General features: G+C 44.1%; 1 long non-coding RNA gene across 1 annotated transcript in view; it reads left to right on the top strand.

Moving 5' to 3' along the window:
- LOC311014797 overlaps positions 1 to 448 on the top strand; it is a 3,720-nt gene extending 3,272 nt beyond the window's left edge. Inside the window, exon 3 of the long non-coding RNA XR_014597297.1 lies at positions 1 to 448. This exon is cut by the window's left edge and continues 1,344 nt beyond it. This is a non-coding gene — a long non-coding RNA (uncharacterized lncRNA).
- Positions 449 to 72,089: the final 71,641 nt, after the last annotated feature.

Below are 72,089 nucleotides of genomic sequence, written 5' to 3'. Positions count from 1 at the left end.
TTTCAAATGTTACTTATGTTACAAATGTTAAATTGATGTTATTTTTGGCACTTATGTTAAATGCTGATTACCAGCAACATTTAATGCTGAAGGCCTCCATAGTTTTATGTCAGAAGGTTATAAGGTGTGGGGAAATTACATTGTTTTTGATGACATTTCAGTGGCTCATCATCAGTTAAATATTATCTGTGATGACATTTTTTTCAGGGGTCCATGCCCACCTTTTGCAGCATTGTCCTACTGTATTTAATTTCTAATTTATGATGGCACTACCTCATTGTTTCAATCAATGCACTTTATGTACAAACTAAACTTTTGTATGATTTTAATGTAAAGCAAAATTAAAGTATTTAATGTTTAAATATCATTTGTTTCCATTTTTTAATGTGCCCCTCTGATCAAACATTGGCCCCACCTTGGCCCCCCCAGTAAAATTTGTCTAGAACCGCCACTGACCTTGTTCCCCTTTACATACTTACTCAATTTCATTAAATACGAAATCATTATATTTGATTCACACTCATTATTTGGACCAAATTCATCATTATAATGACACACATGATCATCAGGATTTTCTTGGCGGAAATGGGCCCTCATAGATACTGCCTTTCAAAGTAACAGCATAACACAATCATCTTTCTCTTTCTCTGAGTGTCAGCCTGAAGAGTCACTTATACATGTCTTTGATACGCCACAGAATTACAGAGAAACATCAGGCCTCTTGATCAAATCAAGTTTTTACATCACGTTGACCCTTCTCGTGTATACGTTGTCGCTGCGCTGTGAAGCCGTGTGCACCTTTGACCAATTGAATTGCGCGTGCGCCATCATCAGTAAAGACTTGGCAAAATGTCGAAGAAACACCAAGGGTGAGCACACTTCTGTTAAATGAATAACACCCTTAGCCTAAGACACTTAATGAGTTTTCTTTTACATACAAATGTTGGATAACAGGTATGTCTTCTGTTTATGTCATTATCTAAGACCCTACAACGTCGGTGTAGCCCCGTCGTCGGGGCATGGATTAATCATTAATCAGCAACCTGCTGATAATTAATCAACACAACTGCTTAAGAAACACATTATCAATAATGAGCTCATAAACATTGTATTGACTAACCATACAGCCATATAAGTGAGCCAACATAATCAAGCCACCCAAGTGCACACACACAAGGACAAGCTATAAGTGCGCAGGCCAGCTGTTAATACAACAACCAAGTACACACAGCGGTATAAAATACAAGCACCCCGTTTCACTGGAGTGAGCCTCTCCCCTTGGCTACACCTTGTTGTCCTAATGTGTTATTTTGATGGTATATTTGTCAATTTAATTTATTCCCAAGTGGTCAAAAAACGTTGAAGTTGGCACCAAATCTGTGTAATAAATGGTATCAACCCAGAAACAGCTGCAGCAACATCATAGACATTACAGAGCATATGAGTGATCATCATATACTTCACTATAATGTTGTCACATCTTATACACACAAACTTTTCAAAATGTTTATAGGTGTCCAAAGAAAACATAATTACTGACTAAAAGACATGTTCCTATTACATTTTATCCCATCCGATACCGATTCCAATACCAGAACTTTAACTATCAGCCAATATCACTCAATCATAAATATTTTTTACTGCTGTGTACTACTAATCCTGTATGGATGTTCCATTTATTGTTGTATGGCTTGGCTCAGGTTAAACCCTTTTGAAAACATTAACAAATACATATAGAGAATGCATGCCATGGAGCATGACTCCACCATTGTGAGGGAAAGTACAATGCATGGCATGCTGCTGGGAAGTAGCACAGTCCATTTCAGGGTTGATAAATCGGAGCAAATCGCCAATACCAATACCAACATTTTAGGCAGTATCTGGGGCATTTTCTGATAGTGCTATCAGTATCAGAACAATCCAACTGATCTCTGGCTAGAAAATGTTGACACAGTGCTGAGCCGCACATACTGTTGACCTGTTATGTCTCACTAAATATCTCTAACCCTGTAAAAGAAAATGGGTAACTTCAAATCTGTCAAATTAGTTATTACAGTGACTGCCTGGTGTTGAATACTGAGGAACCAGTTCAGCAATCTTTTTGTGCATGGTATATAGCAAGAGTATGTATGCTGTAGTGTTGTAGTCAAGACCGCACCAACCGAGACCAAGACATTACCGAGATCAGAGAGTACCGAGACCGAGACAAGGCCAAGACATTTAGAGGTTGAGACCGAGACAAGACCAAGACCATATATATCAAAGGAAAATCATAACAAAACATCCCTCTCACACTGACACCGGGCAGGTAGCAGCTGCAGCTGGGAGAAATCTTTACACTATCAACGATTTGATGTTATCCTTTTTCACTCTTATCAGTAAGGCATGGACAAAAAGCCTATCAGCGGTGGTCTTGACCAGTCTCGTTCAAAAAACCTGAGTCCGCCCACTCTGAGACCGAGACAAGGCCGAGTAAAAATGCCCTCGATTCCAAGACAAGACCAAGAACCTCCAAAAATGGTTTTGAGACCGGTTTTGAGACCAAGACCGATCTCTAGTACTCGGACTCTCATTCTTAACACTAGTATGCTGTCTTCCTAATATTTTCTCCTTTTTGATTTTATACAGAGTGTACACCTTCAGGTTATTTGGGGTGAGTAAGTTATTAATTCAATTATGAATAATCACTTCATTCTCTTTATTGTGCATATTTAATGAAAGAATGCATGTCCATGTACGTTAATAATCATTAATTATGCTTTTTGCTTTGACGAAATAGAACAAATCCAAACAAATCTCTGGCGAGGACATTTTGAAAAGTGTTGGAGACCTGCAAAAGAGTGGCATTCCGCTCCCAGGCAATTCAACATACACTCAACAAAAATATAAACGCAACACTTTTGTTTTTGCTCCCATTTTTCATGAGATGGACTTAAAGATTTAAAATTCATTCCAGATACACAATATTACCATTTCTCTCAAACATTGTTCACAAATCTGTCTAAATGTGTGATAGTGAGCACTTCTGCTTTGCTGGGATAATCCATCCCACCTCACAGGTGTGCCACATCAAGATGCTAATCTGACATCATGATTAGTGCACAGGTGTGCCTTAGACTGTCCACAATAAAAGGCCACCCTGAAATGTGCATTTTTTTGCTTTATTGGGGGTCTGGGGACTCAGAACCAGTCAGTATCTGGTGTGACCACCATTTGCCTCATGCAGTGCAACACATCTTCTTCGCATAGAGTTTATCAGATTGTCAATTGTGGCCTGTGGAATGTTGGTCCACTCCTCTTCAATGGCTGTGCGAAGTTGCTGGATATTAGTGGGAACTGGTACACGCTGTCGTATACGCCGGTCAAGCACATCCCAAACATGCTCAATGGGTGACATGTCCGGGGAGTATGCCGGCCATGCAAGAACTGGGACATTTTCAGCTTCCAATAATTGTGTACAGATCCTTGCAACATGGGGCCGTGCATTATCTTGCTGAAACATGAGGTGATGTTCATGGATGTATGGCACAACAATGGGCCTCAGGATCTCATCACGGTTTCTCTGTGCATTAAAAATGCCATCAATAAAATGCACCTGTGTTCTTCGTCCATAACAGATGCCTGCTCATACCATAACCCCACCACCACCATGGGCCACTCGATCCACAACATTGACATCAGCAAAGCGCTCACCCACACGACGCCACACACGCTGTCTGCCATCTGCCCTGAACAATGTAAACCGAGATTCATCCGTGAAGAGAACACCTCTCCAACGTGCCAGACGCCATCGAATGTGAGCATTTGCCCACTCAAGTCTGTTACGGCGACGAGCTGGAGTCAGGTCAAGACCCCGATGAGGACAACGAGCATGCAGTTGAGCTTCCCTGAGACGGTTTCTGACAGTTTGTGCAGAAATTGTTTGGTTATGCAAACCAATTGTTTCAGCAGCTGTCTGAGTGGCTGGTCTCAGACGATCTTGGAGGTGAACCTGCTGGATGTGGAGGTCCTGGGCTGGTGTGGTTACACGTGGTCTGCGGTTGTGAGGCCGGTTGGATGTACTGCCATATTCTCTGAAACGCCTTTGGAGACGGCTTATGGTGGAGAAATGAACATTCAATGCACGAGCAACAGATCTGGTTGACATTCCTGCTGTCAGCATGCCAATTGCACGCTCCCTCAATGCTTGTGGCATCTGTGGCATTTTGCTGTGAGACAAAACTGCACATTTCAGAGTGGCCTTTTATTGTGGGCAGTATAAGGTACACCTGTGCACTAATCATGATGTCAGATCAGCATCTTGATGTGGCACACCTGTGAGGTGGGATGGATTATCTCAGCAAAGCAGAAGTGCTCACTATCACACATTTAGACAGATTTGTGAACAATGTTTGAGAGAAATGGTAATATTGTGTATCTGGAATGAATTATAGATCTTTAAGTCCATCTCATGAAAAATGGGAGCAAAAACAAAAGTGTTGCGTTTATATTTTTGTTGAGTGTATAAGGATGGCTTCTGGAGTGAAATGTGCACTGTACTGCACATTCCAAACAACAGGAACAATCGGTACAGAGTTCATAAGGCCTATGAATGTAGTAAGGTGTGTACTTATCATGTTAATTCTCAGAAATTAAAAGCCTCTCCTGTCCTGTCCCACGACAGCAAGAGCGACAAACAGTTAGAACAAGACAAATCTCCATCCGAGGTTGGTTATTTATGTGTGCCTACATGCTAAATAAATTTCACTGTCACTATACTTTACATGCTCAAATGTGTGTTGTCTTTCTTTCAAACCACAGCCAGCGTCCTCTACTGTCCTGTCCCACGACAGCAAGAGCGACAAACAGTTAGAACAAGACAAATCTCCATCCGAGGTTGGTTATTTATATGTGCCTACATGCTAAATAAATTTCACTGTCACTATACTTTACATGCTCAAATGTGTGTTGTCTTTCTTTCAAACCACAGCCAGCGTCCTCTCCTGTCCTGTCCCACGACAGCAGTGCACGGGGTTTTAGACTAGTTAGTGGCCCTCCAAAATAAAAGTACAAAACAAAACCACTCTTCAACTCGTCTAAATCCCCCCTCCCTTTCTTTACCTATATTACCTGAGGGGTATTCCACCAAACTCGCTAATTAAAGCGGCGCTTACCTGGTTAAGCCTGGTTAGAACTAACGCCAACTTCCACTTGCGGCCAAACCCGTTCCATTAACACATTTCAGCCGCGCCTTGTTGAGGCTTATTCAAGCCAGGTTAAAGTTGTCTTGTGTTACGCCGTTCACGGGATATGAAGCCAGACCAGAACCGTGAATGTCGAATCATCGAGAAAATGGCAGAAAAGACCAGAGCAAAAATTAGTTAGTTAAAGTAAAATGTTGGTCTAATTCTCTGATCTACAGAGAATTATGCAATCAAAAAAAAATTATTTGTAAGACGTCCTGGCCGGGATGTGAACACGGACTGCCTGCACCTGGGGGCAGGTGCATCACCACTCACCCAACTGGGAGACTAGCAACACAATAAATAGATATGTATTTAGATAGTCGGTGTTGAGGAAATAAACGATTTATTCATATTTTTTAATTGCAAGCATGTATTCTTAGACACTTGATGCAAATATAGTTTGTACTTCATATATGTAATTTTTGGTCTTTCACGTGACGAAATCACGAGGACTAGGCTTGGCGGAACCTTCTGCTGGTACAGTTGTTTCCAACAGACGGACTTCTCTGAAACCCCCGCTAAAGTAAGCCTGATGTTTAGCCTGCCCCGGAGCAGGCTAGTTTGGTCGGATAAATTCCCATGGTTACTTAGCGGAGAGTCCCTCAAGTCACGTTGATGGAACGCAACTCTCGCTAAAGGTAGCGGGGCTTATCGAAATTAGCCCGGCTTTGCGCTTAGCGAGTTTGATGGAATACCCCTCTGGTTTTCAGAAAAGAATAAATAAATACCTGACTTACCTTACCTACTCTGTATCACCTGCATGAACAAATTACAAACAAAGTGCACACAACAGGAGGTACCACAACACACACAACACAGTAGTCATAATAGACTCTACGTTCAGAATTTTATAAAGACAATTTACGTCACAATAGTTCGGACTAGTTGGCGTGTCTGATCAAGGTAAATCACAGATCGCGTCGCACCAACACAAGAGCAGCTCTTTTATGGACCAGCAGCAATGAGGCTCCACCAAACTCCACTGACGAGCCGATTGTCCACACCTGCAGCAGGAGGAGACGGAGGCGGGGCGCAGAGGGAGTTCCCAGACACCTTCCATGACATCACGGGGATCCCTCTCATCAGGAGACAAGCAGCACAGAAGAAAAAACACACGCTATGCCCCACAACAAACTCAGAACGCCGCCAGCTGTAACAACCATCAACACTGACTGGACATCCACAAGAAAAGTGGTGGATTTTTCCTTCAAGGTACATGCTGCCCTTTTCTTTAAACTATGCCCAGAGACAATACATAGAATCTTAACTCACAATGACATCCTCAGTCATTTTAGTGCATTATAGAGCGTTTTCAGACTTTTCACAAATCGTTTCGCACAAATGAGACTGCACCACTTGCAGGCCCTGACACACTGCACATGAAGGCACAATTCCACTCCTGCATTTACATTTATCAATATATTATAATTTTATATAAGATAGAATGAAATAGAGAGCAAAAGCAAAAAAGAGAATAACTGCTTTTAAGCTAAGTACAGGTCTGATGGGACATATAGGCTAAAGGAGTGTATAAAAGTAGACACTGATCTGTTTTCAGGCTATGGGACAGGGTTAATGTCAAAAGTTCAAAGCTGAAATGGCTTTTTGTTGTTCATTCTGCGGGTGAAAGTGTCAATCATTGAGGGCATTGCTAGTCTAAATTTGTGTTAGAGGACTTGAAAGTTTCACACCACTTATCACAACTTTGGTTTGAACTTTAGGAACTCAAAGGAAACAATAAATTTGGGAGGCGCTACAGGGAAGTCATGTCCAGAGCTCCACTGGACATGGATGGGGAGCCCAACCCATACTTTTCTAAAGGCCTCGTGGAGTACATGTCAAAGTACCTGCTTCCCTATGCTGGACTTTGGAGCGGAATTATGCTTGGTTAGTTACATTGATTTATTTTTTATTTAGTTACCTACCTGTTTCCTGAATTTCGTAAATTTACCGTAATGTATTTTCATCAAATAAAAACACATAACATAATTTATATCTATACTAAGGTGACCTTGGAAGGCATGGCAGTGGACAATCATATCAGGAGTCCACAAAGCAGTATGATGCCCTGTCAAACATCAAAAGACAAGTAATTCCAAGTTTTTATCTCAATGTAGAAGTTTTTCATATACATGATATTGTGTTTGACAGCTTATTGAAATTATTACTAAACGTTATTGTGTGGTTCCTTTCGCAGAACATAACAGAGAGGACAACAAGACCCAGGGCATTATGGAGAAGAGCCAGTGGGACCTGAAACATATCCGCTTTCGTCCAGGCCGGCTAAACCGTTTGGATGACTTTGTGGTTCGGTACCAACTAACCCACAATGCAATGCTGAGGGAATATGGAGACTCGAAAAGGGCTTCTCATAGAAAGGTTTGCACTTTCTATTAATAATGTAATTGAAGATGTGATAGGCCAAACCTAGAGCATCCTTGGTCAAGTGTCACATGTACTCGATAATTGACATTAAAGTTACACTAATCCTTAAAAGTATTTCTTTCCTGTTTTACCTTTGGCTGAAATCCATGAGTCAACAAGTATCATATATATTAAAGCTGACAGCATCCTTGGACCTGTGCAATAATTGTAAAGCACCAAAATTATCTGGCTGTCCTTTTTACAGGAATTGATGTCTCTACACAATGTGAAGTCCAATGTTACACAAAATGTGCACGTTACCTGTGCTTCAATTTGCCCAGACACAGTTTGGCACATAAATGCCATGATTGGCTAAAATGTCTCTGAACATTCTGATATTGGGAAACAATCCTTACAGCAGTGCCTCAGAGGTCAAATAATGAAAAATCATCCTTCACAAACTCATAGTCACTATAAGAAAATGACTTTGTAATTAAGGGATATTATTAATACTTTCTAAATTTTTACTTTCAAAATCTTTTGTAAAGAAACGATTTCGGAATTCAGTCATGGGAGCCAAAATGAAATGACCAAATGAGAAATAGTTGTTGTTAGTTGTAGTTTCAGTGGAAGCACCACTTAAAGAACACAATTATTGCCTCTTGGACCAATAGTCGACTAAGTTGAATGACAGCTGTATGTGATAGTTGTCAATACACCTCAAGTGTGAAGGTCATGGGTTCATCAATCAACAGTGAATAGCTGGTTATTCAATAATGACAGAATTTAATATGAGGACATTTTTGGGCATATGGATACAAACTTCTGTAAGAAATATTGAAATCCTTTAAAAAAAAAAAAGAACGCACATCAAACAGTACCTGTACAATCGTTACAAGTTAATCAGATTTGGTCTATTAGCAGAAATGTTGTTGTCTTACATGTAATCTCTCTGTCTCTCTCTTTATATTGGTCTGCACCTGTTCTGCTAAGCGATTACAATTGTCAATGACTGCTTTCATTAATACATCTCTATGCAGACCTTCAAAGTCGAGGAAGAGAAATGGAAAGAGCGGCAGCAGAAAAAGAGGGGACGATATGTCACTGCAATCCGCAAGCCATTCCCCTTACAAACATCCACAACAAAGGTACAGGAACATTTTGTAGTAAAATTAGGATGTACCATGTTTTGTAAATAAAGTGATACTGTTATTCAACATTTCTGCTACAGTGGAGGGACTGACAGTTTTAGAAATACATTGTCTGCTAAGCTTTGTTATTGATTTGACAGATAACATGACAAAGAACATTTTTCAGCATTCATAACTTTAGTGCAAGGTTCTAAAGGTACAACCTGTGTCAGGTGTGCAGCCCCCAAACAAGACATGAAATGCATGCATTCGATGGTATCAAACTGTAATAATATTAGCAACCATCTGTCAGGTTTTGGAATGGCAACTTTTAGAAGGATTACAGTTGCATGGTAACTTGTGAGTGTTGTAGGGATTATGCTCTGTCATCAATGCTAGTGTACTATATTTAGCTTGACAAATCAGGTGTTTAACGTGAAGCAGACATCTAAAAGCCGCCAGAAGTTAATGCGTTTCCATGTAGGGCCCTCAATCATATGATGGCTCACTAAATTGGTGTTCAGTCATAGGTTTTCATGGTGGGAGTGGGAGGGCAGGCTCTTTGAATTGAACTTTAAAAGACATTACATCAGAGCAGTCTAAATATGTATGATTTGGTTTATAGAAAGTACAGTAGTATTCGAGGATTTTGCCGTTTTCCCACTTTCCCTGAGTAAGACTATAATAAATGCCATTGAATGTATTTGATGTACTTTGTGAATATTGTATGGGATCAAATAACGTACTAATGATCCTGCAGGCATCCAGGAATTCAGTAAAACTAAGCAAGTACTCATAGAGCCTTTTTCCAAGCTTTAGCCGAGGGGAGGCCCACAGTTTCAGACTTCATGCACTCAGTAATTGGCACTGAGTCATGTAAACTTTGAGAATCCTAGCTTTAGCGTATTAACAAAGCTTTATTTATCCTCACCTTATTATTATGCTACCTCTTTATTGGAGAAATAATGTATGTATATTACAATGGAAAAAAGGAAGCACCATTAAATGAGTGGACCTGATACATACATATATTTTTTTATGAACACTGTCAATAGGTTGATTCTTCTGTTGCTGAGGGGCCCGTTGGCACAGAAGCTAACAAGTCTTGCCAGGAGCCAAGGTCATCACTTCTGGAGAAAAACAAAGATGTCTTGGAGGCGCAAGCGGGAGTATGTGGGGCCATCCCAGAAAAGGTAGAGGAGCAATCGTTCGATTGCAAAAGCCCACAGCAACAGCATAAAAGGCTTTCTGTAAATCTGTCCCAAAACGTGGAGGTTTGTGTCTGGAAGGCTGATCTCACCACTTTTGGGGCAGATGCCATCGTCAATGCTGCTAATGTGGAGCTGAAGCACTCAGGTGGTCTGGCACAAGCCTTGAGTAAAGCTGGAGGGCCACAAATACAAAACGAGTGCAACCAACACATCACTCAATTTGGTCCATTAAAAACTGGCGATACAGTTGTCACCAATGCAGGAAATTTGAACTGTACAAAAATAATCCATGCAGTGGGCCCACAACTTCCTCATAAACCGAACACTGCAATGGTTTGTACAGCAAAAAGAAAACTGAGGCAAGCTGTACGGGGCATTTTGAAGGCAGTCGAAAAACACAGTTTTCATTCTGTTGCTATTCCTGCCCTGAGCTCCGGTATTTAAAATTTCCCCTTAAAAGCGTGCTGTGAAACCATCTCAAGAACGATTAAAGACTTTTATGAAGAAGGGCAATCGCAAGACACACCCCTGACCATAAACCTGGTCAACAATGACCAGAAAACAGTTGGCGCAATGCAAAGAGCGTGTGCCAAGATTCTTTGCAAAGGGGAGATGACAGCATCAAGTGTGCCAGTGAGGAACCTTTCCAAGAGCGGGTGTCAAAGTGCAGAACGACAGGTATGATTAGATTTAATTTACAATGTTATTCCGAAGAGATATAAAAGCATAATTATAAGTGATACTTATAACCAGCATTATATGTTATACGGAAGAAGATAGACTGGGAATAAAGTATTTGTTAAGAGAGAGAAAACAAATTGCAACATTTAATGTATTATGTGTAAACATGTGTTGTCTTTGGTCTGGGTTGATCTGCAGCTCAGCTCTTTGTGGAAAAAGAGAGACACAGAAGTAATAGTGTCTGTGGTCCCCTATCAGACCATAGGGCACTCTCTCGTCATCCACCACAGTGAGCTGCGTTCACTTCGACCCCACCAGTGGCTAACAGGCGAGGTATATTTTATTTATTATTCAGGTTAAAGCTGTAGTACCAATGACAAATCAATTGTAAAACATAGTGTTAGATCATGCTTTTCCAATTTTTTGAGTTCCAAGTGTTTACATAACAGTTAAGTTGCATCTCCCCCCATACAATTCCCTGATCTAGATCATTGAAGCCCAAATTCACATTGCTGCAAACGAGCTAGAGATGGGAAATACATTATACCTGCTGAGCCACTACGTAGCAGGTGTGATACTGTTTGGCGAAAGGCAGCAGCTTGCCCACCAGAGATTGGCAAAGGTACATAATGTCATATGTAGAAATGCAATTGAGAATAGACTGAGTATAGTAATTACCTGGATGTAACTAAACTACTGTGAGTACGTGCATAGCCACTTAAGTGGCTTTGCTAATGGTTTACCCCACTGACTGTAAATTAAGATGGCGCTCACATCTCCACTTCCACCCACAGTCAAAAGCCAAAATATCCCAGTTGAAAGTGCTGCCATCTTGCAGTGCTGAACAACCACCTTAAGTAATTCAAACTCAGTTCAAAAAACTGTATTTGTCCCCGGGGGGGGGGGCAATTGGTAACTCAAGGTGGCTGATTAATGGGAGATGGGCTGCGCAGACACAGTACTTATATAAGAAGAGAAGGGCACTGAGGGTCTACAATCCCCCGATTGGGCGGGAGGTGAAAAGATCTCCTTTCTGGATGCAAAGGCGGAGCCTTGGAGTGGTAAATCGATAGCAAAGCCCTTGAGAGGATGGAGCATGTATGAAATAGAAAAAATATTTGTTATCCATCATGCACAATATTTATATAATAATCTATCATTTCACATTCATTGAAAAGTCAAAAGAAATAATTAAATAAGCAAACAGCTAACAGTATTAACTTTTTGATCCTTTCACAGGTGAACTTTGAGAAATACCAGGGCATAGTTTCCTTTGTAAATGTTGGCACCATCCACTGGAAGCTTCTGGTTAGTAGGTGACTTCAAACTGTATATACATTAAAACTGTGTTATGTGTTTTATATAATGTACATCTAATCAATATTTGTGTAATTATTTTATTATATTTTTCAGTATGTCAACGCTGTCAACCAGACAGTATATCTGGTGGAGCCTGCAAGAAGTTCTACAGAGGAAGCGGATTCATGCCATGCAGCACAAACAATCAGGTATTCATTCATTTAAAAAAATCATCAAGCACACACATCCATCAGGGATACACATTTTTGATGTATATGCATTTCTGCATCAAAAAAAGAACTATCTTTCCTACCCTGAAAATTACGTAGGGTCCCACCTATGTGTATTCCAACACAAAAATGTGATGGAGTTTTTCATGGTGCTTCGAGTGCTAGTGCAATTGGGAAGGTGCACAGACATACAGTATGTGACGTGGCTGGGACATTCCAACAGGGAATTGTCATTTTCCAAGCACAGTTAAGATTTGTGTGGGATGGCCACAGGCAAGACAAGATGATCACAGCCATGCAGATATTCAGTACAATAGCACAAGGTGGGTCCACCTTAGTAGGAGTGCGTTAAAGGCTTCCTCTGACGAGCATGCACACTATCCATAGTTGTTTGAGTTGTTGAAAAGGTAATTGTCGAATAGGTAATAGATATTTTGTGATGGTAGGTTGGGGAAAGAGAGGGCAAAATAATTGCTTCGGTATGGACTTAGGGAAGAACTTAATATTTTGAGAATATTGTTTTTGTGCATTAAAGAAAACTTAAATTATTCAATGTTAATTTGGACCATATGCAGCAGACTTGCTCTGCTTTGTTGACATAATAAAATTGAAATAACTTCCATCATAAATCTCATATAGTGACTACCTGAAAATGAGGAGAGCAAGCCTCGGCCGAACCGAGTGGGTCGACATTAAATGGAAAGGAGGAGTTTTGACCCATCCAGTTCAGCGGGATGGCAGTAGCTGTGGGGTCATTGTCACAATGGTAAGTGCTTTCAGTAACTGAAGAGCTTAATATATCATGTTACTATCAGTCATGTTAGGTCACAGTTGTGATTTGTAATTTAATTCTGTCTTTGTTTAACTATCTATGCTTTTACTGTATCTTTTGTGATCTAATAATATGATACAAGTGCAAAAATGTATGATTAAATAACATTAAATTGGGTTAATGTAGTTATGCGTTACAGCAGCTGTAAAGTACAGGAGACAGACACATATAATGTTTTGATTTTGTGATGGTCTAGATGGCAAAGGAAGTGATGAAGGCCTTCCCAGCTGTCCCAGTTATGACATTTGGGACATCCAGAGTGGAAATGGCAGAGGAAAGAAGAACAATGGCTCTGCAGATACTGGAAGCATCAGGTTTGTAAGGAAAGTGTTTCTTTGTTTTGGGGGAATACTAACCTAAATGCAGCATGATCAGGACATGTCAATGAATGGAACATTTAATTCACATGTTAGTTAAGAAATCTTCTTAAGGGCTATTTTTAGTTGAGGCGGTTGCCTCCCTATAGGGAGGTGTTCAAGGCACTTCCTGCTGGGAGGAGGCCGCGGGGCAGACTGAGGACTAGGTGGAGGTATTATATCCCCTGCCTAGCCTGGGAATACCTCGAGAGGTCCCCCTCTATATGTAGTGAGCGTTTTATGAGGCAAGGGTGCCAAGTCAGCAGAGCCCAAATTCAGAGAGCAGGATCAGTGAAAACTCTGAGTTAGTTAAGCCTGAGATGAGGGAAACTCTGGGTGATCCGTGTCAGAAAGAGAGATAACTTAAGCTCTGGTCAGTTAATCTGGTAACTGACTTTGTGAAGTTAATGTGCTCGCTGGCATTTTTCTTTATCAATCTCGGAGTTTGTGTCTGACTCCTACCTTTTTTCTGAGCCTGAAGCAGCTTTCAGACACACCCTTTTCCTCATTCATACAGTCGCGTTAATTTGTTGGGATGTGCGCTTTTTAGATATGAAAGCACGTACCAGATCACTTCAGTTACAGAAGTTTCATTTTTTTCAAACTTCAAATCCTGGTTAAATATTACTTTCTTACACAAGGACATTAACATGAGTGCTTTTATGATCAAGCTGTCATCAATGTAAGCATACAGACAGCAATTTCATGGTGGCTTCATCCTCATTCAGAATAAAATGTATGAATCATCCTACTTTCTAACACTGAGAACGTGTGGACATGAAGGCAGCTTTCAGACTGTCAGTCTGTCCTTGTACTTTTACTTCACATCACAGAAGCAATCACCGTTTAATTTATATAAGACACAATGATTGTCTTAGTGTCATTGATTGCACTGATTGAACATTCCCATCATAGTCATCATATGTCACATATAAATATATTTTAAATACAATTTGAAAGTGTTGAAACTTCTTGACTGTCCACGCTGTTTTTTAAAGATAAATGTCATGGTCTGCATCAGCTCACATTCATATGTCTACCTCTGTATTGAATTGGAGGCTCTGTCTTTTATTTCCTTGTTGTCATGATGAATCATAGTATCGAAGCTACATTGCTGCTGGCTTTCTTGCACACACTTGTCTCAGAGTGAACATACTAGTTGATTTAACTAGTTCTGTTCAGTTGTTTTGAAACAGACAAGTCAAAGTTTACGATCTCAGGCTCAGGCAAGTCATGGGTTGTCATTAGGCACAGAGTTTGTTAAGCCTGCTTTCTTAAGTGGGGCCCTGGTGAAAGGCAAAGGTTCTGAAGCTGGGGTGTGGTTGAGAAAAGCGGCGGTATAGCGGAGAGGAGTATAAAAAAGAATTCGATTTCGATGAATGATACTTATACTGATACTTAAAATAATTAACTGACATGAATGCAGTCTTTTACTGAAAGTGTTGTAAGCTAGTTGTTAAGCTAATGTGGAATATGGGCTGTAGTTGAATTTTACATAAAATTGCTGTTGTTGATATGATACATTTCTTTATATTTCTCCTTACATTTTAGTGTTCGATTCAGCCAATAACTGTGCAATGTGTTCTGCGACACTGTTGATCACAGCATACTATTAGAAGGGCTTGAATGCTGTGTGGGTCTCTCTGGCTCTGTCATCTGCTGGCTAAGGTCCTTTTTAGAACACAGGAGTTTTTGTGTGTCTATTGGTCATCATACCTCAGCTCCTACATCCCTAACCTGCGGTGTCCCTCAGGGTTCAATCCTTGGCCCTCTTTTGTTTAATCTGTACATGCTCCCGCTTGGCCAAATCATAAAGAACCACTCCATCAGTTACCATAGTTATGCAGACGACACACAGTTATATCTAGCCCTATCTCCAAACGAGTTTACTCCCCTTGAATCCCTCCTTAATCAAGTTCAAGACTGGATGTCTAAAAACCTTCTCAAACTGAACACAGACAAAAGTGAAGTTATTATTTTTGGGAAAAAAGGATCAGAGACTAAATACTGCCACACTATTGGGAAAGAAAGGTTTTGGGGCGGCAGAAACTGTGAAGAACCTTGGGGTCATTATTGACAGCGACCTAAGCTTCAATAACCACATGAAGGCAGTTTCTAAATCGGCTTTTTATCATTTAAAAAACATTGCGAAGGTTAAAAACTTCATATCACCGGTAGACCTGGAAACACTTATTCACGCTTTCATCACCAGCAGGGTGGAATACTGTAATGGTCTCTTCACTGGTCTCCCTAAAAAAACAATTAAACCTCTTCAAATTATACAAAACGCAGCAGCGAGGCTATTGACCAGAACCAAAAGAAGAGATCATATCACACCAATTTTAAAATCCCTACACTGGCTACCAGTGACCTACAGAATTGATTTTAAAGTCCTTTTACTTGCTTTTAAATCACTAAATGGCCAAGGCCCTCTCTATATAGCAGAAATGTTGGAAACATATAGCCCCTCAAGATCACTCAGATCAGCAGGTAAACTTCAACTGGTACAACCCAGAGCCCGCACCAAGCAGGGAGAGGCAGCCTTTAGTTGCTATGCAGTCCGCCTCTGGAACCGTCTTCCTATTGACATCAAGACCTCTCCCACCATCCCCATTTTTAAATCCAGACTAAAAACCAAGCTTTTCCACGATGCCTTCCACTAACCCACTCTTGCACCCGTTGTCTAAGCTTCCATGTTTTTATCTGTGCTGTGTTTATATTCATTTAGTTTTGTAATTATTTAGTTTTGCTTTTGTTATTTCTGTGTACTATGTTCCCTGTGAATTCCCATACTTTCATTTTTATTCAAATTATCTTAACTATTTTAATTGATTTGACCTCTTATGACATTTTATATATTTTAATATGTGATTGTTATGATTATGTGAAACACATTGGGCTACCGTTCTGTGTATGAAATGGGCTATATCAATAAACATGACTTGACTTGACTTGTTTGTCAAAGAAGGAAACCTATCACAGTGCACGCTCTCCACTGGGATCTACGTAAAAGCGGAAATACGTAATCCCTCCCCATAAAGATACATGGGGAGACAGAGTTTGTTGTGCTCCTATATTGTCCTTCCTGTAAAGACAAGTGACCTCAACATTGAGTTATTGAAAGCAGAGATGTAGTTTTTTGTAAAACAGTGATTCTCAACCAGTGGTGTGGGGACAACATTGGTCTTTGAGGGGGTTCCAGTTCCCAATGATAGAGAGTTAGTTGGACTGTGCAGGTTCATTTGGTTACAATTTCAATGATTGTTAATAAACATCTGCATCTGCAACATCTGCTGGAGTCCTGTGATCCCATTCATTTTATTTGAAATTTACTCTTACTCTTACTTTTACTTAAAGTAAGCATGTACTTTTGGATACTTAAGTACCTTTAAAAGCAAGTACTTTTTTACTCTTACTCAAGTACCATGTCGACTGAGCTACTTTTACTTGTAACGGAGTCAATTTTGACCAGTAGTATTTGTACTCTTACTCAAGTACTGGGGTTGAGTACTCTGTCCATCTCTGGCGGGCAGTTTGTTTACATCACATTCACAGGATTAAAAACCTGATCCTCTACACATATAGATATACAAGGAATGGGATTTGCTCAATATCATGTCGTCCTCCAGAATTATGTGCTGAATTTTAAATATAGGCTGTGTTTTATAAACGTGATTGTGCTCCATATCAACATTATGTACTAAACTTACTGTTACAAAATTCAAACATGAAGTTTACTGCTCATCCACCTCAGCTTGTCAGCAAAGTCCGGCAGGTTACCATATTAACAAGATTTATGTTGTGGAAATGCTGAAATTCTGCACAATATATGTGTAGATGACTGTGTGGGAATTGTGCAACAATGCCTTCAGACACCGAACATGTCTGCTGCATGGAGACACCACAGGTAATGTTACTGTTTGTTACACCAAGTTGTCTGCTGAGGATATTATTCACATAACATGACGATTATCATGATTCACACTAGGTAAGAAGTAGGGGTGGGAAAAAAAATCGATATTGCAATATATTGTTGTGCTCTCTGTCGCAATAAATAAATCGATACACTGACGGCAAATATCGATATTTTGGGTCTACGGGTTTTTTTAGACTCCCGTTCGGTGCGTCTAAGAGTTTACGGTTCTCCGGAGCGGATCCGCGGGGGCCGCCTGCTACCCGGTCTGAGCTCCAAGCGGGTTTCACACAGCTGGGTTTGATTGCCTATTTACGGGCAGGATTCCGACCGGCGAGAGGCTCACGGACTCTGGCATCGGGTACCCCGAGGCGGAGGAGGAGGGTCCGCCGACGTGACCCGCCGGCTCCCCGCCGGCGCTGCCCTCGTTTCCCCCGCTAGAGCAGCACCGGTTCAAAAATAAGCGTCATGCACGAATGACGCGAATGAAGCGAATAGTCCAAAATGATCAAAGCGATACACGCGTCTCACGCGATTATTCGCGTCTATCGCGTCCAGTGTGAACGCCGCATAAGCGTGGCCGTGTGCTGGCCGGTGCTGTTGTGAGCTTCAAGCGCTTTTCACACAGCATTGAGGGCATGAGGAACCACTTTTCGGCCGGGCTCGATTGCCTATTTACGGGCAGGATTCCGGGCGGCGCGTGTTTACCGTCCGCCGGAGGGTCCGCATGTGTGGATCCGCATGTGTGGATCCGCGGAGCCGTGCTGCCCGGTGTCGCTGTGAGCTCCAAGCGGTTTTCACCCAGCTCTGAGGGCATGAGGCCCGACTTCCCAGGTACTGGATGGGTGAACATAACTCTGCACATAATTGGTTGCATACTGAAATGTGCACAATATTTCATTTAATTCTGATGTTATTCTTATCTTGTTTAGCTATTGTTAAACTAAAACGGGCCCAAGTTTACATAAAACAAGTTGCTACTGACTTTTCAGTATCAGAAAGCACTGTCCTGGTTTACATAAGACATGTTATTAATGTTGATGCACTTTAATGTGTCCAGCTGGACAGTGTTTATTCATTTGTACATTGTACGAAGTTTTGGAATTTATTTTTTATGCATATTTTTTCTTTTTCAGTCACATATCGTGATATATCGTTGATGAAATTTCTTGCAATATATCGAATATCGCAGATATCGTGTATCGTGATATTATCGTTATCGTGGGCCAAATATCGTCACAGTTTCGAATCGTGAGCTACCCGTATCGTCCCACCCCTAGTAAGAAGACGGATGCAGCAGCCGGAGGAGGGAGAGGCTTGCATGGTGGAACATCCTGGTTGGAACCGTCTGTCTGAATGAAATATATACTGTATATACAGCTGGTTATGGTGCTTTACACGCAAGAGGAATACAGCAGTCAGTTGTTTGTTTATCAATTGTGTTTTATAAAAATAAATCCCTCTATGCAACATATTATGCTGTCTTCCTGACTGTTACTTCAGTAGTATTTACCGTGACACATTTTACAATTACTGTAAAGTAGGGTTGCACGGTATACCGGTACTAATATGGTACCGGGGTACTGAGGCATTTAAAACTGTACTATATTGCATTTGGACGGGACCGGTACTTGCGGCGCCGCCGGCAGCAACCGCAACAGCGCGGCGAACTCGCCACGTGACGTCACCGCGTTGTAACTACAGCTGAGAGGACGAGGAGCGAGCCGCAGCTTGGAGAGATAAAAAGAAAAAGCAAGCAAGCCGAGGAAACCGCTAGCAAGTTAGCGAGCAGCGTGGACTGGGGCAACAAACGGAGCAGGAGGAAGCTTGGAGAGAGAGAGCGCACGAGCGAGAGAGCGCCAGAGAACGCGAGCGAGAGAAGCACGGAGAGGAGAATGGCTGCTGCAACCTTCACCACGCCGCAACTTGTGGACAAACCAGCGCCGCAAAGTGCGATATAGCCGTACTTTAGCTTAAAACAAATGCGCAAAGCGAGGCAGTTAACGCCGACGCACCACTGTGTAAACGGTGTTTAAAACATGCATGGCTAACGGCGGAAACACCTCCGACTAGCCAAACACTTAAAGGACCAGCCCCCAGACCTGCACACTGAACTCAGGGAACGACAGGTCATTTACTCAGGAAGAAAAGCCACATTTAGTGCTAAAAGCAAGCGCCACCCTCCTTCACTCTTAACAAAAGTAGCTCTGGAAGAAAAAAAATAGAGCTGGTTTATTTATATTATTATATTTTATATTATATTTTCACATTTTTTAAATTGTGTGCATTAGAAAAGCTTGTCTTTGTGGTATTTTATTTTATTTGCTGATTAATATGTTATTGTTCTAAGATTTTCTATTAAAATAAAGTCAGACATTTTTTACGTTCACTTTTTATTTGAAAAAGTATCGAAAAGTATCGAAAAGTACTGAAACACATGTTGGTACCGGTACCGGTACCAAAATGTTGGTATCGTGACAACACTACTGTAAAGACTTGATGGTCAAATTAATTGGCAGTTGAAGTTCCCAGTTATCTCAGGACATTTTTAGGCAGAAATCTTAGTTCTGTCTTTGTTTGTAGTGTTTCTGAACTGTATTACAGAGATAGGCCTTTATTTTTGCATCCCCTCAGTGGATTGGACTAAATAACAGAAACATCTGTCATTGAAACGTCAAATCTGCAGCAGTTTATTGAAGCTTTCTTAAAATGTATTTCCTCCAAGTTGATCATACACTACAAAACTTCATTAAAAACAGGTGGTATGGTCATAAAATATATTTTCGTAACTCGCAAACTGTCTGTTGAGGCTGTCACATTTGTGGCCTGATTCTGCAGGGTCATATGTGGCATCAAGCTCTTCTGAAGTCAAGGAAGAGCTGCTCTCCAAAGTATCCTCCTCATCTATTGGGTCCAGGCGAACTCTCTTTGATGGTCTCCTTATTGGAGTGGATGTCAAACAGGTCTGCTGAAACCATGGCTGTGCCAACACCAAAGTCCTTGCAGGACAAAGTAGCCTGGGTAGCTGTAACAGAGTCATATGGAGGAATGAAACCCATGATATCACATAATAGAAATACACATCTGCACGACTACTAGTAGTTAAACCTGATCTAAAGTAGGCTACATGTCAGGCTACACACCTTTACTTGGGTAAGGAGCCTGTAGTCCTCCTAGACAGGTGAGTGCCAACAGTAGCTGCTGTGGTGGGTCGGTGTGGGACGCTGATGTGAGCTGCTGCTCTGTAAGCAGTCAGACAGACAGTCGGACAGACAGTTAGAGTTTACAACTACATCTGAAATGTGGAACAAGTTACTATTTCACTATAACTCACTGCATGAAAAGTGGGATTTTCGTCAGTTAGCGGCCCTGTAAATTGCCGTGGAAGTTCAGGTTTACGACTGCAAACGGTAATTTGCAGGAAACTGACGTAAATTGCCGGGAATTGAAGTGGGCCTTGCTTGGCAGTTGTCCCCCCATGACCCCCCTCCCCGTAATCCTAGGGGAACTTTAACATGTAAATGAAAATGCTGTGAGCTATACAAATGCAAATCAGGGTAGCAGGGGGAGTTTTCCCCCAGGTGACATTTTTCTGAAAGGTGTTAACTTCATTTCATCTTCATTCAAAGATATAACTTAATTTCATCTTCATTCAAAGATACACAAAACAATTTGCTTCAACAATTACTTTTAATCAGGCTTTGCCACAAAGGTAAAATGTACATTATCACAGCCTCCTAGAGCTCAACCACTGTGCATAGTGGTATGACTACAGTGACCCTTTCTTTGGTCTTGCTTAAATGCACAGTGGATGTGTTAACCACACATCTCCCAGCAATGCGCTCAACAGGCAGAAATGATGCTGGGTATGACGTGTCTGTTCCCTGCAAGCTCCAAACTTCTATTGGCTTTCCATAAAAATGTCTGTCCGGATGGGGATGAAGCCAGGAAACTTGCGCAATAACATGTTTAAATGCAGTACCTTTTGACACAACATTAACAACTATAAACTGCTTTATAATGGCTGGTCGTAGTTCTGCTAGAGGGTCAAGGATGGGTTCATAGATCATAGATCTCGGCTGTGTTCGAAATGCCATACTAACGTCCTACTCGTACTTAATTGTGACGTAAATTTGAGTACGTAGTGCGTTCACATACAATAGTATGTGAATTTGTGTACGCGAGAAATGCCCGGATGTATACTGCATTGGCAAGAATTTCTGAGTATACAGCGGACCTTGCTAAATCTACTCAACTTCCCAAAATGCATTGCGGCTCGTCTGACTTCACAAGTTTTGGATAATGGCGGACGACTGCGGTGATTCTGGCGACAGCCCGACACAAACCGCGTACACATGTAAGTATACTGTAACATGACTTTTATGTTTCCAGATGACTTTTAAATTGTATTGATAATGAACGTTACTTTATTGTTGTTGGCATTGTACGTTAACGTTACGAATCGAAGGTCCTGCCAGCCGGCTAGCCTACTGACGGTAATTTACCATAGGGGTTAGCGAGCGCAAGCGAAGCGGAAAATGTGCCGTTTTTACCGACGTTAACTAATAATATAGTGCTTATGTTAAACCGTGGTTATATATTTACTAACGGTGATTAATAACGCTGTGCACCGTTGTCCGTTAAAGGGACGGATGCAGACACCGGGCGCCTCATTCAGTGGAGGGAACGATGAGGAGACGTTCACGTTCACCGGCAGGAGGGATGCTGCTCTGAGAGGCTTCACTTAAGAAAATGTGGTTTAAATGTTATAATTCTTATATCCAGGACTGCTGGAGACTCTCTGCGGTATGATTGCGGTAAGAATATGTTCGGTGACTGCTAGCTAAGCTAAAATTAGCAAAGCAAGCCCAAGCTAAAAGTAGCTTAAAAGCTAATAGTTCAAGCTAAAAGTAGCATAGTAGCCTTGTAAAAGAACAAGAGAGAGGAACCATTGCAACGTTAAGTTGCTTTGTTAAGTGTATGTTGTTGGTCTTTTACAGGAAGCAGTACGCCGTCTTCACAACTCGGAGACGAATTGTAGGCGCTACGAACCGGAGCAAGGGTACGATTTAAAGAATATGCTTTCATTCTGCTGTATAAGGAAATAGATGCGTTAACAGTAGATACCGATCTTAACTGTTCATTTTGTTTTCACAGACGAACCTCGCCTCATAACGAAGCTGTGACCTCTTACTTGCTCGGAGCTTTGTCCGCAAGTCCGGATTTCTATGACGCTGATAGTGACGCCATTGTGTGTAAGTAACTTTTACTGTTTTCTTCTTCCTTGTTTTAATTTTACTGTGACTTAAGTTTTCTTATTCATACCACTCATTTAATTGTTTTCCAGCTGCCTGTAAGACATTCTATGAAACGGTACGCAGGAGCTTCAGACACACACAGCCTGAACTCGCATCGCAGGCGGAAGCTGTGAAGAGGTCAGCTCGGAGTCGTTCCAGGAGAAAGAGGGTAAGACTTATTAGATTTATCAGATCCGTTTTTGGTCAATGTGACCAAACCTACCTAAACCTATTTTTCAGGTGCATTAATAGATGTGTTGTGTCCATGCGCAGTGCATCGCGCAGTACTGATTGTCTTTATTGATTGTTTTACAGCTGCTGGAAGCGAGACGGAGTGTGCTTGCTGGCGATGAGGTGGACCGTTGGAAGTGCGCCACCACAGACATGATGTCTGATGAGGAGGACGGCGTCGTTGGCTGGGTGTCTGGATGGATTGTGCGACCTCCATCCTCTCGTAGCCAGGAGCTCACCGAGCTCTGTGCGACTCTACAGTCGCGATTAGAGAAGACTCCCAAGTACAGGGCCACGCACCGCAGGCGGCTGTAAAATTGACCAAATTCGGACAGAATGTCGCCAGTTCATTTGTTTGTTGTGTGGGCAAATTTGTACAGTTGTGTGTTGTGTTGTCAATAAAGCTCTTTCTTTGAATACTTCCTCCTGGCAATTTTTCCTTTCCTCAATAAATTCATTCATATTTATATTTATAAATATATAAATAAATAAAAATAAATATATGTGTGTATATATATGTATAAATATACATATATATATATAAACATATATGTATATATATATATATATATATATATATATATACAGTGATAGATCTGCTAACCAATCACTAGTGATTATTCTTGTTTAAAAGACCCAGTGTGACCAATAGTAACACATCTGCCAACGGGGGTGGGGTTTACATTTATAATGACTCATCAGGTTGACCAATAGTGACAGATCTGCCAACGTGGGTTGGCTTTACATTTATAATGACCAGATCTGCCAACCAATCACGAGCGAATATACTTGTTTAAAACTAGTGGTTTCATCCAATCCTGAGTGAGGATATTTAAGCCATCTCTGGCCAGGCGCGGTTTCGCTGCTATTCATATGCTAATTAGAGCCTTCGCTGTGGTTCGTTTCCGACAATTTTCGGCACAGACGAACGCGGCGTTCACAGCCTGTAAATTGTCGTTAAAGGAGAAATCCGGTCATTTTTGACCCCATGTCCGTTGTCCTCAGGGTCATCCCGACTTATTAGAAGCAAAAAACCCGACAAAAATTGACGTTGCCTAGCCCGAGATCTGTACCTGCCTGGCAGCCTTCCAGACTCGCTACAATGCTAACCCATTGGGGCACCGTTGTATCTGCTTTCCTGGGCCACAGAAAACAATTCCAAGACCTATGCAACACAGGTTGGGTCCGTACGAGACACCACGGTGCTCGTTTAGCTCAAATAGTGTGGCAAAACGACATAAATATGTGTGTTTTAGCATGAAGTTACTCACCTCAAATCACCCCGTAGAGTAGACATTAGCAGTAGACAGCCGAGGGCCTGTCGTCCCTCCCAGTCACCGCAGAAACGAAAACGTTTTTCACGTAGTTTTGATTTTGTATCCATAAAGAAACGACCGAGCTGTGCAGTCGTCATGTCCGTAAAAAATCCATGAAGATGTTACGTCCATATGTATGACTGTTACAACATAGCAACATAGCTTCAGCTAGTAACGTTCCGGGCGCTCGTCCGTCCCAGTCACGCAGAAACGAAAACGTTTTTCACGTAGTTTTGATTTTGTATCCATAAAGAAACGACCGAGCAGTGCAGTCGTCATGTCCGTAATAAATCCATGAAGATGTTACGTCCATATGTATGACTGTTACAACATAGCTTCAGCTAGTAACGTTCCGGGCGCTCGTCCGTCCCAGTCACCGCAGAAACATAGCAACGATAGCTTACAGCTAAACAGTAGCCGGGAGCCAAAACAATGGAAGACTCGCGCAAGTTCCCGTCTCCCGACGTCCTCACTCTGGAGCTGTTTTCAAGCCACTAGTGACAAACTTCTTTCCATCGAGTAGTGCCGTCATGTCCATATGACAGTGTAACTGGCGCTAGCCTAGATAGTAAGATTGCTTAGCCTTTGTGACAGTTGAAGCTGCTACAGCGACAACAAATCTCGCGCAGTCTCAGTAGGCTAGTTGTGTTGACGGCATGAGTGGGAGTCGCGTGTCGCGTGTAGCGTGTAGCGCGTGCAGACTGCAGTCTCTCATCAACAGAGTGAGAACAAAGTGACCCTCGTGCGACTGTCCAAGATGTTTCACTGTACTGGCTTGAAAACAGCTCCAGAGTGAGGACGGCAGACGGGAACTTGCGCAAGACTTGCATTGTTTTAGCTCCCGGCTACTGTTTAGCTGTAAGCTATCGTTGCTATGTTGTAACATAGTCACACATATGGACATAACGGCTTCATGGATTTATTACGGACAGGACGACTGCACTGCTCAGTCGTTTCTTTATGGATACAAAATCAAAACTACGTGAAAAACGTCTTCGTTTCTGCGGTGACTGGGACGGACGAGCGCCCGGAACGTTACTAGCTGAAGCTATGTTGCTATGTTGTAACAGTCATACATATGGACGTAACAGCTTCATGGATTTATTACGGACATGACGACTGCACAGCTCGGTCGTTTCTTTATGGATACAAAATCAAAACTACGTGAAAAACGTTTTCGTTTCTGCGGTGACTGGGAGGGACGACAGGCGCTCGGCTGTCTACTGCTAATGTCTACTCTACGGGGTGATTTGAGGTGAGTAACTTCATGCTAAAACACACATATTTATGTCGTTTTGCCACACTATTTGAGCTAAACGAGCGCCGTGGTGTCTCGTACGGACCCAACCTGTGTTGCATAGGTCTTGGAATTGTTTTCTGTGGCCCAGGAAAGCAGATACAACGGTGCCCCAATGGGTTAGCATTGTAGCGAGTCTGGAAGGCTGCCAGGCAGGTACAGATCTCGGGCTAGGCAACGTCAATTTTTGTCGGGTTTTTTGCTTCTAATAAGTCGGGATGACCCTGAGGACAACGGACATGGGGTCAAAAATGACCGGATTTCTCCTTTAACTCCCGAAAATTAGGGAGATTTCCGGGCGTTTACAGGGACGAAAATCCGACTTTTCATGCAGTGACTGATGTTGTGACGCCCGTAAAAACCCTTCGTTAGCGGTGCAAAAAGAAACGTTTGTTGATGTCGTCTACGCATCGCCGTGTATAAACAAACACTGATCAGCTGATCTTGCTGCCACATTCAAGCTAAAAAACGTTCCCTAGCAAACTGATGTGTAGGCGTTATTTAACAGGTTTTAGGTGTTTCACGTTGGAAAAGCCCCCGCAGTACTACACAACGTTAACGGTCCTCAATATCAATACAATGGATGCTTTTAACGCAACACGCCAATGTCAACTTTAGCACAACACACCAATGCTAACACGCCAACGCTAAGAAAGCAAAGTAAACTGTAACAGGGCATATTACATAATATTTAGAAACTTACCGCTTCAGTGTCTGTAGTTGGCTCTCGGACTGATCCAAACTTTAGCCTCAGGTTAGAGGCATATCCTGAGCTGTACCGACCCATGTTGTCAAAGCTCCTGTCGGTGAAGTGCGTAGCACAAACACACATTTACGGACGCGTGTGCGCACATTTTCATTGTAGATGCTCCGACGATGAAAGTAAATATCAGCAATTGTGTGGCATGCTGCAGCCAAGGACTGCCAACTCGCTTTTGTTGATTTTGGCATTTTGGTTCACTGGTTTGTATGTACATCACACTGACAGCTAACAGGTATATGGGGATTATGTATTAAACATAATTATATGATTATGCGGGACCACACAGGTGGAGCGATTCTAATAACCCATATAAGGCACAGCAAAATTTGCTGCTGACGTCATTTAGTGGACATTCTGCAAACCGTTCATTTATCGGGAGGATTTCTTTCAAATTGAGAAAGAGAAACAGGGAGATGGTGGTCTTTTCTGATACTGTGGGGACCTATTGACACCCCAGGGACCCATTTTAGGTTTGAAAACCATGGCAAAGTCGATTTTTCATAATAGGGCCCCTTTAAAACCTGAGCCGGCTCCCCGTGTAGTGTGGAGGAGGTTGCTCTGGCGGTAGGGGAGATCATCGGGCATGGCTTCGTAAAAAGTCTGCTGCCCGCATGAACAGTGCGGTGGTCTTGTTCCTGGAAAAGGTGGAACAGGCGAATAGGCTTGTGGAGACGGGCATCACGGTGAACGGAACGTTCGAGCTGGTGACACCGCTGATCCTCTCGGCCACGAAAATCACACTATCAAACGTCCCACCTTTTATAAGTGACGATTTCTTAATTAAAGAACTGTCCTTAATTAAAGAACACCTGCATGGGAAGGTGGTGTCACCGGTCAGGAAGGTGTTGTCGGGCTGTAAGTCTCCCCTCCCCTGACATGTAGTGTCTCACCGCAGACAGCTCTTCATGATCCTAATTAACAAAGACGAAGAGTTCGATCACTGGTTCAGAGTCCGTATGGATGATATTGATTACGTGTTGTTTGCAACTTTGTCCACTGTTAAATGGTTTGGATGTGGCGAGGAGGGACATCTTATTAGGGCTTGTCCTGGCCGCAGCGCCCTGCCGCCCCCCGGGCGTGGCTGAGTTTGTCAGTCTGAGGCAGTGGTGGGACCATGGGAAGGTTCAAATTAAACTCTTATGTCAGCAGCATGCGTTCAATGTCATATGTGACATCACCAGATCTATCAGAGATCTGGAGACCGATATCGTGGATCTCGAATGTGTAAGTGAGTCCACAGGAAATCGAGGACATATTGAAATCCTCAAGACTAAAAAATGGCATTAGCCAACCTGCTGGACACTAAAGTACAGGGTGGACTGGTCCGGCCCCGGGTTCAGAACATCACGGAGATGGATGCTCCATCGAGTTTCTTCTTTGGACTACCTGGCTGCCTGGTCTCTGAGACAGGACAAGAGCTGACGGAGCCAGGCCAGATCAGAAATAGAGCTGTTGAGTTTTATGCCTCTTTGTTTAGAAGCGAGTATAGCAACAATGAAGAACTGATGGAGGAGGTCTGTGGTGGACTTCCACAAATGTCCAGAGAGGCTAACTCGCAGCTCGACAGCCCACTGATTTTGCAGGAGCTGAATGCTGCGCTGCAGAGCATGCAGGGGAGAAAGGCCCCAGGCATCGACGGCCTCACTGTAGAGTTCTACAAGGCTTTCTGGAACATCTTGGCCCAGGACGTCTTTGATGTTTTTAATGAGAGCCTGGTGTCTGTTTTTATCCGGGTGCTTTTAAATCCTGGACACTGTTTAAATGTAAAATAAGTGAGAAGTGTGACTCTCTGTACTGGTTGTTAAAGGAGCCTCTAATCTGTGGTGCCAGGCTGGATGTGTGCTGCAGCGCCGTGCCTGGGCTGATGGGGGCGCTGTGCAGCTCAAAAGTCGTCTGCCTGAGTCAGCTGGTAGATGCAGCAGGACCTGCGCTCACGGACGGCCAGGCTCTGAGCTTGGTGCTGCCTGGTGCAGAGGAGTCTGGAGCTCTGGAGGAGGAGGCTGACAGAGAAGGAGAGTCCTTCTCCTCAAACACAGCAGGGGAGAAGCTGAGCCCGACCCTATGGACCCGTACCCAGAGATCCACCTGAGCCCTGAGTTCATGGAGCTCAGCGGCCCCCTGCTGAAACTAAAGGATGGGGAAAAACTGAGCCTGCACAAAGCCGACAAAAAGACTCTGTACACCAGCTGTAAAAACTATCCACAAAACGCGGCTGTGTGACAGAGCAGAGTGTGTGTGGACTGAGAGGCTGGGCGGGCTGAGCCCACAGTGGAACATGTTTGTGTGTTTTTAATCATGGCATTTTAAGTGCAGGAGATTGGCAGAGATTTTTAGTGAGATTTTTAGTGTTTTAACCCATGTTTTTAGTCTGTTTGGTGTCCTGTTTACTGCCCCTGATTTTATTTGTGGAGTCAGGTTTAAAAAAGCAGAAAAAGCAAAGTGCCAACTCCTTAACTTTTTAATTGGATAAGCAAAATGTCAATTTACCTTACTCGCAGAGACAAACTGCAGGGTGGGCCGACCCTTGACCCTGTGACCCTGTGGAAGTAAAGGCCAGACTGAGGCTGGAGTTCTGCTTCCACAGGATCACAGGGAACATAGATGTCTTCAAGCAGCAGTGGGCTCATGAGGAACTGTTGTGCCGGATGACCGGCACAGAGATTGAATTCACATCTTTCCTCAACTGATGAATTGATTGTTTAACTGTTTGTTTGTTTTTTTGTCAACCAATTGTAAATGAAGTACTGTTAAAAAATAAAAAATCTATTGTTATCAGAGATAACATTATTTGGACACAAGAGGCAGAACAAGCTTTTAAACAACTAAAACAGGTTTTAGTGAGCACATCAGTATTAGCACTACCGGACTACAAAAAACCTTTCATCCAAACATGTGACGCAAGACAAGGATTCATGACTAGCGTTCTAACACAGTCTTTTGGACTAAAGCTAAGACCAGTAGCTTATTACTCTTCTAAACTCGACCCTATAGCAAGAGCTATGCCTCCATGCTTACAGGCACTGCAGGCAGCAGCTATTGCTCACTTTTTCATTTCATCCATTGACATTGAAGGTTTCACACGCAGTTTCAGTATTACTGATGCAAAACAAAGTAGCTTTCATGTCACCAGCACGACAGCTCAATTGTATGACAATACTAATGGCCCAGCCACATTTCACAATAGAACGCTGCAACACATTGAATCCATCCACACTTTTACCGCATGAACAAGACGGTGATAAACATGACTGCTTAGCTAAAACCGAGGAGATTGTTTTACCAAGGGTAGACCTAACTGATACACCACTCACACATCCAGACATAACAATGTTTGATGACGGTTCTTGTAGAAAGAATCCAGATGGCACGATTGCCATTGGTTATGCGGTAGTGACCCAGGAGTAAGTATTGAAATCCTCGTCTTTGCAATCACATCTCTCAGCACAGGCAGCAGAGATAATAGCATTGACAGAGGCATGTAGATTGGGGGAAGGGAAAGCTATCACAGTTTACACAGATAGCCAGTATGCATTCTCTACACTGTATGTTTTCGCACAACAGTGGAAAAACAGAGGCATGGTAATATCTACAGGCAAAGCTATTCAACACAAGGATTTGATACTAACTTTATTGGATGCGATTGTAGCCAGTCATATGCTGACTCTGGTTGACCCTCCCTGCTTCCCTGGGGGGCGGGGCTGGAACGTAACTTGTCACACCATGGCAGATAAACCGTGGCATCCGTTTCAAAGGATGGAGTACGGCATGAGAGGAACACTGTGTCTAATAAGTGTGATAACAGCGATAGTGTTGATTCCGATACTCTCGGTCAACAATCGCACCGCAGCTGAGCCACTGATTGTAAATTCAACACCAGCCAAATTAAGAGCTAAAAGAGAAATAGGACCGCAAACCAATAAAGACACCAGACCACCCCGAAAGTGATCCGTTTTCGGTGTATACTACAGCTGTATAACTCTGTGTCTCTACCCACTGACAGGAACTGCACCACTGTACACTACTTGTTTCCCCCTGTGCCAACTCACACGTGGCCACCCTGGGTTGAGCCATATGACTGCAACTACACCTGTCTGTCTAGAGAAGAAGGTATGGTTAGTGTAGGAACTTTAACTCCCTGTAATATAACCCTGAAGATATCAGCAGGAGAATGGGGTATGCAGGATGCATGGGTGAGACAACAAACTGTGGCCAGGGCGGCATCTGGTGGTTCTGCGGTGGTAAGACACTTAGAACAACACTGCCAACTGATTGGATGGGTGTCTGTGCTTTTGTAACTTGTAGTGCCATTTTATGTCCTGCCTTTGAACAATACAATAACCCTACAGCATGCAGAGGGCCCAGAGGCACTGCACCATGTTAAGAGAGCCGCCCCTGATGGCTCTTTTGATCCTCATATTTATGTGGACACTATCGGGGTACCTCAGAGAGTCCCTAACAGATATAAGGCCAGAGATCAGATTGCGGCAGACTTCGAATCAATGCTCATGTGGTGGTCAACCACAAATGAAATGTTGATTGGATTAACTATTTGTATTATAACCAACAAAGTTTCATCAATTACACATTAGCTCAGAAGGTAGAGCGGGTTGGCTGGTACCGCAAGATTGCTGGTTTGATCCCCGGCTCCTCCTAGCTGAGTGTCTGGCTTGAGCAAGACGCCTGACGAGCTGGCTTTCGCCCTGCTTGGTTGACTCCGCCGTCGGTGTGTGAATGTGTGTATGAATGGGTGAATGACAGTCAACACTGTAAAGTGCTTTGGATAAAAACGCTATATAAATGAGGACCATTTACACCAGAGACGGCATCAAGGGGTTATCTGCACAATTAGATAAAACCGACTCATGGCATGGCAAAACCGGATGGCGCTGGACATGCTGCTGGCCCAGAAGGGAGGCGTATTGATGACCACCCTTACTTTTCATGGACGAAGAACTTGTTGGGGAAGTGGTCAAGCTCATACAATCAGTTTTGGTAATGTTGGGACCTCAGCATGTAATAATAATAATAATAATACATTTTATTTGTATAGCGCTTTTAAAAGATTCTCAAAGACACTTTACATATAATAAAAAAAATAAATAAAAAAAATAAATACAATTAAAACTATTAGTACTATTAGTACTATTAAAAACAGGCAGGCTACAAGTGCGTGCATTAAAAACAAGCAGGCTATTCTTAAGAAATAAGTTGGGTTAAAATGATATACTGTGAAGTTAAAATGGTTAAAAAGATGTAATATGCAGTTATAAGACGGTTTAAAAGCAGGCACATTTAAAAACAAGTTTGTGATGTAATACAGATTAAATGAAATAGTGGATTATTGGGGGTTGAAGGCAATTCTGAAGAGGTGGGTTTTGATGAGTGATTTGAAGGTGGGCTCGTCGGTGCAGGCTCGGATGTGTGGGGGTAGTGAGTTCCAGAGGGAGGGGGCAGCAATTGAGAAGGCTCTGTCACCCCAGGTACGGTGCTTGGTCCTGGCAGGTGGGGGAGAGGAGGTTTGTGTTGGAGGAGCGAAGGTTACAGGGGGGAGAGTGATGGTGGAGCAGGTCGGTGAGGTAGGAAGGGGCCTGGTTGTGGAGGGCTTTGTGGGTGAGGAGGAGTACTTTGAATTCGATGTGTTGGGGAACAGGGAGCCAGTGGAGATTTTGTAGAACAGGGGTGATGTGGTCACGGGAGCGGGTGTGGGTGAGGAGGCGGGCAGCAGAGTTTTGGATGTATTGCAGTTTGTCGAGGATTTTGGCAGGTGAACCGTAGAGGATGCTATTGCAGTAGTCTATTCTGGATGTGATGAATGCATGAATCAAAGTTTCGGCAGCAGAGAAGGTGAGCGATGGGCGGAGACGGGCAATGTTCTTGAGGTGAAAAAAGACAGTCCTGGTGGTGTGATTGATGTGTTGTTGAAATGTGAGGTTGCTGTCGAAAATGACTCCAAGGTTGCGCAGGTGTAGGGACGGGGACAGAGTGGAGTTGTCGACCGAGAGAGTGAAGTTGTGGATGTTTTTGATGAGGGATTTGGGGCCGATGATTATCATGTCTGTTTTGTCACAGTTGAGTTGAAGGAAGTTGTTTTGCATCCAGGTTTTTAATTCAGTGAGGCAGGTGGTCAGAGTGGAGCAGGTGGCTGTGGTGATGGATTTGGTGGAGATGTAGATCTGGACGTCGTCAGTGTAGCAGTGGAAGTGGAGACCATGTTTGCGAATAATGTTGCCAAGGGGGAGGATGTAGAGGATGAAGAGAAGAGGACCAAGCACCAAACCTTGGGGGACGCCTTGGGACAGAGGAGCAATGGAGGAAGTGCAGTTATTGATGTTGATGAATTGTTGTCTGTTGGTGAGGTAGGAGCGGAGCCAGGAGAGTGCAGTGCCAGTGATATTGTAGTAGTTTTCCAAATGGGAGAGGAGAATGGAGTGGTTGATGGTGTCGAAGGCTGCAGTGAGGTCAAGCATGATGAGGATGGTGAGGTGGCCGGAGTCAGAGGAGAGGAGGAGGTCGTTGGTGACTTTTAGGAGGGCTGTTTTGGTGCTGTGTTGTGGGCGGAATCCAGATTGAAATGGTTCATACAGGTTTTTGACAGAAAGGGAAGATTGGAGATGGGCCAGAAGTTGGACATGATGTCGGGGCTGAGACCTGGTTTCTTGAGGATGGGGGTGACAGCAGCAAGTTTGAGGGGAGTGGGGACAGAGCCAGAGATGAGGGAGGAATTTATGATTTTGACGAGGAGTGGGGTGACGGATGGAAGACAGGTTTTGATGAGAGCTGATGGGATGGGATCTAGGGTGCAGGTGGAGGTTTTCATGCCGTTAGTGAGTTGAGGTAGGTCCATGGGAGACAGCAGGGAGAACTGTGACAGGCACTGAGAGTGTGAAGGGGTGGGATCCTGTGGTGGGGTTGAGGGAGCCGGGGAGGTGGTCAGGTTGCTGTAGATGTTGTTGATTTTATTTTGGAAAAATGACAGGAAGGAGTTGCATGTGTCCACTGTGAAAGCCGAAGAGATGTTATCGGGGGGGTTGAGAAGTTTGTTGATTGTGGAAAAAAGAGTCTTGGGGTTGTTGGATCCAGAGTGTATGAGGTGTGAGTGGTAAGTGGACCGGGCTGTGTTGAGAGCAGTTTTGTATATGTGGAGAAAGTCTGTGTAAGCGTGGAGGTGAACTGTTAGGCCGGTTTTATTGTAGAGTCTTTCCAGTTGTCGTTTGCGGGATTTCATTTGATGGAGTTCAGGGGTGTACCAGGGAGCTGAGTGGGTGAAGGTGACTGTTTTGGTTTTAGTGGGAGCCAGTAGATTGAGACAGGAGGAGAGAGTGTTGTTGTAGTAGTCCACAAGGTCGTTGGGATCATCAGACAGGGGGGGAGGAGAGGTAGATATTGCACTGGTGAGCGAGGCTGAGAGGGCTGAGGGGTTGATGGACTTGATATTTCTGAATGAGATTTTGCGTTTATCTTTTGGGATAGGGATGGGGATGTTGAGGTCGATGATGATGGCGAGATGGTCGGAGATGTGGAAGTTGATGCTGGAGAGATGGTTTAGTGTGAGTCCAGTGGAGCAGACCAGATCGAGGATGTGACCATGGGAGTGGGTGGGGAAGTTGATATGCTGTGTGAAGTTGAAGCAGTGTAACAGTTCCAGGAATTCAGTGGCAGGTTTGCAGTTGGTGTCATTGATGTGAAGATTAAAATCTCCGAGGAGGACAGAGGGTGAGATGGCACAGAGCTGGGTGACAAAATCCGTGAAGTCTGAGAGAAAGGTGGGATTTGGTTTGGGAGGGCGGTAAATAATGGCAGTGACAAGTGGAGTAGGACCAGGGAGTTTGAGGGCAAGATGTTCAAAGGACGGGGCGGCTGGGGTGGAGATGGTGGTGATTTTGATGTCCTTTCTGTGGATGGCAGCAATACCACCTCCCCGCCCATCAAGGCGGGGTTTGTCCGTGTAGGTGAATCCTGTGGGTGTGATCTGGTTAAGTGAAAAATAGTCCAGGGGTTTTTGCCAGGTTTCAGTGATGCAGGAGAAGTCCAGTTTATTGTCAGTGATGAATTCCTTCAGAATGAGAGTTTTATTGCTGAGGGAACGTGTGTTGAGCAGAGCCATTTTCAGGTGTCGTTGTTTTTGAGTTGGTTGGGAGGACTGAGGGAGAGGACGGAGGTTGGACAGATTCATGTGTGGTTTGTTGTGATGACGTAGTGAGGGAATACTGATAGAGGCTCTGTGGGTGATTATGGTTTGTATGGGGTGAATTTCTGGTGAGAGGGTTTGTGGCGGGTGTGGCCTGCAGGGGGAGCCAGCGGGGGGAATAGTGCTGTGAGTTGGTGGAGCTGTCGGCGGATGTTCCGGGGAGGCGGCTTGTTGGGTAAACAGTCATGCACTTGTGTGTGATTGAACCTGAACGGTGTGCTGTATGTTGGCTGTTAGCAAGCGGCTACCCAGCAAGTTGGGGTGAATACCGTCTGGTTGGAAGAGGGAAGGACGGTCCCAGAACAGATTAAAATTGTCAATAAAACCAAAGTTGAAAGCTGTGGAGGTGAGCTGGAGCCAGGTGTGAAGGCTGAGGATTCTGCTAAAATGCCCTATCCCCTTTCCCAGTGAGGGTATTGGACCGGAGATAAAAACAGACATTCCGCAGGAACTTAAAAAAATTAAAAAGAACGTTAAAATCTATTTTGGTCAGTTCTGACTGTTGGCGGGCTGTTTCGCACGTCCCCACGTGGACTATAATTCGCCGAACAGAGGACGGGAGTGAGCGGAGCAGCCCGGGGAGTTTGCTCAGGAGGACTTGGACTGTAGCTCCAGGTAGGCAGTGAGTGATGGCGTTGAAGAAACATGTTTTCTGTGTTATGGAGTCTCCAACTGTTACTGTAGTTGGAGAGAAGAGTGGTGTGGGGGATGACAGCCGCTGGTTTTCTCGGCCGGAGAGAGCGCGGCCAGAGTCCGCACCGCGGAACCGGACGGCCGGGTGAAAAACGCCGTGCCACGCCGTCAGCCCCGGGTTTGGAAGAGGAGCTCCCTGGTTCGGGGCGAGGAAGACCTCCGGAGCGTCTGAGCACGGCCTCCTGAAGGATCCTGCGGCGGGAGGCGGTGGTTGCCACTGCTAGCCACCGGTGCCTGGTGAGCAGCGGTAACTGCAGGCGCCAATCTCGGAGATGGATCCGGGTCGGGGCGAGCTGGAACTGGAGGATCGGCAGCTGGTGGAGCAGGAGTGTCGGCTGACAGAGCCGCTTAGTGGTTCAACAGGCGAGGCAGCCCCGTCTGAGTTCTTCCTTCGTCCTCGGACCACCACTTCCGACCACGAGGAAAAGCGGTTTGGAGTTGAGCAGGAAGATGGCCGAGGGCAGGTGGACGGGTCCCAAACAGCGGTGTCATGGATGGCTGCGCTCAGGGAGGCAAGTTGCTGGGCCTGATCAGCGGCTAGATCCATGAAACTGGACAGCATTGTCTCTTTACTGCGCAGTTCATCGGAGAACCTTTTGATGTCATTCTTCAGGTCAGTGATTTTTTTATTTGCTGTTGCGAGATCACCAGGTCCGCTTAAATACTTCACAAACTATGGTTTGTGAAGTATTTATATTAGAGCCTGGGCCAGGTGGAGACTGGCTGCCGGTGGGGCCTGGGCCGGGTGGTGGCTGGCTGCCGGTGGGGCCTGGTGGTGTCTGGCTGCCGGTAGAGCCTGGGCCAGGTAGAGCCTGGGCCAGGTGGAGACTGGCTGCCGGAGGGGCCTGGTGGTGTCTGGCTGCCGGTGGGGCCTGGTGGTGGCTGGCTGCCGGTGGGGCCTGGTGGTGTCTGGCTGCCGGTAGAGCCTGGGCCAGGTGGAGGCTGGCTGCCGGTGGGGCCTGGGCCGGGTGGAGGCTGGCTGCCAGCAGCCTGGGCCAGGTGGAGGCTGGCTGCCGGTGGGGCCTGGGCCGGGTCGAGGCTGGCTGCCGGTGGGGCCTTCAGAGATGTGAATCCGTGATCCGCTAAACTCCGTGAGAGCTGTGGTGCGGAGCTGTGGTGCGGAGCTCTGGTGCGGAGCTCGGTGACATCTTCTGCTCATCTTCATCTTCTGTAGGAGGACAAAGAGCAGCCTGCACAGAGGCCAAAAGCCTTCACATGCGGTCAGAATAAAGGAACAAAGGAGATAAATAACTACAACCCCCAAAACCTCCATCTTGCTTTACTTCTCACTAAGGTGTGAAGTGTGACGTCACACCAACTCTGGTGCCCTATTGGCTGACAACCACAGGCCCACGGCCATATCCCGGATATTTTGACCACGGACCGCCGAGTCCGTTGCTTTCTGTATTGTTGTACTCGAATGCTGATTGTGTACCCACGCCGCTGGGTTTATTTCTGTAACTGTGTTTGGTCTAACCTCGGACACATTCAGGAGCTCAGTAAGCGATCTACTATCAGTTAAAGGACCGGGATCCCACCGAACCAACGCCAGTTCATTCACAAGCTCCCGTGTGATGGTAACACGCTTACTGACCCTTTGCGTATTGTGAGGACCGATCTCTTGCGCGCGCATTCCCTGCTCCCCTCTTTGTTCCTGCTAACACACACATACACTGCCCCCCACACGAATCCTACGTTCAGCCGTTCTGCCTCTGAACGCTAGGTGAAATAGCTCCACCTAGTGGCTGGCCCCGCCATCTCACGTCATCACCTCCCCCCCCGCCCACACACACGTACACTTTGTTTAACTTAGCTTTGTGTGCATTTAGGTAGTTAGGTAATAAGGCTTTGTTAATTGCAGTGTTATTGATCGTGATCATTATTACTGATTTGATGAATCTTATTATATTATTACTAGCAGTCTCTTGTGCTTGTTGTGTATATGTCACTGGATAACAGCAGGTTGTGAAGGCTAGTGTTTGGATTTCACGCCTTTTAATTGTTCAATTGTTTTTTACTTCTATGCCAATGATCATGATTATTGGCATGTGAGTATAAAACCCTTTATATTGAGACTGAGTACAGTTGTTGGTTATCTTTTCCCTGATTTCAGGGATGGTGCCCCGTACATTTATGATCATATAATAATAATATATTAAATATAGTTATTAATAGCAATAATTATATTGATATGAATAATTATCTGTTGATAACCAAATCTGCTCCTGCTAGTACCCCAACAGTAACTATAGCTAATGACCACAGTTATGACTACATTGTGCTGTTGTTGTGTTCCATTCCTGAGAGACTTAGTTCAGAGGCTGATTGACGTTGCCATGAACAAGATGTTACTGTACTCCAGAGTGCCGAATGATGAGAATAAAGATGATGCAACATCAGATCTGTCAGATTCCGAAGATGACGATGAAGTAATCCCTGTGAAGTGTGCTTCCAGATCCTAGGTGCCCAGAAAGTCCCAGGTGATCTGGAAGCCGAGGACATTTACGGGGACTTGGAGGATTTCTAAGGTGGCACTGGAGTTTGAAGAAAACATCAATTCCACAGTACGATGACGTATTTACAGAAAATCCCAAAAGGAAGATGTGAAATACTGATAAGCATGTGAGTGAGTGCAGCTTAAGAGAATGATGTTGTCTCTATGTATATATTAATCATGTGATGGAAGGAAGTCTTTAATGTTTTATTGTTTTCCACGAGCTTAGGGTGAGATTACCTAGGCAGGGCCAGGTTCAACTAACAGGATCGATGGGTTGACCAACCTGGGTTGGACAATTTTGTTTTATTTCTATTTCTCCTTCTTATTAAAGCTTTAAATTACTAAAGGTTAAATTTACTAGACATGCTATGTATAACTTTGTTTAAACCACTGCATCCTCCCAATTGGACTGGAATACCTTAGGGCTGTCGCCTAAAAGCAGAGGGGCCATGAGAGAGTTTCCCTGTCTGAATGTAAAGATGGATTCTGAAGTCGCTAAGAAACTGCCTGGCAGGGTTTTCGTTCTCACACTCCACAAAATTTAACTAATGATTATGCTTGAGATAAGCATAAACAGGAGGGAATGCTATAAGAATTTTGTATAACCTCATGTCTTAAAGTTTCTTTTTCTCAGGTTACAGCTTTAAGGATCTTGTTAACTTTCCAGAGTCTTTGATATATTTGTAAGTTCTATGACTTTGGCACCCTCGTTGAACTAGGGGGGCCTCATGTCTTCAAGAATGTGTATCCCCACTGCTGACCTAAAATCCCTAAGCTATATCTTAAAGTGACTAAATGTTATCAGGGGTCTGGTAGTCAGGATGTCTGGTTCTACACGAAGATTAACTGTCAGTGACGCATTATCTCCTCTACCCTTAAAAGACTCAAGTCACTCTGATCTCCTCCTTGGCTGAATTTGTCCGTTCACAAACAAATTATTTTAACAATACTTAGAGATACGACACCGCAGACCCTGAATCCTTTTACACTGTTACACACCACCCACACACAAGTGAGGTGGGACTGATTTTCCATCTATACGGTGCTGACTGAACTGAACCTTAGAAAAAGCAGCTGCAAAAGGTGGTGTTAAAGGAGGTAATGTCACAAATAGAGGAATCTATTGAGGGTGCTGAATTTAGTGAGTATGTTACTTCCCCCCAACACTCGATGGAAGCTGAGAAGGCTGCAGAGCCCAGCCAGCATGACATTACATCACAGCTGTTGGTTGGTGCTCCCCCTCTCATTGATCTTGGTCTCTCTGACATTAATCAGAGAACGACTGTTCCCTCCTTTTACTCAAAGACACCCTTGATTCTGAGTCCCAGTGAGCTCAACCCACCTGAGGTGCAGAAGATAGTGGTGGAGCATATCGTGAAGAGTTAAGACAGACCCCCACACTCTCACTCTGTAGTCTAGTCGTAATCCCCATATGCCCAATAGTAAACCTAGAAATGTTGAGTAGTGTTTTATTTAAGTTTTCAATTTCAATTTCAATTTCAAATGTCGGAGATCGATAGTCGGAGAGAAAAAAAAATAATTTTACAATGCAACGTTCCATGTTTTGTTTTTTGTTAGTGTTTTACTTAGTATACAGCTATGTTGTTGAGCTGTACTATCATGCAGATAAGAAAGGGAAAAATTAAGACCTTTGAGAATGAAATTTAAGACTTGTAAACAAAACTTAAGACCTTTTCAAGGCCTTCATTTACGGTTATCAAATTTAAGACTTTTTCAAGTTTTTAAGACCCCGTGGGTACCCTGTACCCTGGAGATCCTGCTTTTTTATAAAGCCATGTGACATGTCGCAAAGGGAAGTTATCACCAGCATTTCTGACGTTTTTATCCCAGAATGCCTGGTTATGCGAGGCAAATGCATGCGCATGCATGATTGGAAACGCGCCTAATTACTTTCACTGTTTGTGATGATCTAGTGTCTACCCAATCAGATGACACAGAGCTCCTGTCCACACCCTCTAATTCTGTCTCTGCAAGAACTCAGATATGGCCACGTGAGTTTCCGATACCAACATTCGCCTACGACACTGAACTACAGTTAGAAAAGGGAAATGCTGTGTTTAGGTCAAACAGCACAAGGTTGACCCTGACTTCAAGAGCAAAGTCAGATATTTTGGAAAAGTTAGCAAAAGAGATATTCAAGTTCAAAGCCTACCCAACAGATACAGATTTCAGTGATGTTGCTGAAGCACTAATCAAGAAACACTCATGCCTCTCTGAGCCTGGCACATACAACGGTTGCTACGTGAAGCAGCGGCTAAAGACAAAAAGGGCAACTACCGAACTCAGCTCAAGGGCCTCGGCTGTTCTGAAATACTCGCAAATTCACTGAAGTCTAAAACTCCAAAAGATGGATTCCCAGCAAAAAATGTTAAGAGACCTAAGAGAGGAGAGGCCAACCACATACCTGACATTCCAACTGGAGAGACCCCAGACAAACTGGAAAATGAAAGAAGCGAAACAATCGTGCAGTGATAAAGGCCAAATTTGACAAGACTTTTTCACTGCGAAGACGGGACATTGGCCCTCATTTCTCAAACGAACGTATGACAGAAAAACGTGCATACGACCATTTCTACGCATACTTCGGCATTTATCAATTTGGACGTGAGCGGATGCTACGATCAGATCTCACGTCAGGTCCGAGCTCGTCTACGCAAATCTGAGTCATTTGCCGTGCAGCACAGCAAAATATGAAAATAACAAACCTCAGCTGTCATTAAGCATACAAAGTCACATATTAAGAACAGATCAAAACGGATTCTTAAAACGAATAAAACAAACATTTTTTTTGAAAGACCACGTTTTCACTGATACCACTTTAAAAAAAATTAAACAATATGATAGGCTAAACAGCCTAAGATGACAACTAATTATTACACATTAAAATTTTAAACAATCATAAATACAAGCAGAAACGTTTGTTTGCAAATTAACTCATGGCAAAATTGTGTAATTGTTTTTGTTTTTTCCGATGGGTGTGACACAACTGGAAGAAAAATTGAAAGCATCTGTTGAGATAATCATCGTTCCACTGTGGTTGGTCAGATGTTTACTCATTCCCCTATTTAAACAGATGCTTTGACAGTTATCAAATCTTGACGATGGCAGACTTGCTTCTTTTGGAGGAACAGTACGCGCGTGTCAGACGTGAGCGGGTTTTCAGAGACCGCAGGGATCTCCTCATGGAGAGTGATGCTTGGCTGATAAGTCGCTTTCGGCTCCCAAGGCATGTACTTCTTGATTTATTTAACAATGTAGATGCCTGTCTGAAAAAGGAAACCAGGCCAACCATCAGCAGGACGATGCCAGCAGTGTTGGCTGCAATAAAATCCATCCATCCATCCATCGTCTACCGCTTATCCTGTATTCAGGGTCACGGGGGGGCTGGAGCCGATCCCAGCTATCATTGGGCGAAGGCAGGGTACACCCTGGACAGGTCGCCAGTCTATCACAGGGCTGACATGTAGAGACAAACAACCATTCACACTCACACCTACGGGCCATTTAGAGTCACCAATTAACCTATCCCCATCCTGCATGTCTTTGGACTGTGGGAGGAAGCTGGAGAACCCGGAGAGAACCCACGCTTACACGGGAAGAACATGCAAACTCCACACAGAAGGAGCCCGAATTTGAACCCGACCCGGGAATCGAACCCAGGATCCTCTTGCTGTGAGGCGCCAGTGCTACCCACTACACCACCGTGCAGCCCGCAATAAAATCCCTCTCCCGAAAGTACATTCGGTTCCCATACAATGATGCCCAGTGATCTGTGATTAAAAGGCAATTTTATGAGATTGCTGGGTTTCCAAATGTGGTTGGAGCAATTGATTGTACTCATGTGCGTCTGAAGGCACCATCCATGAATGATTACGCATTTATCAATCGCAAAAACTACCACTCGGTAAATGTACAAGTGATTTGTGATGCCAAGCTATCACTTTTAAACGTGGTGGCCAGGGGGGACACACGATTCCTTTATATTTCAGAACAGCTGTGTCGGCCGAGGCTGCAGGAGGGCGCACTGCAGGGCCAAAGCCATCTCCTCGGTAAGTGGCTACCCTCAATAAATTGCATTGAACTAAACAAGGTAACAGATGATTAACATTTTCGTATGGTTCTTCTAGGTGACAAGGGTTATCCTTTAACGGAATACCTAATAACCCCGCTGGCAAACCCTGCTACAGACCAGGAACGCAGGTTCAACAGTGCGCACACACGGGTCACAGTGGAGCGCTGCTTCAGGTTGCTGAAGGGCAGGTGGCTCTGTCTCGGACCAACAGGGGGAACGCTGCTGTATACCCCAGAGAAAGTGTGCGAAATCATCTTGGCCTGTTCAGTTTTGCACAACATTGCACTGGTGAATGGACTGCCATTTGATGTGCCGGCGCAGCCAGACGCGCCAATGCCCATGGAACCGTGGCCAGCACAGCCTCCACTGGGGGCTATACGGAGGAGACAGGACCTCATTCAGCGCTTTTAAAATGTAAAGTATACCTTAAACTTGTGCAAATGCTCTGCAGTATTTAATCAGTAATGTGAAGTATTGTTGGTGAAATTGGCTAAAGGCATACTTAACGGACAACGTATAGTCATTTGAACATTTTATTATGGCTTTTTCAGAGTTTCATTTCTTTTAGGGTGTCATTTATTGCCCCAAGTGCGCCAACAACTGCTGTCAATAGACTGCATATCTCCGCCTGTCTCTCTAGAACCTCTGCAGTGATGATGTTTGGTCTGGGCGCAGCACGGGGGGCAGAGGGCACGCGCTCACTCTCTCGGTAGCAGTGGGACCGCTCTAGGGAGGAGACCTGGCCGATATCATGCTGGTGCCTGGCTCTGAAACATTTAATACAATAAAAATGTCACCCATGTAACATGTGTAAGCCTAATTATTTGTAAAAAATTGTGTACAGTCAGTTTGATTTTTACAATGCAAGCAAAAGGGGGTTGTTGGTTTCCATTCTGCTCTGGCTCTGACGCGAGTGCATCCGTGTCTCCTCCACCACTTATGCCAGAGATGGACTCTGACCCTATCAATGAGGCAATGTTCTCCTCGGTCCCCGTCAGGATCAGGCTGGAGTCTGGTTGGCCTCCTCCAGTCTGCCTGATGCTGCGCTTCAGTGCAGCAACGCGCTTTTTGGTGGCCAGCTTTAAATCAGAACACTTTTTCTTGACCTAAATGTAAAGAATAGTCTTGATTAATTAGCAGGCATAAGCTTTTCCAAGACAGCAAATGGATCTGGGCCAGATCCGCGCCGGATGTAGTCCAACATCCGGTACTAATCCTGAAAACGGATCCGCTCCAGATAATTTTTGCTCCCTGGCCCAGATCCGGCACGGATCCACTTTACAGTTCTGGAACAGATCCGGACCAGATCTGAACCGGATCCACAAAAGACCAACCGTTTACAGTCCATATCTGGCACGGATCTGGAACAAAAGCTCTTGTAAGATTAAAAAGAACTTAATTTGCCAATAAAACACATTTAAGTGTGAAATATTATCACACCAATGTGTTTTAATGGCTAATCAAGTTTTGTCTGTAAGTGATAAAACAATCAAAATGCTTTGCTTTCAACAAAGTGCTCTTTATTGACCTTGCACATTACATTAAAAAACTGATGAACAAGCAACAAGCGATCGGCATTGGCACATCTTACAAAATGACAGTCTCCTTAGCAACAGTAAGTGTTATACTGAATTTTCTGCATCCAGAAAGTGAACAGTCCTTGAATAGAGCACACAAGAAAGGAACAAGGCATTTTGTTTTGAATTTGAACAATTTCCCCCTACAAATGTTGTATAAGGGAATACATTTTGATTATAAACATGAGAGCAACACCCTTTAACCTGCTAACAGGGCTCATCCAGGAGGAACAGTCTCTTAAGGGCCATTTGTACTAGCATTAAGTATGCATATTAGAGTTGAGCCGGATACTCGGCTGAAACGAGTATCCGGTACGGATAAAGCACTTTTGCCGAGTACGAGTATTATACGAGTAATACGAGTCAATATCTGTGCTCGGATTAAATAAAAATCCTCATTGGGTAGCTGACTGTGTCTGCGTCCTGTGATATGCTACAGCCCCTCCCCTACACACTCGCAGACGTGTTGTTGTGTCCGCTCTTATCACTCACACACAGAACAGCTCTCTGTCTCTCCCTCAGTCACTCAGGTTCGCGGGTCGTTTTCCGTTAATGTTTAGGGTTTCTTTCTTCAGCTTCAGGTTTGTTATTACTTAGGTTGGTACTTACTTATGAACTAGTAGAGTTCTGGTACTTCGTTCAGATGTGGTGCCGACTCGCGTTGCGTCTCTGCCTGTCGGAGATTTTTCTTTTTCTTTTTTTAACCATCATCTGGCTGCCTGGCTCTAACACTTTCTTGCTGTATTTCGTGAAAAAATAAAGCTGGTAGTGGTATAAATATTGGAAATCAAGCTACACACACACACACACACACTCTCTCTCTCTCTCTCTCCCTCCACCTCTCTCTCTCTGCCGTCGGGAGTTTTTTTTTTTTTTTAACCGTCAACTGGCTCTAACGGTTTTTTTTTTGGTTTTTTTTTTTACTTCTTGCACTGAGTGTCTGACACTTTCTTGCTGTATTGGATAAAAAATAAAATAAAGCTAGTAGTGGTATAAATAATATTAAGCTACACACACCCCCCCCTCCCTCTCTCATGATCAGTGATACAGAATGAGTGACACAGAGAATACCAGTCAGAGTTTTCTTAACTTAAATCCCGCCCACTTTCGGGTTAGGCCCCGCCCACTCCGAGTACAGATACAGATACAGATAATTCATATGGTTAACAGATACAGATACAGATACAGATAATGCTGTACTCGCTCATCCCTAATGCATATACAGTAGATGGGTGAGGCGTGCATTGTGATTGTATTCCTTGATACGCCTTTGTGATTAACGTCAACAGCACGAATAGAGCACACAAGAAGGGAACATGGCATTTTGTTTTGAATTTGAACAATTTCCCCCTACAATTGTAGTATAAGGGAATACATTTTGATTATAAACATGAGAGCAACACCCTTTAACCTGCTAACAGGGCTCATCCAGGAGGAACAGTCTCTTAAGGCCCATTTGTACTAGCATTAAGTATGCATATGGATGGGTGAGGCGTGTATGTATTCCTTGATACACCTTTGTGATTAACGTCAACAGCACAAGTATAAACCAGGCATTTGCTGGCCATATGTGTGTAGGTTGTAGAGAGGGGTTGCAAAGAGAAAGGTAGCAGAGAATAAATGAGAGGGGTAGCAGTGAGGGGAGAGAGACATCACCGGCCTCTCATTTATTCTCTGCTACCTTTCTCTTACTCTTTGTAAGTCAAATCCTTTAACAGCTTCATTTGGTGATCACGGCCCACTTTCAACTGCTTGGAAGCGAAAGACGTACTACAAAAAACATTTTGATATTTTAAAACTAGGGGTGGGCCAGGGCTGTACAGTGCGACATATGTGCTACACTAAAACATGCCTGTGCTAAGAATGAATCTGCCCTGTAGCACGGGGTGCTATGGGCAGATTTAGCCATAAAAAAAAAATCTTTCTGTGTAGAACGATGGTACTACGACCATAGACGTCGGAACTAGGGGTGCGGCCACACTCCCTCCCATCCGCCCCCCATTAGCCTCCCCGCGGCATCCGAGCGCTCTTTCTCAGCCTTGCGCAGGTTGAAAACCTGGCTGCGCAACACTAGGAAGCAGGAGAGACTTATGCATTAAACTAATCATAACTCTACACTATGTTAATTAATCGCTGTTGTTAGCAGGTTCCATGAGCTGGACACCGACTCACGGAGCGGCTCCCGGGATCAACAGCTGAGTGGTGGCGGCGAAGAGGCAGACGCTCCGCTTTTATGTCCGCGTCATAACGCTTTTGGTGCGTGTTTAAAACAGTAGGTTTACTTCAAAAGGCGAGCGTCAGACGCTGTCAGAGCGTTTATGAACAGTGTTTTACAGCTCCCTCTAAATGTCTCAAAGTAGGCTTTCAGGTAATTTCGTGGCATAACAGCGCCTTCCGGGTAAAAAAGACGTACGGCAAAATCTGGAATGAAAAATGGCAGTTATTTCATCCCCGAATCCCATTCATAAACACAATATCTAATATCAGTTAACGAGTCGTTTTCCATTTCTCGTTTTCCGTTTTTAAAACGAATAACGGGATACAAGTCATTTTTTCGACTTTCGAAGAAACGACTCATTATCCATTTTGCGATTGTTGACTTCAAAGCGAAAGTCGGATGGCCGCAACGTACACGGACCGTTTATCCAGTTAATCATTGTGTGCGTCTCTGCCCTGACCCTCCCAACAAAAATCCTGCCCCCCCTCCCAAAAATGAGTTAAAGTGTAATAAAGATGCTTCTTCTGCATTTTTAGGGTGTGCTACAACTCTCTGGTCCTGTGCTAAAAAACTGTCAGCCTCTGTAGCACTAGTGCTATGTGCTGAAAAAGTTAACGTACAGCCCTGGGCTGGGCACGTTAACGCGTTAATTTTGTGTTAACTATTGAATTCGTTGTCGCCCTTAATCTTTTTTCTCCCCTTAATACATCTGTTGCTCACTGGCTTTTATTTTGTAAAAGTCCATCCTGGGCGAGCGTAGAATGTTGCTTTTAACTTTTACATGGTCATTTTCATGATAAAGTTCTTCCAGACGGCGCAGTCATCAAAGCCAAAGTGATATGTAAGCACTGCAACGCTGATAACCAGATAACATTAATGCACTGGCAGTGGCAATACGTTTTGTATTTGATTGGATTGTTTCAGTTGAGATTTACACTGAATACTTTATTTTACTGCTGCCGTTCTTTTTTTTAAATGCTGATCACATGCACTTGACTTTACTTTTGAATTCAATTCATTAAGTCAAAGGAGGAGGTATAAACATGGACTTTACAGACCAGTTCCCTGTTACTGTATAAAGAAAGGCTGTTTGCACAACAAATGTATGGCACTTTCGTTGACATTTCCAATAAAAGTGTGTTATACGCTACTTTTGAATTCATTATTGGGTTTTGCGTATGACGTGCGATTAATCATGATTAATCACAGGAACTCATGCAATTAATGCAATTACATTTTTTTAGTTTTGCCCAGCCCTATGTAAAACCTATAGAATATCTGCTTGATGCCCAAAACAGAAAATCTTTTCAATACATCACTATACTAAAATCTTTACAGCAGATCCTAAATTGTGAGACATTTTTGGAAAAAGCAATCAACTTGAAATCTCCCTATCAAATTCAATCTGATGAAATTCAGTATAAATCATTTTATGATGGTATTTATTACAAAGAAAATGTGCAGTTGTCAAATGAGTGTTCACATTTTGTATGTAGATGATTTTGAAATCTGTAATCCTCTCAGCACCTCCAGAAAAAAACATGTGTGGACATGTGGAGGTATAATGGACATTGGGGAATTTACCTGCTAGTTGTCATTCATCGCTGTCTAATATATATTTAGCTGGGCTTATTCGTAGTGAGGATGTTAAGTGCTATGGCTATGACAGTGTATTAAAGCCCTTAGTAGATGATCTAATTACATTGGAACAAGAAGGACTGTTTATTGCCAAATTGGGGGAAAGGATTAAAGGGTTTGTTCATTGTAGAGCAGCAGACAATTTGAATGAAGCAATAACATTTCCATTGAAGTGGACTGATAAGACAAACCGTCCACATGTTGCGCCCCTCAACTACACTGCAAGGAAAACAATTGGAGGAAATGTACACGAGAATTGGAGCCTGTAGAGATTTCTTCCTCTTTTCATCGGAAACAGAGTACCTTCGGATGAACCAGTTTGTCAAGTCCTCTGCGAATTAAGACATTGTAGAACTTGTTGTTGCACCTTTTCACACTGAGGACACCATTTCTTATCTTGACTTCAAAATATCAGAACACAGGACAGTGTTCCAAGAAGTTTTCCCAGATGAAACAATTCTGCCTAAACATCATTATTTGGAACATTATCCATGGTGGAAACGCCAGTTTGGACCCCTTGTTGCTCTATGGACTCAGAGATTTGAAGCAAAACATAGCTTCTTTAAAAGAGTAATCCGTCATACAAATTGTTACAAAAATGTGTTGTATTTGTTAGCTCAAAGACACCAATTTCAGACTGCAAATTATCTGCACATGTGTAGATTCTCCAAGCCATCTTTGGAGGTTGCTGATGTTTCAACACTTCCCTTTGATGTTATCAATGAGGATATGCACTGGCAGTGAAACAGAAGTACCCATATATGGACACTGTTGACTTGGCAAAAAACATGTCCTGCAACGGCTTCAACTATAGCATGGGTTCCCAAACTCTACCAATGTGGGCCTCCCCTCTGAAAACAGTGACACCTCCGCAATCCCCCCCCCCCACCTCCCCTCCCCGCCACGACAATCATTTTCAAATAATGATATTCACTTCAGTTAAGCCACTTAAATCGGTGCTATACTATGCAATGCAATGAGTTATCAATAAAAATGACAGCAAAACGGAATCCATTCAGAAGAAGCACTTTATCTGGCACTTATTGATATGTAAATATTCCACACAATTGTAGGGCAAGTCTGGTGCCAGCAGCCGCGGTAATTCCAGCTCCAAAAGTTGCTGCAGTTAAAAAGCTCGTAGTTGGATCTCGGGATCGAGCTGACCGTCCGCCGGGAGGCAAGCGACCGTCTGTCCCAGCCCCTGCCTCTCGGCGCCCCCTCGATGCTCTTAACTGAGTGTCCCGCGGGGTCTGAAGCGTTTACTTTGAAAAAATTAGAGTGTTCAAAGCAGGCCCGGTCGTCTGAATACCACAGCTAGGACTCCGGTTCTATTTTGTGGGTTTTCTCTCTGAACTGGGGCCATGATTAAGAGGGACGGCCGGGGGCATTCGTATTGTGCCGATAGAGGTGAAATTCTTGGACCGGCGCAAAAGACGGACGAAAGCGAAAGCTTTTGCCAAGAATGTCAGGATTCAGGACTGCTCACTCCACTGAGACGGCCCTCCTCACAGTGACCGAGTCCCTGCGAGACGCCAGAGCCTCGTCCCACTCCTCCGTTCTCGTTCTCCTCGACCTATCTGCTGCGTTCGACACAGTCAATCACCAAATCCTCCTCTCCACTCTGGCTGAACTTGGCATAACTGACTCTGCTCTCGCCTGGTTTACATCATACCTGACAAATCGCACCTTTCAGGTCACATGGAATGGCTCTATGTCCAAACCCTGTTCTCTGGACACGGGTGTCCCTCAAGGCTCAGTATTAGGACCGCTTCTGTTCTCACTATACACCAGATCACTAGGTTCTGTTATCACATCGCATGGATTCTCCTACCATTGCTACGCAGATGACACCCAGCTGTTCCTCTCTTTTCCCCCGTCCTCTGACACCCACATTGCAACTCGCATCTCGGACTGTCTGGCTGACATCTCTGTCTGGACAACTGCACATCACCTCAAGCTTAACCTGAATAAAACCGAACTCCTCTTCATCCCAGGGAAAGACTGCCCTCGCATGGACCTGTCGGTCACTGTCGAGGGCATCACAGTATTGCCGTCGTCAACTGCGAGGAACCTGGGTGTAATCCTCGATGACCAACTATCCTGCACCCCCAACATCACTGCTGTGGCCCGATCCTGCAGATTTGCCCTCTACAACATCCGCAGGATTCGGACCCTCCTCACAAAGGACGCAACGCAACTCTTGGTCCAAGCACTGGTCATCTCCCGCCTTGAATACTGCAACTCTCTCCTGGCCGGACTCCCGGCCTCTGCGATTAAACCATTGCAGCATATCCAGAACGCTGCAGCACGTCTTATCTTCAATCTACCCAAATTCTCCCATGTGACCCCCCTCCTCCGTGACCTCCACTGGCTCCCTGTTGCAGCACGCATCCAATTCAAGACGATGACACTGGCCTTCAGGGCCATCAATGGAACGGCACCCATCTACCTTCAAACACTGGTCAAACCTCATGCCCCGAAGCGAGCACTTCGTCTCCTCTACTTCAGCTGGCCGGCTGGTACCACCATCGCTGAAATCAAACAAATGTTGCTCAGCAAAGTCCAGACTCTTCTCTGTTCTGGCGCCTCAGTGGTGGAACGAACTCCCGACTAATGTCAGGACAGCTGAGTCATTTGCCATTTTCCGAAAAAGGCTCAAGACTCACCTGTTCAGACTTCACCTCGACTAGCATGACCCCCCCCCCCCCCCCCCCCCCGCCCCAAAAAAAAACAAAAAACACCCTTACCTATAGCACTTTGATCGTAGCACTGTTGCTCTTGGACTACTAGTTTACTCAGATGAGGACCTAACACTTGTTCTACTTTTAGCTCTTACTTTATCGGCAATGATTCGTTGTGGTTTCCTTGTTTCCTTCTTTTGACAAATGTACTTATTGTAAGTCGCTTTGGACAAAAGCGTCTGCTAAATGACCTAAATGTAAATGTAAATGAATGTTTTCATTAATCAAGAACGAAAGTCGGAGGTTCGAAGATGATCAGATACCGTCGTAGTTCCGACCATAAACGATGCCCACTAGCGATCCGGTGTCAGGGTCTGTCATGTGTCAGTTTTCTGTTTTATTTTGATAGTCTTGTCTCTGTGTTCACTTCCGTTCCCTGTGTGATTACCCGTCCCCACCCTTATGTGTTTGTTTCTAGATTCCGAGTCTTAGCCTGTCCGACTGCTTTTCTGGATTTTGACCTTTGGACTGAAATAAATTACTCTTGAGAACTGATTCCTGCCTGCCTGCATTTGTGTCCGCCAGTCTCTGTGTTCTTGACATAACAATCTGGCCACGATGGACACAGCAGAGCAGGGCGTCTTGCTCGCTACCCTCGAAGGGCAGGAGCGTCGGCTCCAGCAACAGGAGAAGGAGATGGAACGGCTGCATCAGGCTGTGGCCGAGGCTTCCCAGCGCAGTGAAGCGGCGTGTGGAACGGTAACCGCTCAGCTCAACTATGTCATCGGGCAGCTTCAAGTCATGGGCTCAGCCACTCACTCCTCTCAGTCAGCTGAACCTCCTGCGCCATCCTCATCGTCAGCTCCAGCACCAGAACCAACCCTGACTCCTGCTTCTCCCTCAGAAGTCAGACCCGCCCGGCTCTCTAGCCCGGAAAGATTCGCCGGGGAATCTGGTGACTGCCGCCCTTTCCTCGCTCAGTGCGAGCTCCATTTTGAGTTCCAGCCCACCGCCTTTCCCTCGGATCGAGCTAAAATAGCCTTCATCGTCTCCTATCTATCGGGGAGAGCCAGGGCGTGGGCCACCGCGGAATGGAGCAGGGAAGGAAGACTATCTGTTATGGACTATGCCATAGAGTTCCGCACGCTAGCCGCTGACAGCGGTTGGAATCAACCTGCCTTGGTGGATGCCTTCTTTAATGGACTCTCTGAGACCCTGAAGGATCATCTCACTCCCCTGGACCTGCCGGTGGAACTGGATGCCCTCGTCGCCTTAGCCTCCCGCGTCGACAAGAGACTGAGAGATAGGCAGAGGGGTCGCTCCATCAGGGAACTGGACCAGCTTGGCACCCCTCAAGCTTCGGCCTCCATGAGCAACTCTGTTCCGGAGCCAATGGAGGTTGGGCGTACCCGCCTCACCCCAGCTGAACGTCACCGTCGGATGATGGAGGGTCGGTGCCTATACTGTGCCCAGCTGGGTCATTTCATCGCCTCCTGTCCTCTACGTGGTTCCCTGCCTGCTTCACCCTCGAGACCCCTGGTGAGTGCTTCCACCCTTAAGAATAGATCTCAGAGACAATTAACAAGGGTGAAATTGACGTCTGCCTCTTCTTCTCTGCACAAACTAGCATTAATTGATTCAGGAGCAGATGCTAACCTAATGGATTCCAGTCTAGCCCAGAGCCTAGGCGTTTTAGGTGAGCCGCTGTCTACACCCCTCCTTGCCACGGCTCTTGACGGCAGGCTCATTGCCACTGTCACTCACCAGACCTCCCCCATCCAGATGTGCTTTCCCGACGGACATGTGGAAACCCTCCACTTTCACCTGTACAACTCCGAGATGCATCCCCTGATCCTAGGGTACCCCTGGCTGATTCAACACAACCCTCATCTCATCTGGGCCACCGGTCAGGTAATTGGTTGGAAGAAAGACTGCTACCAGAACTGTTTCCCGGACATGGACTCTAACCTCTTAAGTAAGACACAGTCTAAGGACTCTCCTGACCTGACCGGTGTCCCCGCCTGTTACCACGATTTGCAAGAAGTTTTCAGTAAGAGCAGAGCTGCTTCCCTTCCTCCCCATCGTGACTATGACTGTGCCATTGACCTCCTCCCCAGTGCACCCATTCCCAAGGGTCGGTTGTACTCTCTGTCCGCAGCCGAGAGAAAAACCATGGAGGATTACATTAATGATTCCCTCGCAGCAGGACTAATTCGGGCATCATCCTCTCCAGCTGGGGCAGGGTTCTTCTTTGTTGAGAAGAAGGACAAGACTCTAAGACCATGCATAGATTACTCCCCACTCAACAACATCACAATCAAAAACCGTTACCCCCTCCCACTAATTTCCTCTGTGTTTGACGTCCTCAAGGGCGCCACAGTATTCACTAAATTGGATTTGCGGAATGCGTATCACCTAATACGCATCCGGGAGGGGGATGAATGGAAAACGGCTTTCAATACGCCCCTTGGTCATTACGAGTACTTGGTCATGCCCTTTGGACTGACTAACGCCCCCGCAGTTTTCCAAGCCTTAGTGAACGATGTCCTGAGGGACCTCCTGTATCAAACTGTTTTTGTATATCTTGATGACATCCTTATTTTTTCCCCCGATGAAGAGTCTCATGTCCGGATGGTACGGGAAGTTCTGAAAAGATTGTTAAAGAATGAACTGTTTGTCAAAGCAGAAAAGTGCGAATTCCACCAAAAAAAAGTGTCCTTTCTGGGATACGTTGTCTCCCACGATCATGTGGAAATGGACCCAGAAAAGGTCCATGCTGTGGCAGAGTGGCCGACTCCAACCTCCCGGAAAGAGGTACAACGTTTTCTTGGTTTCGCTAACTTCTACCGTAAGTTCATCAGAAATTTTAGCTCAGTGGCCGCCCCTTTAAGTGCCTTAACCTCTCCCAAGGTTTTGTTTCAGTGGTCTCAGTCCTCCGAGGATGCATTCCAGCGCCTGAAGAAGCTCTTCATCACAGCTCCGGTCCTCACCCTGCCCTCAGCCAATCAACAGTTCATTGTGGAAGTGGACGCCTCCAGCTCTTGAGTGGGGGCCGTCCTGTCCCAGAGATCAGGTACAGACGATAAGATCCACCCCTGTGCTTTTCTTTCCCGGAAATTATCTCAGGCGGAGAGAAACTACTCGGTGGGGGACCGGGAGCTGTTGGCTGTAAAAGTGGCGCTGGAAGAGTGGAGGCACTGGTTAGAGGGGGCGGCCCAACCATTCCTTGTGTGGACAGACCATCGGAATCTGGAATACCTCAAGAGTGCCAAAAGACTCAATGCCCGTCAAGCCAGGTGGGGACTGTTCTTTTCCCGGTTTAATTTCACCCTGTCATATCGTCCAGGAAGCAAAAACACAAAGCCCGACGCCTTGTCACGTATTCATGCACCCGAGTCAGACTCCTCAGATCCAGAACCCATCCTCCCTGAATCCTGCGTCGTGGGAGCCTTCACCTGGAGTGTGGAGGGCAAGGTAACAGAGGCCCTCAAGGCAAGTCCAGCACCCCCTGACACCCCCATAAACAGGTTGTTTGTTCCTCCTTCCCTTCGGGGGGAGGTTATTAAGTGGGCTCATGAAAGTAAGTTCTCTTGTCATCCGGGCGCCCGTCGAACCCTCTTCAGAGTGTTGGAGCGGTTCTGGTGGGCTAATGCCAAGAAGGATGTGTCAGAGTATGTCGCTGCCTGTCCTGTCTGTTCCCAGCAGAAAAATTCCAATGCCCCACCAGCTGGACTCCTTCACCCTCTGCCCGTGCCACCGCGCCCCTGGTCAGACCTCTCAGTGGACTTCGTCACAGGCCTCCCTCCATCCGAAGGTAACACGGTCATCCTCACTGTCGTTAACCGATTTTCTAAAATGGTTAAATTCATTCCCTCACCCAAGCTGCCATCTGCCAAACAAACCGCTGAACTCATGCTCCAGAACATTGTCAGAACCTTTGGTTTCCCCAGGAACATTCTATCTGACCGGGGGCCGCAGTTCGTGTCTCAGTTTTGGGAGGCATTCTGTCAGCTGGTGGGGGCCTCTAGGAGCCTCTCCTCTGGATACCACCCCCAGACTAATGGCCAGACGGAGAGGCTAAATCAGGATTTGGAGACTGGTCTTCGCTGTCTTTCCTCAAATAACCCTTCATCGTGGTCCAGGATGCTGCTGTGGGTCGAATACGCCCACAACACCCTTCCCTCTGCCTCGACCGGTCTCACCCCCTTTCAGGTGGTTTTCGGCTATCAGCCTCCCCTCTTCGCAGCCCTAGAAAAGGAGGTAAAAGTCCCTGCTGCTGCTGTTATGGTCCGCCGGTGTCAAGGCATGTGGTCTCGCGCCCGCCGGACTCTTCTCCAGACCTCCGTCGCCTACAAGAAAGCGGCTGACCGCCGTCGCCGCCCAGCCCCAGCATACCGCCTTGGACAAAGAGTGTGGCTCTCCACTAAAGATCTGCCCATCCACCATCCATCCCGCAAGTTAGCACCCAGGTATGTGGGCCCATATCCAATTTCTAAAATCATTAATGACTCTGCTGTCAAGTTGAAGCTACCCAGGTCCACCCGCATACATCCCACCTTCCACGTCAGCCGGGTCAAACCAGTCAAGGAGAGCCCACTCGTCCCCGCGGTCGAGCCCCCACCGCCCCCCCGTCTCATTGCTGGTGAAACTGTCTACACTGTCAGGAAACTGCTGGATGTTCGGCGGTGGTGCCGGGGCCTACAGTACCTTGTGGACTGGGAAGGCTATGGGCCGGAGGAACGAGCGTGGGTCCCCTCCCGGGATATCTTGGACCCTCGCCTCATTGCAGAGTTCCACCGATGCAATCCTCAAGGTCCTGGGCCGCCAAGAGTCGGCCATTAGGGGGGGGGGGGGGGGGGGGGGGGGTACTGTCAGGGTCTGTCATGTGTCAGTTTTCTGTTTTATTTTGATAGTCTTGTCTCTGTGTTCACTTCCGTTCCCTGTGTGATTACCCGTCCCCACCCTTATGTGTTTCACCTGTGTCTCGTTATCCCTTCCCTCCTGTGTGTATTTAACCAGTGCTCCCCTGTGGGCCAGTGCCAGATTGTCTTGTCTCCTAGAGCAGCTTTCCAACGTTTGTATAGAGAGTTTTCCTGTGTCTGACCGTTTTGTTTCTAGATTCCGAGTCTTAGCCTGCCGATTTTGTACCTCTGCCTGTCCGACTGCTTTTCTGGATTTTGACCTTTGGACTGAAATAAATTACTCTTGAGAACTGATTCCTGCCTGCCTGCATTTGTGTCCGCCAGTCTCTGTGTTCTTGACATCCGGCGGCGTTATTCCCATGACCCACCGGGCAGCATCCGGGAAACCAAAGTGTTTGGTTTTCTGAAATTGTTCATATGATTGTTCTACTGGAGACACTAATCTTCATTGTCAAAAAACTGGATGCCTGGTACCTGGAACATTGTCGATCTTATGCCTTGGTCATGTCTACTACTAGACAACTAAGGCTTGTTGGGGTGCATGAGCTGACAGATCCCTACCCTCTGACTCGCTACATGGTTGGTGGACAGCGCCTCATCTCTCTGAAGAGATACATACATGCATAAGGTTGTATATGTATGGGTGTGGGGTTACAAATGTTGAAGACATTTTCATTTCTTTAAAAAAATACATTTATAAATGTCTATTTAATTGGCACACAATGCATGCTTATTTCTAGGGAGGATACACTTAACATACGATTCGTTACAATTTCCAATACTTAATTAAACAGAGTGAGCTTGCAGACAAATTATGACTGAAAAAGATTCCTTTAATTATTTCTCAGATAAATGACACAACATTTCTGAGGTAGGGTGTAACTGCAAAACACAAACTATGCAAGCAATACTTATTTGAAAAACAGGATTGTGATGTAGCCTTTAGTCACTCCTGATCTTATTCTAATCTGATAAAATGGCCAGATTTTTTTTCTGTGTAATTTCTTATTTTTTCACCAGAATTGTCAAAATGCAGAATTTTTCATCAATGAATTTTAAGTTATGGCCAATTTGTACTACAACTAATACTATTGTTTATTTTCTTGTTTTTCACTAGATCCTTTTGGAAGGGCAGACATGGCAGTGAAAATAGGTCAAGCTGGCAGGGTTTTCAACGAGACTACGTTTTACACACAGCCCTGAGTCAGATTAATTTCAATGATGACTCAAAGTTATTACCACTCAACACAATGTACCTGGGTATAAAAGTGAAGCAGAACGTCCAGCAGTCAAAATTCACACCAGCCACCCTGACAGATTTCTATATGCGCTGTCAAAAATTTCTCCGGGTTGCCTGGGGAGAAAAGAAGAAACGCTTTGACTTTGATGATGCCCTCTTGGTCCACATTGCATGTCTGTCTCCTGCCACAGCGACTGATGCAAGAGCACGAGCTGAGTATCCCTCTCTGTTTCCACTCGTGAGAGTATTGCCACGTCTGATTGACTCAACAGACTCATCAATGACCAGTGGAGGAGATTGCCTCTTGTTACCCTAAATGAAGACACTAAAACAACTGTGGATGAATTCTGGCACCATCTCTCCACTTTGGAGGACCTTGGGGCAACAAGGGTGTTCAGGGAACTGGGAGAATTTGCCCTTGATGCACTAGTGGTTCCTCATTCAAATGCATCCCGTGAACATGTTTTCCAAGGTAAATCTAATCAAAACAAAACCACGAAACCGACTAGCCCACAGGCACCCTTATTCGGCTCATGCACACATCAGAGTGTGTGAAGATGGCAGGTGGATGTGCCAATTTTAAGCCAACAACCAAAATGCTGCGGTCCATGACAACATCAAATCTATACAGGAAAAGGACTGCCCCCACCCAGCAGGATGCAGCAGACTCAGACAGTGACTCAGAGCTGGAGATTGAACCTTAAGGTAAGCATAATTAATTATTGAATTAGTCTAGCTGATGGCCTAAACTGTTTCATGCACATTATGAACAGGGTTCTAGTCATCTATCATGTAATGTAATATGTAATTCATCTAAACAATAGTCTCCTCTCCGCTCTTCTTCATTTTATTCAGAAAACTGCCAAAGGCAGAGACATGACATGACTGAAGCAGACGGGACAGCTTATGAAGACCGAGGCGATTACGGCTACACACCACTTCGTTTTTTGTTAACATTAGATGTTGGGGTTAACTCGGGGAAAAAAACCTGTACCCCTTGGCCTGTTCTTCATTTATTTATTATTTATTATTAATTTGTTATTTTGGTTACCAGGTTATTATACCTGGTAGCAGGCACTTTTAAATTTGCATAAGTGTTGTTTTAGTTTATTTTATTAGTTGTTGTCATTTTTGAGGACAGAGACATGTTTTGCTCTGAAAATAAAATGTTAATATGTGAAGCCAGATCTTTGTTTTCTTGTCGGTTATCATGAATACTGTTCCTCTTTGTCAAAAAAGTAAACCTGGTGCTATGTCTATTTCCTAACAGTAGGTGGCCTCCAGGCCTCATGATTTGGCTCATTAGTTCCCACCCGTCATTGTTTATGGGGGACACATTAGCCTAACGCAACTGTTGGGCTGCTGATGAATCCATTCCGTACTGACCCCACAAAGCTGTGAGTACCTGTTAGACGCTATTCAACACTAGAGTGACTATAGCGCATCAATAGACTTGTTATTTTGGTTATGACGGGTGTACGATAATTTCCCTCAAAATACGATAATTTTATGTCTCTGGTACGATAATCCTACATTTCTCACCTGGCAACACTGCTTGAGAGGATCCGCTGGAACTCGTCATAAACACGTCAAGTTCCCACCACGTCAAGTCGATACAGGTGCACTTCACGGACTTTGCACAAAGAATATGGCCTACCCAGTGGCGCTGGCTTTCTTCGTCATGGACGAATTCGAGGCATTGGAACTCCCCTTGTTGATGGAGGCTGAGGAGCAAAGGTGAGGAATTTTCTCACGTGGGAAATTCCACGTGGTATTTCTAACCAACTAGGGCAACGTTGAGGGGAGTGTCTTATGTCCACACTTATTTGAGACCATCTGCACAGAAAAGCATGCGGAGGGAGGTACCCCAGGGTCCCCCCAGGATTTTTCCACTCAAATGTAAGACTTTTTAAGACCTTTTTAAGACCATGTCTGTTATAAGAATTTGTCTTAAAGTTTTCTTTGTTCAGGTTACAGCTTTATGTGTTGAACTGTTTATTACTTTAGTATCCCCATGGCTGACGTAAATGTTATCAGAGGCCTGGTAGTCATGATGTCTTGTTCTACATGAAGGTTAACTGTCAGTGACGCATTATCTCCTGTGCCTTTAAAAGACTCAAGTCACAACAGTGATTTGAGCACTTCCTCTGTAGCATCCTCACACGTTGTTGCATTGTAACTGCTCCTCTTGTACAAGATTAAAGTCAGACGTCGACTTTACTTATGTCTCCGATCTCCTCCTTGGGTGAATTTATTCGTTTACGGAAAAATTCTTTTAACAATGTCCAATTAAATTTAAGACCAACCTCGCACCTATTCTGGCATACATTTATGAAATAATGCAAAAGAAATCTGTCAGAATAACACAGGGACAAATAACAATTACTTCTTTTAATAAAGAATAAAGTGTGTGCGTGTGCACGCCTGTTTGCAAATGTATTACAAATGGAGCATACAGCCCTATAAAACTCTGCTGCAAAAGAACAATGTCTTTACATATTAGACATACATACATCCCACACCACGTGTGTGTGTGAGTGAGTGAACATCTATGTGTGCATGTACTGTATTACAATGGAGCTGGAACAGTGTCAACACTGTCTTGTTGCTCCCACATGTGAAAGTAGCCGCGATCTCCGAGTCAGGGAACATCACTTTGAGGAGCTCGCTTATATTTTCATTTGACGTATAGGAGTGGTGGTCCGATATCGTCTTTAGTATCCACGTCACCTCTGCCTTAAGAGTTGCCGTCGAGCCACAAAAAGCTTGTATGTTACCTGGCTGTGTGGGCTCGGTGCTGCTGGCAGCCGAGGTGACTGTTGAGGTTGGCGTCGGGTTTGCGGCGCAGAACTGGGATATGGGTGCCTGCTTCTGTGTAGCTGCTAAGCATGCTAAATGTTTAGCACTCTTCATGTGCGACTCCAAGGCCAAATGATCCATTGTGCCAAGCTTGAATTTTTTTCGGCACAGACGGCACTGAGCCTCCCACTCCTTCCCCGGTACAGCCCGAACCCAGTCATATTTTGAGTCATTGAGCCACAGTGGATTAAATCTGCACTTGCCCATCCTAAAGCTGCTGCGCGAGCGACGACATCGGTGGGTCATCGGCTAACTGTGCACGCTCTAGCGTAATGTGGCGTTCTAGTAAACTTGGAAATCAGGATTTTCCGACCACCTAGTTGAAACAGTGCATTAATTGCTCATAGGTGTGAATGTGAGCGTGAATGGTTGTCTGTCTCTACATGTTGGCCCTGCGATGGACTGGTGACCTGTCCATGGTGTACCCTGCCTTCGCCTAATGATAGCTGGGATCGGCTCCAGCCCCCCCGCGACCCTGAATACAGGATAAGCGGTAGAAAATGGATGGATGGATGTCTGGTAAAATAAAACTTACATTAAATTGTGTGGGAAACTTCTTGTTGATAGTTTTGCTTTGGTGCTATTTGTATTTGCAATTTTTGTATTCCCAAAATGTAAATGTAGTATTCCCAAAATGTAATAAATAAAATAAAATAAATATATTGACATGAAGTGAACCTTATATTTTCATACTGTCATGAAATTTCTATTATATTAGCAAGGATACATCTATGATAATTTCAAAGCTTTGGGACTCACCAAATTCAGCAATTAGGCAACAATTGTGAGATTTCCAGGAAACAACACGGTTAACTGCCGACGGATTATTAAAAAGGGGCGTATGTCCGACATGGTTTTAGACGAGAGGAGAGACACAGGCGACCCAGCGCCAACTCGTAACGTAATAATATATCGTGTGGTTTCTTACTTTATATCCCAGTTATTTATGCCACTTACAGTCGGGAGCATTTCAGTTCTCACTTATCATATCCTTTCTTTAAAAACAGGCAACAAATGCATTGCAATAACCTGGTTTAGCTCGTAAGTTGTCCATACTGCCACCAACCATAACATTTTAAGAAAAACATATTTTGATTGAAATAAGACAATTCTGAGTGCTTACCTTTTTTTTCAACTTTTTATTAGTTTCCATCAGAAAACAAAAAAACAAAACAAAAGCAGAAAAAGCTCAACTACAATAACCACAAGGCAATATACAGTGTCACTTTATTAGGTACACCTTGCTAGTACCAGGTTGGACCCCCTTTTGCCTTCAGAACTGCCTTAAACCTTCGTGGCATAGATTCAACAAGGTACTGGAAACATTCCTCAGAGAGTTTGGTCCATATTGACATGATAGCACCACGCATTTGCTGCAGATTTGTCGGCTGCACATCCATGATGCGAATCTCCCATTCTACCACATCCCAAAGGTGCTAATGGATGAGATCTGGTGACTGTGGAGGCCATTTGAGTACAGTGAACTCGTTGTCATGTTCAAGAAACCAGACTGAGATGATTTGCGCTTTATGACATGACGCGTTATCCTGCTGGAAGTAGCCATCAGAAGATGGGTACACTGTGGTCATAAAGGGATGGACATGGTCAGCAACAATACTCAGGTAGGCTGTGGCATTGACACGATGCTCAATTGGTACTAATGGGCCCAAAGTGTGCCAAGAAAATATCCCCCACACCATTACACCATCACCACCAGCCTGAACCATTGATACAAGGCAGGATGGATCCATGCTTTCATGTTGTTGACGCCAAATTCTGACCCTACCATCCGAATGACACAGCAGAAATCGAGACTCATCAGACCAGGCAACGTTTTTCCAATTTTCTATTGTCCAATTTTGGTGAGCCTGTGTGAATTGTAGCCTCAGTTTCCTGTTCTTAGCTGACAGGAGTGGCACCCGGTGTGGTCTTCTGCTGCTGTAGCCCATCCGCCTCAAGGTTCAACGTGTTGTGCGTTCAGAGATGCTCTTCTGCATACCTCGGTTGTAGGTTATTTGAATTACTGTTGCCTTTCTATCAGCTCGAACCAGTCTGGCCATTCTCCTCTGACCTCTGGCATCAACAAGGCATTTGCGCCCACAGAACTGCCGCTCACTGGATATATTCTCTTTTTCGGACCATTCCTAAACCCTAGAGATGGTTGTGCGTGAAAATCCCAGTAGATCAGCAGTTTCTGAAATACTCAGACCAGCCCGTCTGGCACCAACAACCATGCCACGTTCAAAGTCACTTAAATCACCTTTCTTCCCCATTCTGATGCTCGGTTTGAACTGCAGCAGATCGTCTTGACCATGTCTACATGCCTAAATGCATTGAGTTGCTGCCATGTGATTGGCTGATTAGAAATTTGCGTTAACGAGCAGTTGGACAGGTGTACCTAATAAAGTGGCCGGTGAGTGTATGTATATACACATATATACATATACATACATACATAGATATACACACACCTATAAATATATACATACATACATATATACATACATATACACATATATAAGTGACCTGCCACGGCAAAACCAGCAACAAGTCGTGTAATTTCAAAATTTGTGATCTTCGTTTTTTTTGCAGAATATGCAAGTTGAGAACTCTCTCCTTGGAAGACATTCATGTAGCGACAAACTTTCTCAAGAGCTTACGTACAGCATACGGATGGATGCTTTAGCTGCCGAAAGAGAGCAAACGGACATACAGTAGTTACGTTGGAGATGACTGCATCCACCAAAAAGCCGCAGACGAAAAGAAATCCACCCGGACCTCTTATTTCATCGGAGCCAACAAAGTCTGCAGGAATACTTTTTAGTTTCTTAGGGGGTGAGTTTCCGTTTACATCCACGTTAACTACTTTGCTTGGCTAGCTAAGCTAGCTCAGTGCTGTCGTTTTAAAATTATATGCACATCGAAACTAAGCTGTAATGGGAGGTTTTTGGCTCGTAATGTGGGCATCTGATTTAACAGTATGGTGCAAAGGGGCCTGTTGGCATTACTTGAATTACCTGTGATGCTAATAGTTTAGCAACGAGCCTACCTGAGGACAATAGGCTAGTTGCTAAATCATTAGCACTAGCTACTTAGACGGTGCCTGCAGACGAACAGATAGCAGATATCACTGAGTGACAGGCTCAGGACATCAGACTATGCTTGGACAGTGTAACAATAACATTAATTAGAGTAAATAAATTATATATTTTTTTTGTTGTAACACAAAAAGTGAAAAAAAGAAAAAGAACAGAGAAACACAGACATACAAGGCTCTAGAGATCAGTTTGGGGGGCACAAAAAGTTCTTAATTTTCTCTATTTCTCTATTATAGCTAGCAAATAAAGCAGGGTAATGGTAACTAGGTAAATTTAAAGCAGAGCTGTCATTCAATAAAAACAATTTGGGACAGTACGAGATTAACACATCAAAAAGTTTAGTCAGTGTTAAGGATACCATTTCCCAAAAAGTTATGACTTTTGGACAATGCCAGTACATATGCATGAAAGATCCAACATCACGATTTGGACAGAGATCACAGTTTGGGGAGGATACAAGTTTCATCAGTAAAAATTTAAAGTGTATAAATTTATGATTGGGATTTTTGGAAACTTGATCTAGATTATTACAAACAGTTGTCCAACATATATCCTTCTCAGAAATATCAGGATCTCTACTCCAAGTATGGTTGATATTTAAAGATTTACAAACAGAAATTAAAAGAGCATACATTTGGATGTCAGACCTTTAGTTTTACCTCTGACATTTAGTAAAGAGTAAAGTGGATGAGTTGCCAACTTTTCACCCTATGGAACGCCATAAGTGCGCATAGCTAGTCTGAGTCTAAGATAAAAGAAAAAAGAACTCTTAGTGACATTGTACAGAGAACATATATCATCAAAAGATCTCATCCCATTTTCTTCTCAAACATCCATTAAAATATTGATTCCCTTAGTAGACCATTGAGGGAGCTTAAAAGGGGCTCCTCCCGTGGTGAGGTCAAAATTGTTGAAAAGAGGACTATTAGTGTGCCATTTTAAAGGAATCTGACATTGTTTCTCTATTGCTTGCCATGTTGACAATAAAAAAGACAGAATAGGACCAAGTTGACGTTGGGCACTCTTGGAAGGAAGAGCAGAGAAAACAAGGTCCTGATAATGGGATGAGATGAGATAATGGGTGAATTATATAGGACCAAGAGTAAAATTTTAAATTCTGAATATTTAAACCCCCATCCTTTTTGCTCCTTTGTAGTGTAGACAACTTGAGACGTGTTCATTTACCACCCCATATACAGTTTGAAGTGATCTTATTCAGATTGTCACAGTAGTTTTTGGGAGGTGCGAGAGGAATCATATTTGAATAAAAATGTATTCTTGGGAGAACATCCATTTTAATTATGGATATTTTTGCTGACATTGAAATAGGTAATTATGTCCATCTTTCCATATCTTCCTCAACATGTTTAAATATGTGTTTTTGGTAGAGATAGCTGATAAGGTGGGATAAATATCTATACCTAGGAAAGAATTAAACACCAGGATAAGAGATGGGACTGTGGATAAATTAACAGATGGATTTAAAGACATTAGTTGAGATTTAGTCCAATTAATCTTATAACCAGAGAGGGTACTGTAGAAGAAAATGTCTTACCTTACAATTCTTATTTGGTTTTGGTATAATGTTCCTTTCTCTCTAAACATCAAATGTCCTGCTGAGCTGTTTTCCATTGTGTTAACCCTCTTTGATCATTCCCTCTTCTCTGTAACATTTGTCTCAAATGCATTGATCAAGGCCCGATGAGTGACCCCTGTAGTGACATCGTCTAGCTCTCCGGAGAACGGTCACACCTTGTAGATATCAACAGATGTCTCTTTCTGCAGAGAGACATGTGTTGATTCAATGCAAATCCACTCATGACGCCTTCCCTTTTGTTCTCTGGCATGTTTTGTATAAATCCACCTCGGCCAGGCCATTCGACAGACTGGATCTTCATAGATACACTGTGAATTTCTTTTCTCCACTGTCAGTGATTAAACCTCATTTGAACCAGCCACTGAATTGGACCTGAAGAGTTTTCTTCCACAGTACTAAACTGAGCAAACATTTCCAAAATATGGGGAATGGAAGTTAAGCCATTATTAACATATAACAAAATATCATCGAAGATATGTGGTGGTGTGTATTACAAAAGGTGATAGGTTCAATAAACGGGTGTTGACTAATACTCTGAGCCAAAGGTTACAGAGAAAGAGCAAAAAGGAGTGGGGAAAGAGGGCAGCCTTGGCGTGAACCTCTACAAATAGGAAAAGGAGTGGACAATATATTGTTAGCTGTAACTACAGCTGTAGGGTTAGAATATATAACCTTAACCGTTTCAATGAAACCCCGCCCAAAGCCAAATTTACTAAGGACCTCCCACAAGTACTGTCACTCGAGCCGATCAAAAGCTTTCTCGGCATCGAGAGACAGCACTGCGCAGGGGTCCTCGATATCTTGGGAGAAATGTATTACATGTAATAGCCTATGTATATTATCACCTGCTAGGCGGGATTTCACAAAACCGGCCTGGTCTTGATGTACTAATTTTTTAAAATGAGATTCAATTCTTGACACTAATACTTTGGCATACACCTTCACTTCGGTACACAGGATACTCAAGGGCCTATAGTTATTACAAAATAAGAGATCTTTCTTAGGTTTAGGAAGAACAGTCAGTACAGCCAAATTTACATAATTAAGGAAAGAACCATTTTTAACTGACCTAGTGCTTACCTTGACCAAAAGAGATTTCCTGGGCCAAAGTCCGTCTTCAAATTCGAAGCGAGGTAATGGCGCACGAAAAACAGCTGGCACGAGCAAGCTGATGTGACGTCATGTAGTCACATGACATGAAAACCTCTGGTTTGAAGTAAAATACTATTTAAGTTAAATGGTTGTTCTTAATTTGTTCTAGGGGGTTTGGTATTGGGCTGTACGGTGGTGTAGTGGGTAGCACTGTCGCCTCACAGCAAGAGGGTGCCGGGTTCGGTTCCCTTCTGTGTGGAGTTTGCATGTTCTCCCCGTGTACGCTTGGGTTCTCGCCGGGTTCTCCGGCTTCCTCCCACAGTCCAAAGACATGCAGGATGGGGATAGGTTAATTGATGACTCTAAATTGCCTGTAGGTATGAATGTGAGCGTGAATGGTTGTCTGTCTCTACATGTTGGCCCTGTGATAGACTGGCGACCTGTCCAGGGTGTACCCTGCCTTTGCCCAATGACAGCTGGGATCGGCTCCAGCCCCCCCGCGACCCTGAATACAGGATAAGCGATAGACGGATGGATGGATGGATGGATGGATGGGTTCGGTATTTGCTTTAAGGCAAACGGGAAAAAAGAGGTTTAAACCAGAAACCATGATTCTCACTCAGCCTAATGTAAAAATTCACTATAAAGTCCCAGTCGGCAAGTCTGGCGGATCGAGGGCACTCTGTCAGATTTTTTAATGTTTACAACTCTCACGCTCCTCCCCCACGACCACCAAGCTCCTTCCCCTCGACTTCGTGCCCTTTGAAATCCCTTAGATCATGCCACCTTTGAAACGCGGGTCCGATGTTGACTCTGGTTTTATCATGGGTGCCGTCGCAATCTTTCTTTTTTTCTTTATTTTCCACCTGTGTTTTCTTTTCCTTGGTTGTTTTGGACCTCCTCGTTTTGGTTTTTAACCGAGGAATTAGAAGCTTGTTGCTACTTCCCTTCGCCTCCCCCCTGTGATAGTGGTACGACCCGAGGGAAGAGGGGCTCTGTGTGCGCGAACACAGCCCTGCGTGCTGATTGGACAGGATGACCCCGAACTTTGTTGATATTTTGCAAAACAAACAACAGGCTCTACGTGCATGTAGAGGCGCATAGAGGGGCGCTTTTTTTCTAAAACCGGATGATTTATGTTGTTCTATCAGAGCATAGTGTCGGCTTCGGTGAATATGATCAAAAAATGTTGCCGACCGGGACTTTAAATTAAAGACACAGCAGTTTTACTTTTTTCAGTGCAGTAACCCCCTGACATACGTCCTTACCAGTGCCAAACTGGACGCCACCCGTTACAGATGGCTGGCACCCCTCTCAACGTTTAGTTTAGTTTAGTTTAATAAGTTTATTTGTATCAGGGACAATGTACAAAATAACATTAGTCTCGAGATGAGACGAGATGCCTTGTACCGGATTTAGCTTACAAGCTACTTTCCATCCGTAGTCCCTGGGCAGGTGAATAAAAACAATAGAAATATAAGATTTATCAATTTACATAGCATTCTAAACATCCATACACATATGCATATACACCCTCTCACACATCACAAACACTCAGGACATAGTCCTATTTCATATCAGTTAACAAAACATACAGTTATTAAAATACTTCACACTTTGCCAAGGTTAAGAATAATTTAGGCTCATGATTAATGCTGACATGTCTGATTTCTTAGGATCCATTGTTTGACTTCCCGGGAGAAAACAGTGAAGTCTGTACAAAGTTTCAGATTAGTTGGAAGATTGTTCCATGATTTGACAGATTTAAAAGAGAAGGCAGATTGTTCACCTTCACGCTCCAATACAGGCCAGGTAAACTGAACTGTGATGCAAATGGTCTTTCTAGAAGACCACACGGAGGACTCTCAAATGACCTGAAGTCCCAGAAAGAACAGGAGCGCATCAGTCAGTTCACACAAACACATCTGGCTGACATTGAGGGTGGTGTAAGCCAAGACATCGTGCACGCCATCTGTGAGAGGCATCTTGTTTGTGGCATACCAGATGATTGCGGAGACAGCGATGGAGGCATGGCGCTGGTGCAGTCCCTCGCAACCTCTCCTGATGCCCTACCAGACAGTTTTGTGGACGAGCATGGTGGCTTACCTGGTCTCTCTCATCTGTTCGAGCTTGAAATCAGAGATGTGCAGCGAGCTGACCCCTGTCTCCGGGAGGTAATAGCTCAAATTGAAAGCGGAGAAAAGCTGCCTCCAACGGTCAGCAAAGAACTTCCTGACATTCCCTTCCTTTTAAGGGAGTGGAATTGTCTGGAAATGCAAAATGAAGTACTGTACAGAAGACGTCAAGACAATGGCAGAGTCACATATCAACCTGTCTTACCTGAGGAGCTCCGGACGGTTGTTCTTCAGAGCCTTCACAACGATATGGGCCACCTAGGTACCGAACGTACCTTGGATCTGGTACGGACCAGATTTTTCTGGCCAAAGATGGCGGCTGATGTGGAAAGAAAAATTAAGACCTGCGAACGGTGCATCCTCAGAAAAGGTGCCTTTGGGACAACTTCATGGTCCAAGTCACAAAAAATCAAAGAGCTCTGCAAAATCACTGGAATCCGTAAAATACGTACGACGCCCTATCATCCCAGAGGGAATCCAGTTGAACGTTTCAATAGAACGTTGCTGAGCATGTTGGGAACACTTGACAACAAAGACAAATCACAGAGGCGAAACTTTGTGAAACCTTTAGTACACGCGTACAACTGTACGAAAAATGATGTAACAGGGTTCACACCCTATGAACTCATGTTTGGTCGTCAACCAAGGCTACCTGTTGATCTGGTCTTCGGGTTACCCTTGAAGGATGGTGAGTACAAGTCTCGCTCACAATACGTTCAAAGACTTAAGTCTCTTCATCTGGAAGAGAGTTACAAGACAGCCACCCAAAACGCCGCTAAGACAGCAGCGAGGAACAAGGCAAGATTCGACAGCCATGTCACTGCTTCTAAATTGGAGGCTGGCGTCAGGGTGTTGGTGAGAGCTGTCCGCCTGCGCGGCAAACATGAATTTGCTGATAAGTGGGAGATGGATGTCAATGTGGTGGTGAAGCAAGCTGGAGATCTCCCCGTCTAAACCCTCAGACCAGAGAACAAGGAAGGCCCCTTGCAAACCCTTCACAGAGACCTCGTACTTCCCTGTGGTTCTCTTCCACTGAAAGTTGAAAAGCCGTATTTGCCAAAACCACGCAGGTTGCGAAAACAAAAGTCTGTTGAACAGTCTGAAAATGTACAGGATAAGCGCGACTCTGAGGATGACATTCCATACGAGTGGTTCAGAGAGCAGCCTGACAGAAATTACGAGATTTACAACTGTCTATGAAGTTCCTAGACCAAACATCCACCTTGAGACCCCTTCCCAAAAGAACAAGGGGAGGAACCTATCCGAACAACACCTACCTGTTGATGCTCCAGTTGGTGAAGAGCACCTACCTGTTGACACTCCAGTCGGTGTAGAACACTTACCTGTTGATGCTCCAGCACATGACAATCACTTACCTGCTAGCCTATCTGGCGACATATGCAGCTGAAGCAGGAGACCTACCTGATGTTCTGCTTGATGCTTTGTCTGGCACAGAACCTAAAAAAGAAGTGAAGACTAAAGAACCATCAAGTGCTTAACTACCAATGTCCCTGGACCTGCCGGAGATGTTCCTGCTGAAAATGATGTCCCTGTTGAAAGAGAGGAAAGAGAGATTAATAATTGTTCAGGAGTTACCACTGATAGCGTGCAACGTTCAACCAGAAGCAGAGAGAGGTCTGAACGGCTGCACTATTCACGCCTTGGCAGTCCACTGGTGTCCATTGTTCAATCTCTGTTTCAAGGCCTGAGCACCACTCTTACCGATGTACTATTGGAAGCCGAACAGGCTAATCTGAACTCATCCTTCAACCTGTTACTGGACAATAGTTCCCATGCACAGAGGCGTGCATAGAAAAGGTTGCTTCAATCAAAATATATATTTTCAATCAAAAAAAAACTTTTCAATCAAAGAAAAAAAGTGTTTGAATGCAAAAATATTTGATATATGGTTGAGACTCAAAAAGATGCATTTGAACACTGTTTTTCTTTGATTGAAAATGTTTTCTTTGATAGAAGTGAAGGTTTTTTTGTTTGAAGCAACTTTTTTGATTGAAGTAATGTTGTTTTGTGTTTGGGCCATATTATGGGTAGGACATTTGTGTCTTTATAATTCAATCAATAAAAAAGTCACTTCAATCAAAAAAAACCTTTTTCAATCATAGAAAAAAAGTTTTTTTATTGAAAATGTTTTCTTTGATTGAAGTAATCTTTTTTGTGTTGGGGCCATATTATGGTAGGACATTTGTGTCTTAATTATACAATCCCAAAAAAGTTGCTTCAATCAAAAAAAAAAGATTTTCAATCAAAGGAAAAACTCAAATGCAAAAAATAATTTGAAGTGTTGTTGTTTTTTATTGAAAATATTTTTTTCGATTTGAAGTTATTTGAATGAAGTGAAGAAAGTTTCTTCACTTCAAGTCGTTTTTTTTTTTATTGAATCATTTTGACACAAACATCCCGCAGTGGGGGGGGTGCTTCCCCATTGGTCAGACATGTTTGAGTGACAAGTGTCTACACCAACGACGTCTTTCTGACAAGTCACGGTCGCCAGCAAGCCAGGGAGCAGTGGTGGAGTTGTTGGTAAGTAGATAAAACAGTATTAAAAGTATTGGTGTCATTAGCCTACTCTGTTTGACATTTTGATTAAACATAAAGCTTGCTAACTTAGTTCACGTTGACTAATTTGTGTGATGGTGCTGGATATCTAACGCTAAATGCGCGTTCGAAATGCCATACTAACGTACTGCCTACTACATACTCAACCTGTATGTACTGCATACTGCCTACTAAATATACGTTTGAGTATGCTGTTACCCTCAGACTGTTCACATGGAAGTATACACATCTCATACTACATTTTTTATTATTTTTTTTTAACTTTATTGACATCTCGTCCTCATCTTCTCACGTAACTGAATCGATAACGTTTGCGGTTCTAGATCCTGTTTAATGGAAAATAATTATCAAAATATAAAGCATGATTATTATTACACTTTATTTATAATATATATTTATAAATTAAATATTTATAAATATTTTGTCAAATTACAATTGTCAAATGTTTTCTACAGTTATTATAAATGCGCGCTCCCACGCTTTCCCTCTTTCTTCCTCTTACCTGAGTAGCTGCTTTCAGTCGCCATCGATCGCGACTATTAAGCAGCTTTTATCGATCATTAATCGTTCATAGATCGTATTATACCTCTGACCACGGAACACCAGCACCTTCACCGCGGAGACGACGGAGGCAATCGGCCCGTCGGAGGAGCTACATTATTCACATGTACGGGATTTCCCTCTTAAGTAAGAAATATGACTTATCTGGTTTAAATAGCCCTATGTTCCTTTATTATTTGATTATCAATAGATGTGCATATGCATGCATAAACAAAACCAACAGACATGTAGGCTAATATAAGTCGTTTAATAATATCATGTATGAGTTTGGTATGATAAAATTAAACAAGTACTGGGATATTAGTCCATCCATCCATTGTCTACCACTTATCCTGTATGGGGGGGGCGGGGGGGGGGGGGGGGGGGCGGAGCCTATCCCAGCTGTCATTGGGCGAAGGCAGGGTACACCCTGGACAGGAAGCCAGTCTATCACAGGGCTAACATGTATGTATTCACGCTCACCTACGGGCAATTTAGAGTCATCAATGAACCTATCCCCATCCTGCATGTCTTTGGACTGTGGGAGGAAGCTGGAGAACCCCGAGAGAACCCACGCTTACACGGGGAGAACATGCAAACTCCACACAGAAGGAACCCGGGGCCTACCCGGGAATTGAACCCAGGACCCTCTCGCTGTGAGGCGACAGTGCTACCCACTACACCACCGTGCAGCCCCCCTGGGATATTAGTGAATAATTTATTAGACAAATAATCCATGTTATATATACAGGTTGCAATACGTGTATGATAAGAAGAAATTAGTAGTTTATCAACAAATTAATAGGAAAACGTTCAGAATTAATGTAATATCTGATGTTTTCTGTTACAGGTTGGTCCCAGAGGGCCGTACTACAGGTCAATCCTCGTGTTCCCCCACTGGGCCTCTACTTTGGGTAACAGGATTTAAGGAAGGACCTCCATCTTTCAAGGCGTTCCATGGAGAACCTCGTCCACTGCTTACTAACAGAACATAGTTGGGTTCCATGTCCATAGTTCCACGGTGGTGATGGGGATGACAGTGACGAAGCCAAGCCACTCCAGCAGTCCTGGGACATCCTCAGGCTCCAGCAGTCCTGGGATATCCTCAGAGGCTCCAGCAGTCCTGGGATATCCTCAGAGGCCTGTGTCTACTCCAAATGTCCAGATCCCTGTGTTGCAGGAACATGATTATTGTTGAGGTTTTATTTTTGTTTATCAGTAGTGCAGTTTATAAGTAATACCACACAGTAGAAGTTCTTACAGACAAATGTTTCCTTTAAAATGTTTTAGGAATATATCTGATGATCTGTACAAATCTAAATAATAAATATCTGAATATATATATTATTGTTGACTCATGTTTTTGGCCTGCAGGTCTATTTCCCTCCTGCTCTGGAGGAGAGACCCTGCTGCAGTGGTTGGCATCATGGCTGAGGAGATGGGGTGTAGTGGGGTAATAGTAGGTCTTTGCTCCATCACCTCATCCATGACAACAAACACTTCCAGTGTGCAGCAGTGACCTCTCCTCCCTCAGTGCTGACACCTTCAGTTCATACAAACAACACTTCTCATAATCATTGTTTAGATCAACTATTCACCACTAGTCATATATTATAATGTACTGTAATACTGTTCCACATGGGACCAACTAAGTGGACTCTGATGTTTTAACACATTGTAGATATTACCCAGCAGTGACTTTACCTGGTTATTTATAAGAAAGACAACATCATCTTGTTAATTTTATGCTTCAGATCAAGATTGTAGAGTTCAATACTTTAAACTGCTTACAACTCACCTTGTATTTCTGCTTCATATTCTCCCACTTCTTAGCTCATCCGGCTCCACCTTCCCTCCATCCCATGTTCTTTAAGAAACATCCTATATGAAGAACAGCACATAGAAAAGTGTTAAAGTTCATTGATGATTTCTTGCTGTTCAACAGAACGTTTCAGGTAGACATCTCAGGAGAGCAGTACATCTCCCATATATGCTGGTTTTCAACCTTATATCATTGAGTAGCTAAATATGCAACAGCAGAACTTAAACGGAGCCCTGCATATGAGAATTATAACATTTAACACCACATTTTCTTACATGAAGCCTCTCATAGCAGCATTCCTCCTGCCGGTGAACTTCTCATCGTTCCCTCCACCGAATGAGGCGCTCGGTGTCTGCATCCGTCCCTTTAACGAACAACAGTGCACCACGTTATTTACCCCCGTTACACCCACCTGTGTGTCCCTCACTGTACGCTGTAGTTCTGTGTGTGTACGCGCGCATAGCAGCAGTAAAGTCG

This window comes from Eutrigla gurnardus (assembly GCF_963514095.1).
Source record: "Eutrigla gurnardus genome assembly, chromosome: 6".
NCBI classification, from domain to species: domain Eukaryota; kingdom Metazoa; phylum Chordata; class Actinopteri; order Perciformes; family Triglidae; genus Eutrigla; species Eutrigla gurnardus.
This window is presented reverse-complemented; position numbering and strand designations above follow the sequence as displayed.